The sequence below is a fragment of the Sorghum bicolor genome, chromosome 4 (assembly GCF_000003195.3).
Source record: "Sorghum bicolor cultivar BTx623 chromosome 4, Sorghum_bicolor_NCBIv3, whole genome shotgun sequence".
NCBI classification, from domain to species: Eukaryota; Viridiplantae; Streptophyta; class Magnoliopsida; order Poales; family Poaceae; genus Sorghum; species Sorghum bicolor.
The window spans coordinates 63882689-63952069 of NC_012873.2; the positions used below are offsets into that span (position 1 = coordinate 63882689).

General features: G+C 43.4%; 7 protein-coding genes and 1 long non-coding RNA gene across 16 annotated transcripts; 5 read left to right on the forward strand and 3 right to left on the reverse strand.

The window, feature by feature from the left end:
- LOC8075154 (cytochrome b5) lies at positions 614 to 1794 on the forward strand. 2 transcript variants are annotated; one of them, XM_002452791.2, is made up of 4 exons: positions 614 to 740; positions 846 to 945; positions 1137 to 1203; positions 1288 to 1794. In XM_002452791.2, exons 2-4 carry the CDS (start codon positions 862 to 864, stop codon positions 1557 to 1559), a joined length of 423 nt encoding a protein of 140 aa, XP_002452836.1. In that variant the 5' UTR covers positions 614 to 740; positions 846 to 861; the 3' UTR covers positions 1560 to 1794. The 2 variants fall into 2 exon arrangements, with proteins under 2 accessions (XP_002452836.1, XP_021315730.1); XM_021460055.1 differs by having other exon boundaries at positions 640 to 740; positions 842 to 945.
- Positions 1993 to 8505, reverse strand: LOC8075155 (ATP-dependent zinc metalloprotease FTSH 7, chloroplastic). Its single transcript, XM_002454515.2, has 13 exons — positions 7422 to 8505; positions 5849 to 5914; positions 5621 to 5755; positions 5445 to 5510; positions 5176 to 5361; positions 5006 to 5092; positions 4635 to 4748; positions 4433 to 4557; positions 4241 to 4349; positions 3456 to 3581; positions 3053 to 3373; positions 2842 to 2965; positions 1993 to 2726 (listed from the first exon to the last, which is right to left on the reverse strand). The coding sequence occupies exons 1-13, from the start codon at positions 8292 to 8294 to the stop codon at positions 2602 to 2604; spliced, it is 2457 nt and encodes an 818-aa protein (XP_002454560.1). The 5' UTR covers positions 8295 to 8505; the 3' UTR covers positions 1993 to 2601.
- Positions 11357 to 16923, forward strand: LOC8078879 (embryogenesis-associated protein EMB8). 4 transcript variants are annotated; one of them, XM_021460097.1, is made up of 9 exons: positions 11357 to 11871; positions 12467 to 12595; positions 13514 to 13645; positions 13942 to 14084; positions 14181 to 14278; positions 14356 to 14470; positions 14932 to 14985; positions 15765 to 16087; positions 16188 to 16328. In XM_021460097.1, exons 1-8 carry the CDS (start codon positions 11434 to 11436, stop codon positions 15820 to 15822), a joined length of 1167 nt encoding a protein of 388 aa, XP_021315772.1. In that variant the 5' UTR covers positions 11357 to 11433; the 3' UTR covers positions 15823 to 16087; positions 16188 to 16328. The 4 variants fall into 4 exon arrangements, with proteins under 4 accessions (XP_021315772.1, XP_021315773.1, XP_021315774.1 ...); XM_021460098.1 differs by lacking the exon at positions 15765 to 16087 and adding an exon at positions 16616 to 16923 and having other exon boundaries at positions 11359 to 11871; positions 16188 to 16521; XM_002452792.2 differs by lacking the exon at positions 15765 to 16087 and adding an exon at positions 16616 to 16923 and having other exon boundaries at positions 11364 to 11871; positions 14376 to 14470; positions 16188 to 16521.
- On the forward strand, positions 19233 to 20623 carry LOC8075156 (homeobox-leucine zipper protein HOX24). Its single transcript, XM_002452793.2, has 2 exons — positions 19233 to 19765; positions 19891 to 20623. Exons 1-2 carry the CDS (start codon positions 19343 to 19345, stop codon positions 20218 to 20220), a joined length of 753 nt encoding a protein of 250 aa, XP_002452838.1. The 5' UTR covers positions 19233 to 19342; the 3' UTR covers positions 20221 to 20623.
- LOC110435016 lies at positions 27825 to 30128 on the reverse strand. The gene is made up of 2 exons (XR_002452669.1): positions 29505 to 30128; positions 27825 to 29137 (listed from the first exon to the last, which is right to left on the reverse strand). It is a non-coding gene; the product is annotated as an uncharacterized LOC110435016 (long non-coding RNA).
- On the forward strand, positions 46675 to 51032 carry LOC8075157 (trihelix transcription factor GTL1). Of its 5 annotated transcripts, none has more exons than XM_021460502.1 (4): positions 46675 to 47286; positions 47364 to 47816; positions 48796 to 50212; positions 50287 to 51032. In XM_021460502.1, exons 2-4 carry the CDS (start codon positions 47386 to 47388, stop codon positions 50608 to 50610), a joined length of 2172 nt encoding a protein of 723 aa, XP_021316177.1. In that variant the 5' UTR covers positions 46675 to 47286; positions 47364 to 47385; the 3' UTR covers positions 50611 to 51032. The 5 variants fall into 5 exon arrangements, with proteins under 5 accessions (XP_021316177.1, XP_021316178.1, XP_021316179.1 ...); XM_021460503.1 differs by having other exon boundaries at positions 46675 to 47280; XM_021460504.1 differs by having other exon boundaries at positions 46676 to 47079.
- On the forward strand, positions 55353 to 57147 carry LOC8075158 (probable receptor-like protein kinase At4g10390). The gene is made up of 2 exons (XM_002452795.2): positions 55353 to 56064; positions 56177 to 57147. Exons 1-2 carry the CDS (start codon positions 55674 to 55676, stop codon positions 56893 to 56895), a joined length of 1110 nt encoding a protein of 369 aa, XP_002452840.1. The 5' UTR covers positions 55353 to 55673; the 3' UTR covers positions 56896 to 57147.
- On the reverse strand, positions 60890 to 63059 carry LOC8075159 (probable inactive leucine-rich repeat receptor kinase XIAO). Its single transcript, XM_002454516.2, has one exon. The coding sequence runs from the start codon at positions 62683 to 62685 to the stop codon at positions 61150 to 61152; it is 1536 nt and encodes a 511-aa protein (XP_002454561.2). The 5' UTR covers positions 62686 to 63059; the 3' UTR covers positions 60890 to 61149.

Sequence of the window (69381 nt, forward strand, 5' to 3'; positions counted from 1 at the left end):
ACAAGACGAAGACCGTGAGAGTGATGAAACTGGGGGCCGGCCCTCCTATGTCTCTCTTTTATCTCCCCAAACAAACAAAGCCGGGAGTCACGTTTTGTCACGTCAGGCAATGATCGGTCAACAGTCAACAAATTAAACATGATGTATGTTCGAGTTGTTGTATTGACAATGCGGGGAATTTACCGTCCCAGTTCGAACGACTTTTCGCTGCTTTTTTTTTTCACCGACCTCGTGAGCCGTCCCTTGTACGGCACCATGCTCCATGCCAAATTTTTTTTCCTCTCTGCGTGTTATCAACCTAGAACTCGTATCAGTGAATTAATCCGGATTTTAGAGTAGGACAAGTGAAAAGAAAATACTAAGAGAATGAGCCACAACGAGGCGGCGGCAGCAACAGCATCTCGATCTGCTCCCAGCTAAAAAGATTATTCGCTGATTTATATTATGAGAGAGAAAAAACAGTTAAATGGTTGGTAGATTTAACAAATAATCTCAAACGTCTCTCTACCTTCTGCAACCCAAAATGTCATGACACGTGTGAGGCACCGAGTGGAACCGAGAGACCTGCCACGGCGCCAGGTCAACAAACGTGAGACGGCCGCGCCGCAATGGCTATATTTAGTCAGCAGCAGCGGCCGGTGCAGGAGCCGGGCACACGGGATCAACCGGCCAAACGGTGGTATAGCTACAGCAGAGTCATCATCCCTTGAGGCGCGCCCTGCTGCTCGACCTGTGAGCCTGTAAGTGTCCTCGCTCACTATATATACACCCAAAATCACAAAAAGAGTTTCTGAATAGAGTGGTTTCTTCTTCATCTGTTTCCGTTGGATCCTCGTCTCCGGAAGGTGAAGCAAGGTCGCCATGGCGGGAGGCAAGGTTTACTCGTTCGAGGAGGTGAGGAAGCACAGCGATCGCAAGGATTGCTGGCTCATCATCGCCGGCAAGGTACGTATATGCTACTTACCTAACAATTGATCCTCGTTACCGACGACTCCGATGCAAATCTCCATCGTCGACAATTTTATCCGATCGAGCAAATCAAGGAGCAAAGCGTGTGTCTTCTTCCTGGTTTGACCGATCGACCGTGTCTTGTCTAACGTCCCCGGCGCCGGCGGCCTTGCTGCTGCTGTCCTCAGGTGTACGACGTCACGCCGTTCATGGAGGAGCACCCGGGCGGCGACGAGGTCCTGCTGGCGTGCGTCGGTAACTATCTTCAGTTTCCAGAACGGCGATGATTTTTCCACGACTCACCGCCGCCGCCGCCGCCGTCTTCTTCGTCTTGCGCAGGAAAGGACGCCACCGCCGATTTCGAGGACATCGGCCACACCGACTCCGCCAAGGAGCTGATGCCGCAGTACTGCGTCGGCGAGGTCGACGCGGCTACCATCCCGGCCAAGCTCACCCACGCCGTCGTCACCAAGGACGCCGCCAGCAGGTCCGAGAAGACCACGACGGCGAGCGCCGGCACCTGGGCCACGCTCCTGCAGCTCGCCCTGCCCGTCCTGCTGCTGGCCCTGGCCTTCGCGCTGCAGAACTATAGCAGGGCCAAGGCAGCGTAGACAAGATAGATAGCTACCGTCGTTGATTCCGCCTGTGTGAGTGATACCGTCGTTGATTCCGCTGTGCCGCGGGCCTGCGGCCTCTTGGAAGCATCTGAAAGCTGGAGCAGTTGTTGATGCGAGTGTGACGTACTGTGACAAAGTATATCCTAAAGTGCTAATTAATTAAGCCGCTCGTGGTATCGTTACTTTCGTATAATAATGGTTGAATTTTGTTCCTGGTAAAGTTTGTTACTCTTGTGTGCTGAAACTCATATATTCAGGCTTTCTTCAACTCATATATTCAGGCTTTCTTCAAACCCTTCAGAAACAAGCACTTCAGGGCTCGCATTTCTATTCTTTCAAAAAGCAATCACCATTCTGAAGAACAATTCGCAATGCTCCATGTGCAAGAGGCAGAAAACCTTCCGTTACCGGGAATGTCGACAAATGATGGATTCGAAGCCCAATGTATATTGCAAAAAGTATATCAATACAGGAACCATAGTCCGTATAAGCATTATCCTATTGATCATTTCTAGGATTGTATTGTAAATAGAGGAGAAAAATAACTTCCAATAGCGAGAGGACAAGAACCTAGGGAGAAAAAAGAATCTTTTACATGTGTAACACCGACTTAATCTATGAACAACATGTGAAACTGAATCACTTAAATATTCCTGAGGTTGATGTTACAATGTTACAGCTCAATATGAATCATCTCTGGATTCCTTTTTTTTTTCTTTTCTGTAGTCAAGGGTCCAGGAACTGCAATGATAGATATTTACATCATCACTCGGGCATGTCGATTTCCTTTTCTGAAAACTCTCCTGGCTCGAACTCGTGATTCACCGAAGTGTGGGTGTCCGACCCAGTTTATCTTACCAGACCCAGTTTGTCTTAGCACGAGTGGGTGGGAGGTCAAACAACCCACCACATGGCCACAGGTCTGTTCCCAGTATGAAGGTTTCCATTGCATATCTTGGAACTCGCATGGTATGTTCTAATTGTTGAGCTAGTTTTGTTATGTAATTAACTTTAATTCCAATGTTTACTCCTGATGCTAGGAGCTTGCTTCCAGCTGAAGAACTTGCTCTTGCTGTCCTCTGATAAAAGAGGTCAACTCTTTTGGTGCAACAACCGACTTTAGCCACTCTTGAAGCTCCTCGCCTTCAACCTTTTCGTTCTCTGAAAAGCGCATGAAAACAAGAAGTTACACACCACACATAAAACATTTATGTTTACCTGATGAGGCAAATAAAAGAATCATAACATAAGACGTCCAGATCATTGGGCAGATCACCTTCTAAATATGCCCCGAGGCCTTCTAGAACTGCAGGATTAGCACGGATAACTGAAAGAGCTACTTCCAGTGACGACTGTAAAAGCACTTTTACTTCCCTCTGAACAAGATCAACTAGATGGCCCTGCCATTAGGTTCGAAGTTTGAGCTCAGTGCTTGCAGATGGCAGGTTAATAGTTCTTGAAGGTGCAGGAAAAGTTTTGAGGCAAACCTGATCTCTTCCCCATGGAGAGCCACCAGAGTCATCTAACCCACCATTTGACAGTGTAGCAAGTGATATTGGCCCGATGCGCTGATTAAGACCATATTCTGCTACAGCTTTGTAGGCCATGTCAGTAGCACGTCTTATGTCATCAAGTGCACCAGTGGAAACCCGTCCTCCTAAAACAACTTCCTCTGCTGCCCTCCCACCAAGAAGTGTTACTAAACGGCCACGTAGTTCATCAACAAAGAGTAAATATCTATCCTCTGTGGTGGGAGGGGTGTACGTGAAGCCTAATGCACCTCCTGATCTTGGCAATATACTCAATTTCTGATAATCAGCATTAAAAAGTAAGTCAAATTAAATCTTTTTTTTCTCAAACTGTTCTATCAGTAGTTGCTTAAGTTCAAACCTCCACACGTGGCTGTCCAGGAAGAAGGTTTGCTACGGCAGTCCCCACAAGTGCATGACCAACTTCATGCCGTGCAACAACAGCTTTTTCATTACCCTTCAATTTAGCATGTTTTTTCTCTATCCCCTGATAATATAATGTTCACAATTAGCTTCCAGCACAATAGCACGAAGAACTATCATGACTGACAACTGGAATAGAATATAGAAAAAAGATAGGACATCAACAGAGAAATATACCCTCAAAAAGAAAAACTCCTGGCCATGATTAGATATACATGCTAACATATCAAATGCCATATGCGGAGAAGAAAGAAAAAATACATGAAATGTTTTTTTAACAAATGGTGAAGATGTTGCAAGCTCTGTGCATCGCATGGTTAAATAAACATAGAAATAAGGAAACAAGAAAATTGCATCTTACACTTACGCATAATACAGTCTGGATAGGAAACTTCAAATTTCATAGTAAAGTCCTTTAGGTTGAAATTAAAAAAAAAAAATCGACCTTCAGGGGGTAAGACAGCCCCCAGGCATTGCATTAAGAAGACCTCAGACAGGTCGAGGAAACCCTCAAACCCCTGCCCTACCCATAAACAGCCTGTTTGGTTCGAGTTTGGAGGCCTGGCAGGCAACACATCCTGGACCCAGGCGTCCAAAATCGGACACCTGGGATATATATACCTGGCCCAGGCAACCTTTTTCCAGCCTCCAACCAAACTGGCCCACACAGCAGGTAGAAACAAAACAATTTAAAAATAAAAATGAGAAGGGGAAACAACATACTGCTATAGATCGCTCAACCGCACGGATGAAGTCAATCTTTTCCACCATTTCTTTATTTAACCGCCCAGCCAACAAAGCAGCTTCATTTACCAAGTTTGCAAGGTCTGCTCTGTATAGTATAAAAATTATTTAACATGTCAATTTGAAATCTCTACAATGTCAAGATCAAGAAATTGGTAGAATAAGTTTTACCCAGTAAAACCAGTTGTCATTGCAGCAATATCAGCTAGATTTACATCTTTACTCAGTGGAAGCTCTCTTCTGTTCACATGAACTTTTAGAATTGATTCTCTCCCAAACCTATCAGGAGCTTCAACCTGTCATTTAGACATTAATGACATCTGAGAAAATTTGAACAGAATAGCACCATATCTTGTTGAGAAGGGAAACTAACCATAACTACACGGTCAAATCTCCCAGGGCGCCTAAGGGCAGGATCCAAAACATCAGCTCGATTTGTTGCCCCCAGTACAATGACAGCCGAGTTGGTGTCAAAGCCATCCATTTCCTGGGGAGAACCCAAAATTAAGACAGTTAAACCATAATAATACTATTTCTACCCTTTCTCAGAAAAAAATATTGCATGATAAAGCAGTATTCTTAGTAGTGAAGTAGTGTGTGGCAAAAATCCCTTTTAAGTTTTACCAAGAACACAAAATCAATTATCAGCCAATAAAGGTACAAGTAGAAGCTTTAATTGTGTCTCAACTTGCGATGCAGCTAATTTAGTGAATACACAAAAAATGAGAAAGAGCACTGTCCTACCGTGAGCAATTGGTTTAGTGTCTGCTCACGTTCATCATTACTGACAATGCGATATCGACCATCACGGCTTTTTGCAACGGCATCAATCTTCAAAGACAAGCCAGACGGAAAGGGGTTAATCATACAATTCAGTACATGAAGCTAGATTGTATCATAGATTTGTAGGTTACCTCATCGATAAAAATAATTGAAGGTGATTCCTTTTTGGCCCTAGCAAATAGGTCACGTACTCGAGCTGCGCCCATGCCTACATACAGCTCAACAAATTCACTAGCAGAGCAACTTATGAATGGGACTTCTGCTTCTCCTGCTACGGCTTTTGCAAGAAGTGTCTTTCCAGTCCCTGGAAGACCCACCTGTAGATGAAGAATTAAATTATGGTAACAAACACAATTGTCAAGCAGTAGTTGCCATTACTAAAAGCATTTGCAGAACCAACCAATAAGACACCACGAGGAGGGCGAGCACCAAGACGAATATATCTGTCTGGGTTCCTTAAGAACTCCTGAACAAAAAATATGTATGGACCAGCTTATTTCCCTTCATTTGATCGCTGTAAGTACTACTATCAAATTGTAGGATCCATTACATTCAAAAAAAATGTAGGATCCATACCACGATTTCTTCCAGCTCTTCTTTTGCCTCATCTACTCCAGCCACATCAGCAAATGTAACTATATCTGTACTTTCGGAAACTTTTGTGCCACCAGAATTTGAATTCTTCCTATTCCTCAACTGACCGGCTGAATTCTGAGTTTGCATAAGAAATTAGATACATACAAATGAAATGAAACTAAGTGAAGAGTATGCACTTGCCAATTGATTGAGGTCATGCATCAGTACCTGAGAAAAGCTTATTGGCAACCGCTGCAAAACTACTGCAATCAATACAACATAAATAAGAGCTACCTGCAGAAGGTAATGGCAGTTAGAGTGAAAGGCACCAACTGAAGAGGGTCTGTATGTAAAGAATACAATCACATGTATATGTATATATAGATGTATGCAAGCATGTATGGGGGGGGAAAAAACTGGAATTTCAGTCCTGTCAAATTCCTATTTACAATACTCAATTAGGAAGTTAAGAATCCATCTCCTCTACAAGGTTACAGGAAACCTATGCATTAATTTTGTCGGTTCCAAATCAAATTTGTGAGTTCAGTTTAATGTTTCACACGAACCAAAATCCTATTTACACATGCAATACGATTCCATGTTCTGACATTAGGTTAAAGAAGAGTTCTTGCAATTTGTTTGCATGTTTCAAAACCAGGAGAGTCCGGTTGCCTAATTTTCATGTCAATCAAATTCTCATTCAATTCCCAATTAAACTTTCCGTGGTCCCATGTTAGGTCAAAGACCCATGCATTTTTATTTGCAGCTCCAATATCAGACCTGGAGTTTAGTTTCCTGGCTTTTTTTAGCTTCTGCCAATCAAACTCCAAACTTCTTTCTGCTTTTTAGTTCCAAGGATCATGGAAATGCTAAAACTACCATCCATATGTTACTGTAGAATGTTGAATCTACTCTACAAGTGAGCTTTCCTCTAATGTCCATACATTTTTGGCTAGCTGTCCAAAAACGTGGTACAAGGCTACTGAATATAGTATAATCATAGTTGCACATTGGAAGCAAAGATGGGTTCACAATGAGGATGGCACATGGGAAAGTAGATATAAGCCTTAATAATCGAAGATGTGCTTCATCGCTTCTAATTTGAATTTTGGGTATAAGCCTTAATGTTTGTGTAAAAAGAAATGCCTGCATGAGTCATGCATATTAGAAACCTAAACATGTGACACAGAAGAATCAACAAAATAACTGCTGAGACACGCTAATACAAAAGAGAATCAAAATAAAAATATGCTACATTTTTCTAGAGCACTTTATGTATTAAAGTACTAGCAAGATCTTACTTTAACATATGCAAGTGCAAGGAATTATAAATCATCACTTTATCTACAATCCGAACACTGGATCATATCATATTGCTGAATCATTACTTACAACAGTATGATCAACTAAACATGTTATTTCCTGAGTCTAGAAATAAAACAGAGCAGACCATATGGTCATGTTGCATCTGTTGAAAACACTTGGATTCTAGTCAGTACAAATATAACATTGCAGAGCAAGAATTTCAACATATAATATACAATATTCTGACTCACTGTACATTTACACCGCTCACACAAAGTGGATCTACTGGATTCACTCATCAAATATCATTATCAATTGTTCGTCCATCAATTTCAATGCTTAGAGCATCTTTGACGTTCCAATCTCTGACATTTTACATGCTTAGATACAAATTTTAAAATTACTAATCTGTTATAATTGGTACTACTCCTAAATTAATTTCAAACCACAAACTTTGCATTTGCATTAGAAATATGTTTCAGCATAAGCGCCTTACCAGGGCAGAATTGAGCATGCCGCCGGACCTCTTGTCTGGTGACCCAAATTCAACCATGTTTTCCACCATCTTCTCGTACGGTGTCTTTATGTCCACTGGACGAGTCGTCGTGAATACAATTCTCCTTGAAGCTCCAGTGTTATCAACCACAGCATCTGCTCCGCGCTGTGTTGGTGTCTGCACCACACGGACCTGGGACTCAACCTCTGGGCGGAGCCGGAACATGATGTGCACCCCGTCCACCTCAACCTTCTTCACCTGGTCCTTGTCTATGCTCGCCAGGAAGTCGCTGTATGGTACACTGACGTAGGTGGTCTGCGGGCGGGGCTCTGAACCAGGCAACGCGATCTCTGGCCGAAGCATGCGTAGAGCAAATATGGCGAAGCCGAGCTGGAGCAGGAGGAAGCCCATCTCCCGCCCCTGGACTATGGGCTCCCATAGCCACCGCCCGACGCCGCCGCCTCCCTTAATCAGCCTCCGCCGCCACTTATTTTCGCCCCTCTTCGACGAGGGCGGCGGCGGCGTCGCGGCCGCGCTCGTGGTGCTCGTGCTGGTGGTATCGCCCCCGGACTCCGCAGCCGCGTCGCGGTCGCCGCCATCCCCGGACGAGGACGACGGCTCGCCGTTGCCGGAGGCGCCGTCGCCGTCGCGCTCGACATTCGCGCGCGCCGCTGGCGGGCAGCGGCGCACGCGGCGGTGCACGAGCGCGAGCCCGAGGCCCCGCGGCGGCACGGCGGATATCCGGATCGACGCTGCGCCTCTCCCGGCGGCAGCGGCGGCGGCGGCTGGTCGCTGGGGGAAGGGGCGTAGGAGCGAGCGGGACGGGGATGCGATTGGGAACGAGGCGAGGGTTTCCGCGGCGGCGCAAGCCATACGGAGGAGGAAGGCACGAACCCTAGACGTCCTAGCGTGCGGGTTGAGCGAGAAGCAACACCACGGAGCTCGCCCGACTCCGCCGCTGCTGCTGCGCACGTGCGCGTTGAGGAATCGGTTCGCGGGTGGGGCGGGGGGTGAGGAGACGAGAGAGGAGAGGAAGATGAGGAAGAGAGGAAGGAAAGAGGTCGATACGAGACGAAGAGGGATGGAGGGAAAGGGAAGGGGGTGGCGGCCGTTTGCTGAGTATCATCACGCCGTCAAGCCCGGTTGTTAAGGATACTCCTCTGCCAAACCTACTCTCGCAAACGATAACTGACATATGGGACCCACGATTTTAACAAAGGTCTAAGGGCCCACCGTCAGTGACTGCTTCTTGATGATATCAGCTTGCGCGGGCGCCGGGCGGAGCTTATCCGTTTGGTTTGAGATATCGCACGGAGTTGCTGGGGACGGGCTATGGCCCACTGATATGTCAGTGAGAGAAGGAGTGTCTGTCAGAAGGTGGGGCACTCGAGATATTTTTTTTATTTTGATTGGGCACTCGAGATATTTGGCGCGTCGGATGGCGTAGGGCGTCGAGCTCACGATGTCCACAGAAACAATGGACGACGGCTGCGGAATTTGGGAGTATCTTCTCTAACGAACAAAAATAAAATATCGATTTATTTTGGCTGTGGATTGTTTAACTTAGAGCCCGTTGGCCTAGCCTACACCTCTCCTCTCTTGTCACGCTGGATCGGTGGCCAATTTTGTTGTTATCGGAGCTAGAATTTTTTTTGCAACTTAAAAAAAATATGGTTAATCTTGGAAAATTTATAGCAAATTTGTTTTAGCATGAAAAACATATGAAATCAGTTTTAGATTTTTTTCCTCTAAAATCATACTCTATCTATCTATCTATCTATCTATCTATCTATCTATCTATCTATCTATCTATATATCTATGACTATCTTGAAGTTATGTGAATCTTCTATGATCTTTTTTTAATGTTTACTGTGAACGTAGAAAGTTCATCTAGCCCCCCCTAGTCTGCTTTGGTGGTTGAATTATAAAACAATTAAATGACTAATGAGTTTGATGAGCTTGGTTAGTTTCATTATAAATGATTGTATGAAATTAATGCCATATCTAGAATACAAGAAAAGGCAAACAAAATGGTAAACGAAAAGGGAAAATAGAAATGGATATGATTTCGTCTCAATGAAAGCTTTTGCGCGAATGAGAAGTTTTTGGCAGTTCATTGAGTGTGAATTGTGATCAAAAATAGATTGTTGAAGAAATAAAAGCAATGATCAAATTATGAAGAAACAATATATAATGGATTTATCAGGTCTCAACATTAGTTTGCTTCTATGACAAAGGCACCAAAACGGTTAATCAAAGTCACTAGATCATCTGGTTATTGTGCTATAATATTTTGTGTGTGTTAGTGTTGTTGATAGGGGTACAATGAAGGATCCTGTGTGGACCATGGATGATCCATTGCCATTATGATGTGAAGACTTTCAAGTTGGACATGCTTCTTGGAGCATATTTGTCTCATAGTGTCATTTAGATCTTTGGACTCGCCTTGTTTGTTTGGGCTTATCAGCCGAATCTGTCAGTCATTTAGCAGTGTTTTTCTCTCACAATAAATCAGCCAACAATATTTTAAATGTTTAACATTAAACAATCAATCAATTATTGTTTAGCTATTATCAGGCTAAACAAAAAATATTAATTTAAATGAGACAAACGGTTGGTTAAATGGAGATAGCATACCACCACACAACGTATAAACAATGTGTAAATGAGCTAAATGACAATTTTTTTAGGCAAACAATGCTCAACATGCATTTTCTATGTACTTATGGTATCATCTAGATACTCGAACCCTAAAAATGTTTTTTGGGTACTTGTACTTGTCTTGGGTGTCGTTCAGGTCTATAACTATCAAAGTATTTTTTTTTATTAAGTACTCAAACTATTTTGTTATCTACATCTAAACGAGCTTTAATCAACCCATTGGTCTCTATTGTCTATATGTCGTGCCACTCTTCTAGTTTCATCTCCATGCTCTTGTTCTTTCTCCACATTTCAATCTTGTGTGGCACTGCATCATAGCTACCAATTACTGATTCTCAATCAATGTTCTTGCCACATTGCATCATAAAGCTGCCAATTAGCCATCCTCAATTCATACTTTCATAATCCTCCATATCAAAGGTCATTATGTCATCAGTAGTGGGCGTAATAAGACCAAAGCTACCGCTCAAAGAGGTATAGTAAACGTCATAAGTTTTTTGATAACTCAAGCGAGCCAAATTGGCTCGCCACGCCCGATAAGCTTGTCATAGCCAACATTGTTGGTGAGGCCAAACGAACTCACCTTTAACTCATCGCGCACCTAGCTGATCGAGTGTTTAGATCTAACAGATTTCCTCATTTTCTGCGCTGGCAAGGATGTTCCTTGCTATCTTTTTTTAAAAGAGAATCAACTCTGCTTTTAAGAAAGCACAGCGTAACAGGTTCGTTGGGGTTACCTACATTACAACTCACGTCTAGATCAGCCCAAAGATAGAAAGGTAAAGACGACATCTAGAGCACAACGACTAAAAAACTGTTAGATTTCGAAGACATTAGTAGCAGTGGAAAGCTTGAGTTTAAAGAGTTCGCTTGAGTTTAAAGAGTTCCTCGCTATCTCAGGCTAGCTAATTTCTCTCTCGCCCTAGTGAGATGAGGCTAGCCTAGCTTGGCATGGTGAGGTACTGAGGCCTTGTTTAGATCCAAAATTTTTTTAGATTTTGTCGTTTTTATTTGACAAACATTATCTAATTATGGAGCAACTAGACTTAAAAGATTCGTCTCGTGATTTAAAGATAAACGGTGCAATTAGTTATCTTTTTTATCTATATTTAATGTTCCATGCATGTACCGCATGATTCGATGTGATGAGGAATATTGTAAAGTTTGTATCTAAACAAGGCCTGAGTTGAGGAAAGCCCCGAATCTGCGTTCACCACCAATGCTACTTGGCTCTTCCATGTCCCACACACGTGACAAGAGAGAGCCAGACAGCTCGACCTCGAAAGCAGGAGTCCAAAGCCGAGTGGACAACTGGACACCCAACAGAGCCACAGAGGAAACGAACCCGATATGGCCGCCGCCGTCCCCACGCCATCCCCATTCCTCGCTTCAACCCGCCGCTTCGGCTTCGCCCCTCGCCTCCGCTCCCTCCTCCCCGCCGCTGCCATGTCTTCCGCCGCGGTATCCGCCTCCGCCCTAAGCCCCAGTTCCGGCACTGGGGAAGAGGCGCAGGCGGCCCCGCTCCCGCACTCGACCCTCGAGATCGCGGGGGCGCGCCGGGGCCTCCTCTCCGGCTTCAGCAGCCTCCGCGCCCCGTACCGTGCCTTCCCCGTACTCGCGTCCAACCGACACGTCGAGACCATCTTCGCTGCGTTCACGCGGTCGCTCCCCGCCGTTAAGCTGCGGCGCGAGTGCCTCCGCGCCCCTGACGACGGAGCCATCGCGCTCGACTGGGTCTCTGGCGACGACCGCGCGCTTCCGATGGATGCTCCGGTGCTTATACTCTTGGTACGATGCTCCTTACCCGCTCGCGTCGTTGCGCGTTGCAGCACTGACTGCACTGTACACGCAGGAGCCGTAGTGCGTGCTCTTTTAAGGGTCAATGATATCTGTGATTAAGGCAGGAGCCGTTCTGGTATAGTTTGCATAAGTTTAGGACGTTTACGTTTAGTGAAATAGGCTGCAGTACTGTAGTAGTATAATCTGGAACTGAAAATGTAGCATTGTTATGAGTTTATGAGTTAATAGGAGTTTGGTCCCAATTGCATAATCTGTTTACATTATGTAGTCTCAGCATATTCAGATGATGAACTAAACGTCCATGCCAAATGCTAATAGGATCAAGTCACAAACATGTTTCAGCCCTTCTGTTCTTCAGCATGATGTAAAACGCACAAGTTTCAAGGATACGAGGATACTATTTCTCATAATCGTTTGGAATTGAGTTCTAGTTGAAATTCACTATAAGATACAAATGGAATTAAATGACCCCAAAATAACTTTCACCTGAAACAGAGCAAAAGGGTGTGGAACCGAATAATTTTCAATTCCATTATCGTTTTTGTTTTGCTTATAGCCTAATGTAAGTGTGATGTCTTTTCAGCCTGGTCTTACAGGTGGAAGTGATGATACATATGTAAGGCATATGCTTTTGAGAGCTCGAAGCAAGGGATGGCGTGTTGTGGTGTTTAATAGCCGTGGATGTGCAGACAGTCCTGTGACTACACCCAAGGTACTTCAAATACTTTTTCCAATTTTTTATTAGCAGTTTAGCACTGAAAGCTTATCTATAGGCTATAGCTCAATAGCTCATTAAAAGTTTCAAAGCTATACAATGGACCATATTTTCCCTTTTGATACCTGTCATGGAGAAGTGCTAAGATCTCACTTATATGGTTTGATTCATTGAGAAGTGCACTGCCCCCCTTTAAGTTAATTATCAGCAACAGTAGACACACCCATTTTGTTCTGGTAAGCTGGACACAACTGAACCTCTTCCTAGCTTAGAGCATCTCCTGTGCTGGCTAAAAGTTGGCTCATCCCAGTTCATATGTGCAAACTGTCCAAATATATATATGTTTTCATGTTGGCATCTGGTGTGATAAATGCACTATATACATCATTGCTTCTGTGTACTCTTTCGCTGATGACTGTTCCTACTTAGGGTGTAGCCAGAAACTGACTAAATGGCGAGTGAACTGGCTTTTACTGTAAAACTTGACAGAATTGAAGTTTTGAACTGAAAGTAGGAAAAGGTTAAAGAATATTGAAGTGTATGATTAACAATAAATTGCATTGTTGCTCAATGTTGAATGTTTTTTTGGTTTTATTTTGTGGCTACTTGCTGCCCTAGTAAAATAGACCACCTTGTGTCCTTAAACTGACTTGGCTGTCATAAATTTATATGCTTCACCCTGATGAGTACAGCATACCGATAAATTGATGATATGCATGTTGCCAACCAACATCGTTTACCATGGGACCTTGAATCGAACTCAATGGATAAACCTTGATGATGAAACCTAGGGGTTAACAAAGTGTACACAATAAGTAAAGAGATAAAGATAGCAAATGAAATTGAGGCCCGAAGCTGTGGCAGACCATCTTCTTTTTAGGACATACGTTGACTTGCATCTTCTGTCATGTGCAGTTCTATTCTGCTTCATTTACAGGGGATCTCCGCCAAGTTATTGGTCATATTTTAGGACGTTATCCCCAGTCTAATGTCTATGCTGCTGGTTGGTCTCTTGGAGCGAATATTCTTGTGCGCTACCTTGGCGAGGTGAGTTCTGCACCCAGTGATAAGCAGTCTACAATAATTCTTTGTATTGTCACATTCATGTGATTGCGGTTCCACTCATCTTTCTGTGGTGAAAAATGATTAGTAGCTAACTCATATATGCACTATTTTTCTTTGGGTGCAACAAGTGATCTTTCATACACACCACCCCTCCCCCTCCTGTTGTTCCCTGGCGCTTCTTTGTATCTTCCTGCATAAAACTATGTATGGTTGATCACAAATATGTATTCCCCCCTGCAGATCATAACTTATCTTTATGTATATATATTCTTTTTCAGGAAACTGATAAATGCCCTCTATCTGGAGCAGTCTCCTTGTGCAATCCTTTTAATTTGGTAATTGCAGATGAAGATTTCCACAAAGGATTTAACAACGTTTATGATAGAGCATTGGCTAGGGCTTTGACGACTATATTTAAGAAGTATGTGTTTTTGTCTCCTCTCATCAATTCTTAGTGACATTTGTACCCGTTTATGATTTCTAACAGCTGATCTTTAGGGATTTGAACAAAATTTAGGCATGCTCTCCTTTTCGAAGGATTGGAGGGTGAATATGATATACCCAAGGCAGCGAATGCAAGAACTGTTAGAGATTTTGATGAGGGGCTAACCCGAGGTTTGCTGCAACTTCTAACCCAACTGTGCTAGCTCTAATTTCTATAGTTTTCCTGTTGGCACCCCCACATTCCAAAGGATACTTCAATGGTTTGCAGTTTCGTTTGGTTTCAAGTCAGTGGATGATTATTACTCAAATTCAAGCAGCTCGGATTCTATCAAGAATGTTTGCATACCCTTACTGTGCATACAGGTCAAACTTTCACTCTATCTGTTCTCTGTGCTTCACTAGAAGCTAGGACATTAGGACAATATATACAGTTTAAGAGCCTGAGGTGCATTATTTCTTTGTTTTAGATCATGCATTACTCAGTACTATGACTGAACTTTAACCCAAAGTTGTTAAACTACTTGAATTAAGAATATGGAAGTTCAATTAATTTATGTCCTTTTGGTTCTATCATTGGAATAAAACCTGGGGAAATATTTTAACACTAGCTTAGGTCTTGCATATTTAGAACCCTTACTTGAGAAAGTTGGTTCATTTTGTGGTAAAGTTGTCTATAAAACTCTACAAAGCAGCGTGCATGGTATTTTTTTTTAAAAAAAAGAGATTTAACAGTTTCAATGATTAGTGTGTTTATGTGCATATATTGTGAAGGTGAAAGCATGTCGTTTCTGTTGTAACTTCAATCATAATTTAGTTATGTGCAGGCTGATAATGACCCAATTGCACCATCCAGGGGAATTCCTAGAGATGATATCAAGGTATCTGCTATTGTACACCCCTTTTTCACCTAATAATGACTCAGAGATGATATGTTGCATAAGATCTAGTCCATCTGTTCCAAATTATAAGTCGTTTTGGCTTTTCTAGCTTTTGCTATGTATCGACAGTGTAGTATCTAGGTGCATAACAAAAGCTATGTATCTAGAAAAATCAAAACGACTTATAATTTGAAACATAGGGAGTACATATTTTGTTTCACTCTAATTGATGAGTTAGCCCCTTGAATTAATTTGAATCAACAAATTGCAGGCATACCTCAAACTGTGCAGCTGTATCGCCCATATATTTGTACCTTTTGTTTTGTTAATTACTTAATTGTGCTGTTCCTGTGCTTCTCTTTGGCTAAAGTGAGAATCTTAACTTGAAACTAGGAGTTCATTAACGACACATACATTGATTACACATTAGATGATAGGCTTTGGTTTGGTGTCATGTTCTAAGTGTAGATTAACCATAGCAAAATAATGTCATGAGAAAGTCAATATAAATAACATAACCAAATGTTGGGCCTAGGACAAGTCCATTTCGATTGTGGCAAGTTTAAATCATCCAAATTATACTTGTGTTAACAACTTATTTTTATGGGGGCAATAGTTATGTTGAAAGCAATATAAACATTGGTCGCTACCTCCAGCATCCTATGTGCTGGGGTCTTGGGTCTTTTTGAGTGTTTGTGTGTATTTGTACTTAGGCTGGATTTTGTTTCTCAAGCCCTTTGTACTCTTGTATTTTCTATCTTAATGAAATGACAATACAGCTCTCCTGCGTCGCTTGAGGGAAAAAAGGCATTAGAAACATACTATCTGGTGATTTGAGCTTGAATAGAAGTGGAGCGACTAAGGGCATGTTTGTATTCCGCCTGGCCAATGGGGTTGGCAGGCCAAAACATACATATGCGTGTTGCATGGGAAGCCAGACGTAGGCATGCCAATTATTGAGCTCGATCCAAACAGCCATGTTTGTGCTGGTCAATGGCTAAAAGTTGGCTTGGCAAGCATCCGCTCACATCAAAACAACCAAACATGATGAATATCCAGAGACGTGTGCCAAAATTGGACAAATTATTTCAAGCTGATAAATGTAAATGTTACCCCAATTACTCAATTAGTTCCTTGTTTGATTGTGCTTTAGAGTTTAGAACAAGAAATCGACTAATAAGTCACATTCGCTATGGTTTCAGGCAAATAAGAACTGTCTACTTATAGTAACACCACAGGGTGGCCATCTTGGATGGGTAGCAGGTGACGAAGCTCCATTCGGATGTCCTTGGACAGACCCAATAGTGATGGAATATCTGGAATATCTCCAAAATGAGAAGGACTCTAGTACAAAAATTAACATATCCTATGAGCAACAGGGTGTTTCAGAGGCATCAGTACCCCATCTAACTGTGCATGGCCAGAGATAGTAATATTTTCCCTTCTCAGGGTTACATATGTTTTATGGAAATAGTTAGTAGTTCATTTATCTGTCTGGTCTGCTGCTGCGCTTGGTACATGGTTCTTCGTCTAGAGGTACGTTCCTGTAACTTAATTTTGGGCCTAATTTTGTATTTTGATGTTCTTCCGTCAATACGTTATAACCTTAGCAGGGACATTGCCTGTGCAGGTCTAGTGGTCTACGCATGTGCGAGAAGATTTCTATGTGAAGGATGTCAGGTTCTGAGATCTTAATGAATATGTGTTGTCCAATTGTTCCTTCTGATGTGTTTCATCCGGTGTTTGAAAGGGATTCTCCGTAAGGGCTCATGCCCTTCAGTAATGTGATGTGTGAATTAAATGCAGGGTTGATGGTGATGGGCACAAGAGTGCATCATGTAAATTTGACAATGTCCTTCAGGGCAAAAAAAAAAAACGAAAATTGTATCTTATTGCCAAACTTAATCTTTGGCAGCATCCAAGAGTTTTTTTTGTGCTCATGCTAACACACATCTCATTTGCTAAACATAATCTTGGATTAACATGACAATCTGATAAAATACTGTTCTATGATTCTATTTCTTTTACAGATGCTACGACTTAAATATTTCGTACTACCCATGTTTAGATTTTCCATAATACAGAACTTTTTTATGGGACTGTTTCACACTTCCCAGCGTGGCTGTTAATGACCACTGCATTTCCTGTATAATATTATCAGGTGCACGCACACTAGATCTCCAAGGCAATGGACGGCGTGCACAACCGTGCAAGCAACGAACATACTCTACATGAGATTTGCATCGCAGGATACGTGGTACGACTTGCCACTCCTCCTCCCAATGACCAAGCAGATTATGATCCTCCACCTCCAGACAGACCAAGTGCGTGTACCCAGCGAAGTGCCGATGGGGGAACGAAGCACTTACCCAAAAGCAGAAACGGAAAGGAAAGCCAGGCGAAAGCCGAGCGGGACAAGGAAAAGCTCCGTCCACGCGCCGCGCCGCGCCGCTAGGGGGCTCCTTGTCCGCCGTCGACGGGCGCACCAGCAGCGCACCGTTCAGGCCCCCACGCCACGAGGACCGCGCGCTCGACGTTGACGCGGCCTCCGCGCCACTCGCGCGCGGCCGCGTGCCGCGGCCTGTCGCCGTCGTCGCCGCGGGCCCGGCCGGCGGTTGCCGCCGATACTTAATCGAGTGGACCGGAGAGTATAATTAAGTAAATCCTCGGCGTTAACTATTGGGTCATCGGCGACAGGTCATCCTCAGGCGCCGGGTCCTGACCTCGGACACGGCACAGGTGTCGGCGTCGCGGCCCCTGGGACTGCAAGCTCGGTCGCGGAAGGCATCGTAGGTTTCTTGAATATTTATACACGACATTGTTATGCTCTCCTCGCCCGCTTATAATACTTGAATATACTCGGGCAGACGATACTCATTGGTACGGACCGCGTTGGGTGGTGGCCGGGTGTGGCTGCGATTTGCCGTTTGCGTCGCTTCGAATTTGTGGCTCCGAAGGGCAGAGCCGCAGGTGCGTTCGTATATTTTACTACTTGATTGAGCAAGCAGTACGTGAGCGATGACTCAACATAGGACTGAGCAGTGAGCAGCCAGTTCAGGTGCAGCAGCCAGCAGCGCTGACCGGTGCGCGGATCACGTGGCGGAACCGGAACTTGCCGATACTTGACAATGGATCAACCTCTTGATGACGATATATATATAAACTTGCACGTCGATGAATGTGTACAAGCAAAGCTAGCACATGAGCGACTGACATGTGTACCAACCAGTTGTTGTCGAGCTATTAATCCGCGTTGTGATGGAGTAACTCTCAATAGTTTCTTTTCCCCTCGGGCTAGACGTGCGCAACTCGTTCGGCTTAGTTCTTACGGAGTACAGTTTATACTATAGATTTGGCTGCCGTTTTAGTCCAGGCGTGACCGATGCAACTCCGAATCCGTCGAATTAGTGCAGGCCACGCGTACAAGAACAGCGGATGACGATCGACTTCACGTCCAATATAGCTGCAGCAAGGCTACAAGGACTACCGCGCCGAAACCGAACCACGCTGAAGGTGAAGCCGAGCACGCACACGCGAGTGTGTCCGACCATCTGTTGGACGCGGAGGCGGAGCGGGCTCGCTCTCTCGCGGGACACGTAAACACCGTGCCGCCGATAAGCTCATCTGACTTTCAACGTACGTTCCGAGGAGGTGATGCGTTCGGAACTGAACACTGAACAACGACGTGTGCTGCCTTGGCTGGCTCCTTCCATCGACCGATCGATCGAGCTCCGGCTGGTCGACGGAAAACAGCGACCCCTCACCCGGCCAGACGACGGTAGTAGCATGAGTAGCAGCAGCAGCAGTAGGAGGAGTACGACAGGAGCCCCGGAGCCTTCCACGCGAGCCACCGCGCTCACGCAACGTGACAAATGCCGCGCCACCTCGGCGTCCCGTCCGGGACAAGCTCCCCGCCGCCGACGTCGACGCTGTCCCAGCCGCTCTGTTGCGGGCACCCACCCGGGGTCCCCGCCATGCATGCCAATGGAAAACTCCAGCCGCTGCGGGAGCACCACGTGTAAGGGCAGGGCCGGACCCGGCCGTCGCAACTCTCAAGACGGCCGGATAACCATTCCGGGGGGGGGTGCGAGTGCGACCAGCTGGATGCGCAACACCTGGACGCGGCGCCAAGCCATCGCGGGGCCTACATGTTCTCCCGTCGCGTGGGGTGGCGCCACGTGTGCGCATCCCGCCGGCCGGACCCGTGCGCCGATCGAGCGCCGGTATATATAAAGAGCTGCCCCGCCGTGTCCCGAGCTCCACTCCACTGCTACTAGCCTACTACGCATACACAGCCACCTGCCAGCTTTGGCGATCGAGCAACGACGACGGACGGCCGGCCGGACGGACGGTGGACATGGAGCGCGGCGACGACTGCCAGTTCATGGTGGTGCACCAGTACGACGAGGCGGCACAGCTCATGCACCAGCTGATGGTGGCGGCCGCGGGGGACCAGCAGGACCCCAACGCGGGCGCGGCGGGGCGGGGAGCCGGCGGCGGCGGCGGGGAGAGGAAGCGGCGGTTCACGGAGGAGCAGGTGCGTTCGCTGGAGACGACGTTCCACGCGCGGCGCGCCAAGCTGGAGCCCCGGGAGAAGGCGGAGCTGGCGCGGGAGCTGGGCCTGCAGCCCCGGCAGGTGGCCATCTGGTTCCAGAACAAGCGCGCGCGGTGGCGATCCAAGCAGCTCGAGCACGACTACGCCGCGCTCCGGGCGCGGTACGACGCGCTCCACGCCCGCGTCGACTCGCTCAGGGAGGAGAAGCTCGCGCTCGCCAAGCAGGTACATACCGTACCGTAAATCCCATCATGTCGATCTGTCATCAACAAACACCAGATCGGTCGATTCTTATACATGGATAATAATATACGCTGACGATCGATTTCTTGTCGATTGTTGATTTCCAGGTGGATGAGCTGAGGGGGAGGCTGCAGAGCGTCAGCGAGCGGCAAGACCAGAGCGGCAGCTGCGAGGTCAACGACGCCGCGGACGACGGCAAGAGGAACCTAAATAGCACCACCACCACCTGCCTGGTGCTGGTGCAGGAGGACGATGGTGCCACGCCGCCGGCCGCAGTAGACGCCTCCGGCTCCGAGGACTCGGCGGCGACCGAGTACGGCTACGGCTACGACTACGACCACGTCGTCGCGTACGGCGAGGGCCTGCACGATCCCTTGTGCGCCACTCCGGACCTGTGGGATACATGGCCGCTGCTGGAGTGGAACGCGGTGGCATGAACCCACGACCACGAGCGAGGAAGAAGCAGCAGTCGTGTACTCGATCATCTCTCATGTCTCTTCTTCTGTATCGTCACAGTGTACGTGTACGTGTACGTGTGGTGGATTCATGGTGATTCAGTTGATCCGTGGAGAGATTGACTGACGGGAAACAGATAGAGATAGAGCTAGCTGTGTATTGATCAGGAATCAGCTGGAGGGGGATCGATGGATGGACCATGAAAGCTTCATCACGCATTGTACACCAGGGCTCGAGCGAGGGGACGATCGATCCCTCGTCGGCCTCTCGATCGGCCGCCGTGCATCTTAGGATCCATGTCCGTGAGAGGTGTGATTCGATCAGAGCCGAGGCAATGGTGTCGCACGCACGTGGTTAATTTACGCATGCTGTTGTGTTGCTGCACTACGTTACTCGATCGATCGATGGATGCTGTTGTCGTACGTCGCCGTCGACGGGGGGGCCGGCCGGGACAGAGTCTCTGTCGCACAGGAGATGATCCCTGTTTCCGGTTGCTCGTTTGGAAGGGGATGCGGTCGTCGTGTCAGTCGTCCATTCACCCCGGTGCTGTTGCGCGGGGCGCAAAGGCGGAGGCGGAGGCGGAGGAGGAAAAAGGTAGCTGTCGAGAATTAGGAACGTTCTGGATTGGTGGCCCGGCGGCCAGGTGGGTGGTGGAAACGACTCACCGGACGAGAAAGCGATGCCCAACCGAATCACAAGTACGCAAAATGTTCCCACACGAGCTCCGGCGGAATATAATTAACTCTCGTGTAGGCGAATTTTGGGTGTAGTTACCTCACTTATACTATTAGCTAGGAGCGCGCGAGCGCTCTCTCTCTCTAGTCTCTACGTATATAGGTATAGGCCGGGTATCATTTCGTACCAAAGTATACAAGCAAAGGATACGTAGGGACAAAACTCTGCTAGAACACCACTCGAGGGAGCCAGAATATTAGACTAAGTATACGATGATGTGGCTCCGTCCAAGATTAATTATTTTTTCTAAAAAGAAATTGATCCTAAATATGTAAATTTAAAATATTTTCGTTTGAGATGCCAACAATTTTGAGTAAAAAACTTATCAATAACAAACGTGTAGATCAGTGGGTTGATCATCAGTACAACTTTGTTATTAATCATGTCAACATTCAAGGTTGTTTAAAAATTCTAAAATTTGAACTTCGAAATCTATGAACTTAAAACACATATTTAGAACTCTAAATAATTTCAAAGAAAAAACTTTTCAACTATAAAGGTATTTTATTGATAAATACAACTTTGGTGCAAATCATGTCAACATCTAAGCTCATTTAAAAAATTTAAATTTTCAAAATCTATTAGCTTAAAAAATATTTTTGGGACTCTAAATATATTCAAATATATATTTCTCAATTATAAAGTTGTAGATCATGTCGATAATATAATTTTGATATAAAATTTTCTTTCATTCAACTTATATGAAAAAGAATATGAATTACTTTTTCATGCAACTATTTTTAGAGATAGACATCTTAAGATGTTTTAGGGACGGGCCCTTAGAATGGCCATCTCTGTTAATACCTATTTTCAGAGACAGACATCCTAATGCAATTGTCTCTATAAATCAATGATCCACAAAGGCGATCGTGTCTCTCGCTTTAGATGATTAATAGAGGCAGACATTTTTCTTGAGGCATCCTGACTCTCTGTAGAGATGGTCACTAGATATGTTCGCCTCTGTTAATCAAATAGGATGTCTTCCAAAATCCTTTTTGTAGCAGTGTGGTATGATATTACCTTATCATGAGGGACCGAACTTGTATAAATCTATATCTTGCATTTCCATGAAGCTCTCAATTCAGCGCGTACCCTCATAATTATTGCAGGTGACAAAAACATAAAAGACAGTAGCAATATTTTTGATGAACCCGATGATGTAAAAAGGCAACTGTGGATCGAGAATTGAACAACTTGTGAGATTTTGGACAATTGTTTTACCGAGAAATGGAGCTTACTAAGAGGCACTCGAAGGCTTGCTTGATTTTTCCTCGGCAAAAATTACATAGCCATAACAACAGATTTAAGCCTAGAGATCGTTCGACAATAGCTACATAAAGTTCGTATCCATAGATACAAAGAAAAGATGTCAATTGCAATCTAATAAATTTAGGAGGTGTTTGGTTGATGTTGTTAAAGTTTAACAGATATTGTAGTATTTTTATTTTATTTGGTAATTAGTATCCAAATATGGCCTAATTAGGCTCAAATGATTCGTTTCATAAATTATTTTCTAGCCGTGTTTTTAGTTTCATAAATAGTTTATATTTAGTACTTCATGCATGTGTCCAAACATTCGATATGACAGACGGTAAACTTTATCGCCCGTAACCAAAGCCCTTAAAACTATTTATAATCATCTATTAAAAAAATGTTACAATAATAAAAGTTAGGTAATCCCGCTATTTGCATGTGCATCTTAACTAGCTAGTTTATCTATAATGTAGCTGTCGATCGTCGTGGAAACAAGAGTATATGACCAAGGAAAAAAAAAAGAACTTGGATTTCCTTGTTGCCAATATCATGCAGTACCGAAAGAACCAATTCGTAAACGACAAATCACTCCTGCTGATCGATGTGAATGGGATGTTGTTAGGACGCAGAGCCTTTCTCGTATCATCTCTTCGCCGCTCACAGAAAGCTCCTTTTGTCGTGCATTTACAATCATCTAAAACCCGTAGACGAAAACTTGGACTCTCCTCATGCGATGCGTCTGACCAATCACTGTATTACCTTTTTTTAGCAACAATCACTGTATCACCTGATGAGCAACGCTAGGGACTGTTTAGATTGGGGATGGAAATTTTTTGAGTGTCACATCGGATGTGTCGGAAGGATGTCGGAAGGGGTTTTTAGAAACTAATAAAAAAACAAATTACATAGCTCGTCAGGAAACTGCAAGACAAATTTATTAAGCATAATCAATCTGTCATTAGCATATGTGGGTTACTGTAGCACTTAAGGCTAATCATGGAGTAACTAGGCTTAAAAGATTCGTCTCGTGATTCTCAACTAAACTGTGTAATTAGTTTATTTTTTTATCTACATTTAATGTTCCATGCATGTGTCCAAAGATTCGATGGGATGGATGAAAAATTTTTTTGTGGGGAACTAAACAGGGCCTAAAGTTAAAGAACAAGAGAGAGCCCATTGCCTACAGAAGTCTATTTCTGTCACATCGACACAAGTCTGCCACCGACTGCGGCCCATTGATAATAGGAACGGGTTCTTTCTTTCTTTGGTGGACTATAAGTTTTTTTTTAGCTGGAGTTGAAACAGTTCATTTTGTAAATAGCCCAAGTTTCTCAATTTCGGCCTAGATTTTTTTTTTGAGCAACTTTCGTCCACCCACTTTCTACGGAGCATCCTGTATATATTGGGCCAGAATGTTAGTCACAAATGGGTTCCTGTGGCCATCTTAAAATGGTGCTAGAACACTGTTCATTTTGGCCCATTTATTTCTTGCCATGCATCGGCTAAGTTGCCACGCAAGTACTTTGCATATCATCCGAAGGGTTTTTGATAGTTCCAGCATGGACACCGATCAGGATTCAGGAGTGCGAGGTTAGCGACTTAGAGGAAGGGTAATAATTAGAGCCGGGCTGCTGGCTATAAGATTTTTTTTATAGTTTTTTCTAGTTTACTTATATAATGATATAATGATTAGGTTAGTTCATCACTATTAATACATCATACATAACCCACTTGTTTCTCTCACAAACTTTCTTGCTGAGCCGACTGTAACCTGCTTTTACTCTCTTTTCTTCTCTCTCCTCCACCTTAGTATTTAATTAGCTTACAGTCTACTATAATACTTGCTCTTAACACAAAGACCGGCCGAACTGTCAAATTGGCTTTTCCCATGCAGTAACCATGCATCGATCGGCGCCCATGCATATGCAAGGCGGTGGACCCGGCGGCACAAGGGACGCCAAATGGGCAATGGCCAAAGTAAGGGCAACAGATGAGCATAGTGTGTTGCTGCTCAGGAAAAGCTCCCCCGGCCGGCCCCTCCGCCATGTTTTATCCATTTCCAGCCGGCTGCCCCTGGATCTGCAGAGCAGGAGCAAGTGAGCAACAGTAGGAGAGAAGAGGTTACTAGTTGCACCGGTGGCTTGGAGAGAATTTCGCTTTCACCGATTCGGCTGATAAGCCATTGCAATAAGGGCAGTCGGAGCATTAATAGTAGTATCTATCCCTATTAATTGAGATGCCACGTAAGCAAAATGCTGACATGGCAGTGTAATTAATGAGGAAAGAGAAGCAAAATCATGAAAATCGTTTTCTATCAAAGAAACGGCTTCTACTCTTCACCCAAGACACCAAGAAACCGTGAAATCACCGTTGGGAAGAAATCACTAGTTTCTTACCCATGTTGTCGTCCTCGCTTGCTGGTTATGCCTGACTGCGCCTGCGCCGCTCGGCTGTACTGCCACATCTGCTCGTGCTGGCCGTGCCGCACCGGCCGTGCTCACCCTGCTCGGCTGCGTGCGCTGCCGTGCCCGCTGCTCAGCCACACTGCTGCATTAGCTCGTGCTTGCACCCGCTCTGCATGGCCGCGTGGCTTGTGCCCGCTCTGCTCGGCCATGCCACCATGCCTGCTCACATTGTCCCTGCTTGCCCGTGCTGCCATGTCCGCTCACGCCGGCCATGTCCGCTCATGTCGGGCGTTGCTCGGCCGCACCGTCGCCACTATGCAGGACGCAGGGGGCTGCCGTCCAGCACTCGGGTCTATTGCGCAAGCCATCATCAGTGTGTAGGACACGCCGCCATGCAGCTGGCTGCCGCTGCCGCGCTCGTCACGACAAAGGCCGCGTCGCCATCACGCAAGCTGCCGCTGCTGCAAAGAAGCGAGCTTTTGCCGCGGTCGGTGGCCGGGCCCTTGCCTCCATGGCGAGGTGGAGGCCAAACGAGGAGGAAGACGCTACTCTCTGATCGTCCGTGCATGCTCGCTTGGCTCTTAGCGAGCAAATGTGTTGCGGCTCAGGAGCATGGCGATGGACTTTAGGAGAGAGAGAGAAACATTTATTAGGGATAGAAACTTGCATTGTGTGATATGATTTCTATTGCTGGTTTCTTGCTGACGTGGTTGTTATGGAAATCGTGACTAGTTTCTTCCATTGGGACTGCCCTAAATATTTGTTACTGATTTATTGTGAGAAAAAACACTGTTAAATGACTGACAGATTTAGAACAAACAAGTCAAGGAGGTTTGATAGGTTATACGTAAATTCTAATTAGCCACGAGTTGGTTTCCAAAGTTTCTCTTCCAGATGAGCTGTTCCACGCAACTGGAACATGAGAAAAAAAAGAGAAATTAGACCCTTTCTTGGATAAATACACTTTAAATTGGCCTATAATGAGGCTGTTTGTATTATTAGATTTGATCAAACACCGTATCAATAAGTTAGGAAAGATAGTCGAATCAAAATCTTTGCCTTGAACCTCACCTGACACACTTAGAGCCAGAATGGGTCCGGCTATCTCTCAACCAAAAAAAAACTTTTTTGGATCAGTTTTTTTTTGTATGGGTCAACAATATTCTCTACAACTAAAAATTATAGAAAGGATCCATCTACCATATCCATGGTGAAGCCACAACTCACATCCCTTTTAGCCATGATAGACTATCCCATCAACCTAGGCCCCACTCATCCATGCATGCAAAATTATTTTAGCGAATTTAAAAAAGTCATAACTTTTAAACCGAAGATATAAATTAAATTTCGATTGCACCATTAAATTTCTCATAACAAATCCTTCAAAACAAGATCACACATAGATATATTTAGATAAAATTTTATTAATTAATATTTATCTTATAAAGATAAAATATTTTCTTTTATTAAGTAGAAACAATATTCTAGGTTCAACAGATAATGTTCTGTCTTTGTAAAAAATGTTATTGATTTAGAAGAATAGTATTTTTGTTTTAGGTTTATGAAACTGATATTACAATATACATAAAAATACATAAATACATGACATAGATAAAAATAATAAAAAAAATCTTGAGTAAAAAGCATAAGAAAAAAAATAAAAACACAAAAATGGAGAAAAATTCAAATAATGTCAAAGGGTTACTTTTTAAATATCATAAATATATTTATAGAACATTAACATCACTAAATACATTATAGAACATTATTAAATATATTATAGAACATCACATCTATTATAGATTACATGTATACTAAGTGAACACCGTAAGAAACATCATAGAACATCACATATATATTACGAAAACATGACATAACAAATTATAGAACACTAAATATATACTACATAAATATCACATATATATAGAAAATAAAAATAAAAAATAAAATTACTAAGAAAAAAAATATAAAAACAAACATAATTAACAAATGATAAAAAGGGCATAGAGCAAATAAAATTAATGAATAATTTAAATAAGGATAAAAATAATATTAAAAGGAAATAAAATATAAAATAAGAATGAAGAAACATAGAAAATCTGAAAAGAAAAAAGAAAAACAAATAGAAGCAAGGAAGAACAATAAAAATAAAACCAAAAGAAAAAGAAAATAAAAGGTAAAATTAAAACAAGAAAAGAATAAGGAAAGGACAGAAAATAAAATAAAATCGAAAAACAAAAACTAAAAAGAAATGAAAAAGGAAGAATATAGACACAAAAAATAAAATAACAATGAAGAAACATAGAGTATGTGGATTTTAAAACCCGTAACAACGTACGGGCATTAAAGTTGAAACTCATAGTAGTCTTTCGACACATTGCAAGTCAGGTTGGTCGAGTTTGTTGCGTAAAGTGGCCCATGAATAGATCTAATTTGAATTGTGTAGACTTTCTTTTAGCGGATTTGAGCTCTAAAGCTCTAACTGATCCAAAGAAGCTCTTACAAATTCCATGTTTCACCGTTGTAGATTATGTAGAGAACTAGAGAAGTGACATGACATGTGTGAAGACATATATATACAATATATAAGTGTTTCTTGTTATTTTAAGGTTTTCTTTGGGCCTGTTTGGATTTTTTCATCTAAACTTTAGTGCTAAAGCTACAAACAAGTGGTCTAAAGTTAGCTCTAAATTTTAGCCCACCTCACATTAGAGATTTATAGCTAAAAAATGAGCTGTCTCTAAAACTAGAGGAGGGGATCCAAACAAGCTCTTTGGATCACGGGCTAACACCTCTATTTTTAGAGTATTAAAGTGTGAAGGATTTCTTCCGTTTTACTTTTCATATTTTAAATATGATCCAGACTCATAACCCATGCTCATACGGGAAAGTTAAATTTGCCTTTAAGAGTAAAAAAAACTGCCTCTAAGTTCATACGAGAGTTAGAATGATTTGCATCCAACAATGGTACAAAGTCTAAACTAAGATTGTATTGGATCTTGTTGCTAATGGGTGGTTAGGTTTATTAGTCCCTATTACCCAATAATTAACCTATATTTAATCCTTTTTATCGTACATATTTTTGTATTTAAGGTGGCCATCCTGTTTTACTTTCTGCCACGATAAAACTGGATGGCAGAGAGAGAGAGAGAGAGAGTTTTAAGAATCAAATGTGTTAGGTTGGAGTAGTATTTTTTTTTGAAAGATCCGGACATTATCGGCTTTGATTAATAATAAGAAGAGATTGTGGAAAACATTCGTTTACAAGCGCGAGGAGCGCTCCCCATCGCAGCCTAGGCTACGTGGGGCTTTTCTTCCTAGTTGATTACTCGCTACTTACATTTTTAACTAAAGAATTCCTTAAAGCTTTGCATCCCGCCAAGGACCATTGATGAGCCATGTCCTTGATATCCACCAGCAGGGAATGTGGCGCCTTTCGTTCTTCCCTGAAGATCCACAGCATTTCGCCGGTTCCAGATGTTCCACACAGTCAATATTGCTAGAGTATGCTCCTTCTTCCATCCTGCTCTTATTGTTTGGTTAAAACAGTCTTCGAGCTCAAGTACTTCTTTCCATGATGTTGGCTGCAAGCTCGGGCAGCCACTCCAGGTAGCCACCAGTTGCCAGACCAGGCGGGAGTAGGGGCATTCGAAAAATAAGTGATGTGCTGTCTCAAGGTTCCGTTCACACAAGGCGCAAAAATAATTGTTCTTCCAGTGACGCAATTGTAGGCGCGCCGAAGTCCATAGTCTATTTTGCAATAGCAGCCATAAAAAGAATTTGCACTTTGGCGGTGCCCACGCATTCCAAATTAAGGCTGGAAAGGATGACTGGACTTGGCCGGCAAACTGAATTGCATATGCTGATTTGCTCGAATATTGGCCAGAGCTTTCTAGTGTCCAAACAATGGTATCCTCGCTTGATTCATCAAGATCAGGTCGGATGGAGTCGATGGCTGTCCAAAGATCGAAGTATTCTTTGAGAAGATCATGTGTCAAATTATAAGCAATGTCCCGAATCCACCACTCTAAGGCACAGTGAGAATGAGAAAGTAATACCAGTAGCATATATATTGGGCCCCAAGGAAAATGTATATATAAGCTGTGTAGTTCCAAGGAAAATGTATATAGTCTAGTTCCTCATCTCATCCAAAATCTATTTGGAGTTTTTCTGCGTTCCAAGGAAATGTATATAAAAGCTGTAGTCATAAATTGGAATGAATGAAGACAATCAATTGAATGGGGCCTGAAACTTCTATTCCACCGAGGAGTACTAGTGCACAGCAAGGACCCAAAAAAAAAAAAAGGAAGGACAACCCGAGCCATTATGCTATGCTTAGCACTTTAGGGTTTTTGGTACACCTAATTATCTCTTGCCCCAAGTCACCTCACAAGATAATACTAGTACTTGTTCAACACATAAAAAAGGATAATTTCATCGCATGAAGAACGCGACTGTCTTGCTCAACTGCTTCACTTCACCTTTAGCTATTGGTTTCTGGCCCCTACAGATAAGGAACCTTCAACTTTCCAAAACCTACCTTTAGTTGTTGTGCCATTGCAAGAGAGTTTTAAAAAAATCTGGTACCAGCAGACAAGAAAGACCAATATCACTAGCTAGCTGTTTGATTTCATGTTTTTTTTTGGACTGATGCTATAGGATCATATTCTACTAGATCAGTACTGTACTGTGGGCATGGATGCATGTCATGCGCCTAGCTCTAACAACTTAGCGACAACTAAAACAACCATGAGAATATATACAAATCCTGCATATGGGCTGATCTTGCTTGTACTTCTTTTGTATGTACAAACATAATCTTCAACAGTAAACTTGTGACATTAGTGATCCATATAGGACTGCAGCATTACCTGTCTCTTCTTAAAAAAAGGACACCACTGCCTGTCACATTTCACTTCTGGCCTGTAAAAATAGGAAACCAGCTGGCTGTTCCAGCCAATAAGTTACCTGCGTATATTAAAATAGCAGTATATACTGCTACCTCCTTTATTTGTGCATTTACCTGACACCAGTCATCAGCTGCATATACTAGTATATCAACGCTTGTGAACACAAGAATGTAAACCACACCAAGATTAACTGCTCAAACATTATACATAGAATAAGAGGAAGAATTAAGCAGAACACATTAATTTGTACTGGTACGTACCATATGCATTGTGTTTTGGTAACTTTATATCTATCATAAGTGAGTCGTCACTAAGAAATTAAAGTTAATGCCATCACTTGGATGTGAATATGTTTCATATGTATAGCATCGAAGCTGCTTGCATGTACCAGCTGTCTGCAAGTTGCTCGTCACTCTAGCAAATAATTTGGCAACACATCTCACCATCTATTCCATTATCCAAGGCCGTGTTTAGTTCGTGGACGAAAAGATTTCGCGACACTGTAGCACTTTCGTTTGTTTGTGGTAATTATTATCCAATCATGGCCTAACTAGGCTCAAAAGATTCGTCTCGTAAATTTCGACCAAACTGTGCAATTAGTTTTTATTTTTGTCTATATTTAATACTTCATGCATGGGCCTAAAGATTCGATGTGACGGAGAATCTTGAAAAATTTTGGTATTTTGGGTGGAAGTAAACAAGGCCCAAATGCATACTATGTCATATGTATTCAAGCGGCCTAGGACGGTGCTCCGAAAGCACCATTTTCGCGTTACCATTTATAGTTGTATAATTGTATACTATGTCGTAGGCTCTACTGCTGCTACACATTCATGGAAATGTTTCATAGTAACTTAACTATACAGCTGGAATATACAGCACATGGATGGAGGTAGAACTGTAAAGTTACAGCTTTGTGGAGGGGACGACGACAGGATGATCAGCAGCATGTGTGTCCTGCTTTGATGTATGAGGAAACAAAGGGAAGGAGACAACTACTACCTCATGAACCTTAATTTTTGGCCTGGCCTTCCCAAGAAACAAATATGTCATAGTTGTTAGTAGATGGCAGTATTTATTTGCATCGAGACGAGTACATAATCTCAGGGCCAAAGGGTCGTGAGAACTGTTATTCTGTATATGATAGCTCCTTATTTTAGTCTTCCCCAATCGAAAATAACACACATCAGGATGGAGAGTAGTATAGTACCTTAGCTCTGAGGTTACCGCCCTTGATTTTTAGTTTGTGGAAATTAACTTAGATGAACTAGAAACACTTGTTGGACATGATGATTTGATCAGTTTATGAGAAAAAAAAACTTTTAACCCAAGAGATATATATGCAGACTGATGATCGATGATACATATATATGACTACCGTTAATTAGATGGGGATTTAATTTGGCCAACGAATCTCTTACATAAGATTAAGATGAACTAGAAGACAGTAGCTACGTCTAAGAGAGAGAAAGATAAAGATGCTATAGTACGGATCAAAAGAGAGGATAAGAAGATCCTTCATGCATGTTGAAAAGGTAGCGATGATACACAAACTTTTCCCCCATCTTTCTCCTGTCAGATTAGGGATCAGAAAAAGTTGGGGCAGGAGAAAAAGACCGCAACTACATCAAAGGGACGGAGATGCCATGCCATAGTTTAAAGGAAGAAAGCATGCATATGTGTGTGTTCTGTTGAGTCAAGAATCCTTATGATTGCACCAATCTGCTGCATGCTGACCGCACGAAAACCAACACAGCAAACATTCGCCGAGATAATCATATCCTAATCATGCAAGATTCTAGCTGCGGGCCGGGGACAGTAATCTACACACCGACGGTCTCCATGCATATATAGGAAGGTCAAACGAGCCAAGAGAGAGAGAATCGCTAGATCGATGACGACGATGCCAAAGAAAACTCACCATGTGAGGCGTGCGAGAACAAGAGGGATCGATGGAGAACTACGCGCCGGGAGCTCTGCTTGAGGGGAATGAAGCCTGGTCCGAGATCAACAACAATCTAGACCGATGAGATCTGCATGTTCCTGCACCTCGAGCCAGACAACATTCCCCTCAAAGTAAGAAGGCTTCCCCCCTTCTCTTCCCCGATCGATCTGCTGCATGCGATTCCGGATCCGGCCTTCGTTCTTCCTCCTGTTCTTCATCTTCTTCCCCCCGCATGGCTCGGCTTGTTTCAAGGGGGAAAACGCCACCAGAGCTGGCGAGGACGACGACGGTCTGTTGTTGGTATCTATAAAGGAGGGTATGGAGAGAGAGAGAGAGAGAGAGAGAGGAAGTAGCGAGCGCTATCATCATGAGTGAAATCATTGCATTTAGGGGTCAGAATTGGGGAGGGACAAAAGGATCAACAAAACCAGCAAAAATGACGTGGCCTTTTATGAGCAACGCGATAAAAAGTCGAGCTAAACCCGGCCTATAGCTAGCGTGGCCCAGCTTTATGTTTACAGTTAGCAATATATCGAACTTAACAAATGAAGGTCCCGGAAAGTTGGTGAAAAATCATGCTTGCCTCTCACCCAGCCTGCCAACGAATTAGGTATGTTGGGCTGGGTTCCAATTAATGTACTGTGACTGTGAACATATTATTATTCCAGTGGGCACTAAAGTTTAGCTCACATGCATTACTAATTCATTTTTACAAGAAAATACATAAACTGATTAGTGTATTGTTTGGTTCTGTGTTTGTGCGCACAGAACTGGAAATCAGTTCTATAAGTTTAATAATTTTTCAGACTATCGGTCCCTACTTACAATCTTCTATCATGCTTCCATCGCATGGGTGTGTGAGGCAAAGCTATGGCTTCTGAAAAAAATTGTTGTGAGCAAGCATTTGTAGTTTGTGAATTGTGGAAAAGATATAAGCTGTTTGGTTCAAACAAGTATACAACTTACCTCATATCTCTATTTTTCTTGAAATTACTGTGAAGCAACTCTATTTTTACCATTTCAAAAAGAAGAAAGCCAAAAGCCAAAATCTATACTACCTAAAAGTTGCTACTTTCTACCCTTTGGTTGGCTTTTGGGTTTTTAAAAGGAAAAGCAACTTACAAAAGCCCAACCAAAACACCCAAAAACATGTGAACCATTTTTCACTTAACTAGAATATGGATGGTCACTTCTTGTGAAATTAAATACAAATGAAAAATAGTACGTGCACACATGGGTGCATTTAGTAGTAAGGTTAGGTCTACATTACTTTCGAGGTGTCATTTTGTCATGGCGACCCTCAAACTTACAGAATGTTCATCTTATTTAAACAATGTTTGGATCACATTACCTATCCAAACAAGTCTAGACCCGCTACGTGTGTCTCCTCCCCATTAAACCTAGTTTGCTTGCAATTTACAAGACGAATCTTTTAAACCTAGTTAGTCTATGGTTAGACAATAATTACCAAATAAAAACGAAAATGCTACAATACTCAAAAACTTTTCACCTCCTCAATTAAACAAGGCCTAAGCAACCCACATATAGTTGAATGTCTAGTATCCCACACTACCTATTCCTCTGCCAGCTCCTTCCTTGTCGAGCCCAACATCTGCATCCAGGCCCGGCCCTGGAGGCGGGCAAGCGGGGCGGCCGCCTGGGCCCCCAACCAGACAGGGCCCCACCTCCAAGTATGCAACCCAATAAAGCATGCAATGATTTTTAAGGTATTTATACATTTATATGAATTAAAATTATTGTATATGAATATTGCTTTTGTATGTAGAGTTAAGTATTTATGAGTATATATATACAAGTACTATTCTACACCTTCGAATTGTTATACTGACGTATCGTTCAGTATTTGCGTTTCCTAAACCCTAAAACCCTAAACCCTAAACCCTAAACAGTTTTTTTTTCTGGGTGTAGTACTAAATATCCCACGTTGTTCAGTACTATTCAGCATTTCTCTACTTAGTTTTGGCTTACGATGTAGAATATTTAGGTCCTATTTGGTTTCTCCTGCTAAATTTTAGCCAGCTAAGACTATTTTAGCTACTCTTGGGTGACTAGTGTAACTAAACTATTTTAGCTCTTTTTTAGTCAGTGTGTTTGGAAGTTTAGCTACTAAAGTGACTAAAATTTAGCAAGAGGAACCAATCAGGCGCTTATTCTAGAATAACAACAACTACAGCCTTGTTAGTTCCTGATTTTTTTTAATATTTCTCGTGACATTAAATTTTTAGACGTATGCATGGAGCATTAAATATAGATAAAATAAATAATTAATTACACAGTTTACCTGTAATTTGTGAGACGAATTTTTTGAGCCTAGTTAGTCTATAATTGGACAATAATTGTCAAATACAAACAGAAGTGCTACAATAGCCAAAACCAAAAAAAATTCCTTAGACCTTGTTTAGTTCCTAATTTTTTTGTTTTAAGTACTGAAACACTTTCGTTTTTAGTTGGCAATTATTGTCCAATCATGAATTAACTAGACTCAAAAGATTCATCTCGCGATTTGCAGACAACCTGTGTAATTAGTTTTGGTTTTGACTACATTTAGTACTTCATGCATGTGTCGTAAGATTCGATATGACCAAAAATCTTATAAAGTTTTTTGACTTTTAGGGTGAAATAAACAAAGCCTAACTAAATAAGACCTATGTATATGTATAAAGGGCGCCAGATATTTCTTTCGCCCCGGGCCTCTAAAAACTCAGGGCCGGCACTGTCTGCATCTTGGGGATGACTAATATATAGGAAAAGGACTATAGTTTAACAACAATGGCATATATAATTAATGTTTTTGAGTGACATATAAGATATTTAGATTTATGCCCATGGTATGTAAAAAATTAGTATAGTGTTAATCGGTTTCATCAATCCTCCATTGTGCACAAAGATATAGCCTACAAATTTGTAGGTATACTGTAGCTGGGTTGGCTGCCCTGGCACATGGCCACATGGGTATCAAACTCGTTACCCTCTTTTGTAGGCAACCGGGAAAGCGATTTTGTTGGCCGGCCGGCCATAGGATATGGACGGGTTAACAAAATGCTTGATTCCTGGCTGTATTTTCCTGGGGAGATACGAGCCTAGTACACATACTACCAACGATAGAACTGGACGTCCTTGAAATGACGGCGCCATGTGTATTTTAATTATGGAGGGCCATTGGGCCAAGCATATACCATCATTCCACGCTCTGATGATTGAGGACAAACGAAGATATCTAATATTGTTTGCTGATTTGTTATAGAATAGAAATATTATTAAGTAATTAGTAGATTCGGCTGATAAATTTAAATGAATATGGTTTTTGGTACTATTTTATTACACGGAGTATTGATCTCTCAACTTCCGCTGCGTGTACTAGTGTACTCCTGCTACCTTCCAAGAGACTGGCAGTGTACGTACGTACACATGCACTCGCTTTGAATTGGCGTACGTACAACTGCAGGGCCGGGGTAGATTGCTTTCATTTCGATCCCTGGACCTAGCAGCTGCTCTCCTCTGATCCATGCAGCGACGTGAGCGGTAGCCTGTCCTGCCCTCCATGCAACGTCTGTCGATCTGCTGCTCGCATTCAATTGGGCAACCTCAATGGCACTGCCACCAAGTGGCACGTACGCTGTCACTACACTGCCGTGCGTGGACCGGAGCTGCTACTCCTACGTACAAATACTCCAACTCATTTACTGTAGTAATATATATTAGAGCAAGTATAGTAAACAGAAAGAGGAGAAACCTGTTATAAGCTTACAACTGGCTTAGCGACATAAACCGAAACATTTTATAAGAGAGATAAATAAGACATATATTGATATTGAAGACCTAACTAATATGAGTAAACTGAAAAAAAAAACTAACATAACAGCTAAGAGATCAATTGATCCTTGTTCGTTTAGCTAATAAAGCTCAAGCGACAAGGCTAGCAAGAAACTAGCGCAACGTGCCATTAACAAAACAGCAGCAACTAGTAGCCACCTTATACAAGGATATCGGGCCGATTTTGAGGGCGTCGATCAGATCACCGGTCGAGCTGTCAAGTGGCTTGTCCCCATTCCTGTGGGCCGAAGGAGGAGACGTGACGAGGCCACGGAGTGACTGTCCCTCGCAGGGCCGGCACCCATGCTCATCCCCCCGCCGCGCCCGCTCCACGCCGACGCCGACGCCGTCCCCGCCACCTGCCCACTGCCCAGCCTTGGTTCTTCTGCGCCGCCGCCCCGCCGGCCCCCGGCGTGAGGCCGCGTGTCGTCTCCGGCTCTCGTGCGGGTGCGGCCGGCCACACGGAGGTGCCGTGCCCGCAAGAAGAGCAGCGTCACCGTCGCGCGGCGGCGGGCTCCACCGCGCCTCGCTTCGTCAACGCCCGGTGGCCGGGCCAGACAAAGCGGCACCACGTAAACGTCGCGTCGTCCCGCAACTGTTTTGCCTTAAAGTAATCCAAGCCCAGATTCACCCCAAGGGCCCAGTAGCGACCAAAAAAAAATATACAGTTTGCTACAAAAAAAAACTATACAAGCAAATGAACAAAAGCTCGGGAATTCTCCCTTTGGTTCAGGACAAATGCACGGCTTGAACTTAATTAGAAGTAGTAGGAGTAAACTAGTGCAGGGACATGACGTGCTCTTCAGTCTTCACAGATGACGTGCGTGTACAATGGACTGGAAGAAGAGCACAGCCGTGCAACCACTTCCCATTTGGCAGCGAACACAGCACACGTCAAGGCATGCAGTAGCATCAGCCAAACTAACCCACTTCAAATGTCAGCTTGTGCTTACCCAGCATCCACTCTAAGGGGTGTTTAGTTGGAGTTATTAAAATTTAACATGTACTGTGGTATTTTTGTTTTATTTGATAATTAATGTCCAATTATGAACTAACTAGACTTAAAAAATTATGTCTCGCGAATTACTCTCTAGCTATATTTTTTATTTCATAAATAATTTATATTTAGTACTTCATACATGTGTCCAAACATTCAATATGATGAATAGTAAAATTTAATGTCCCTAACCAAACGTGACCGTATACGAGCAATTGAGCACAGTACCTATCGTCAATTAGTCTTCTCTTGATGTTCTTTCTTTTATCAGAAGTATATTATTGCTCTTTCCGTTGCCTGCGAACAACGAACAACCAGTACTCATCTTGTGAAGTTGGCGTGTGGCACTTGCAAAAGGAAAGGAGAGAAGCAGCTGAAAAGGGACAGCTGGCCTTGTTTAGTTCTCAAAAAATTTCAAGATTCTCCGTCACATCGAATCTTACGGCACATGTATAAAGTATTAAATTTAGACGAAAACAAAAACTAATTACACAGTTTGCCTGTAGATCGCGAAATGAATCTTTTGACCCTAATTAGTCTATGATTGGACAATATTTTCTATAAATAACGAAAGTGCTACAATATCCAAAATCCAAAATTTTTGTCCGGCGTGCAAACATGCATGCGTCCGTCAGTGCTGGCAGACTAGCAGGTTTTGAAAGCGGCACTGACGCCAAGAAACACGGATGGGACCCTTGAGGACGGGGCCTTGTTTAGTTTCGAAAAGCGAAAACTTTTCGGTACCGTAGCACTTTCGTTTGTTTGTGACAAATATTATCTAATTATAGACTAATTAGGATCAAAAGATTCGTCTCGTGATTTCCAGCTAAACTGTGTAATTAGTTTTTATTTTTGTTTATATTTAATATTTCATGCATGTGCCACAAGATTCGATGTGACGAAGAATCTTGAAAACTTTTTGGTTTTCAGGGTGAACTAAACAAGGCCTGACGAACTGCGGCTTCTCCTGTAGAAATTTGAGCGACAAATTTTTTAAGCCTAATTAGTTAATAATTAGATAATAATTATTACAAATAAACGAAAATGTTACAATGTCATAAAATTTTTCATTCACCAACTAAACACAACCTTAAGCACGTCTTGTTTAGATCTGAGCGTTGGATGAGCTCCAATTACCTCAACCAATAAAAACACCCAACTAGATCTCAGCAAATTGAGCCCGGCCTGTGAGCTCAGCCCGAGCCCACTGGGTTTGCCCAGGTCCGGACATCCCTATCTAAAAAAATCTTGGCTCGAGCCTAATTATAAATATTTATTTTTAGTTCTTTTATACTATAAAATACACATGCTCTCTTTGAGGACGCGGCTCAAAAAGTAAGCTCACTCAGTGGGACAGTCAATGTTAGGGTTTATTTGACCGAAGCAATTGACCCCTTTTTTTCGGTCGAACCCGCAAAATGCTTAGGTCTACATCGAAAAGAGACAAGAAAGACTCAACTAGAAGGGGTTACCTAGCTACACAAGGGACAAGCATAGTTGAGATATACATAGAAACTACATCAATCTACAAAATTTTGAGTAATTTTTCTTTTAGCAAACTAGAAAACCGATCCATCCGATCAGGGTTTTTCGTTACCTCCGGACTATTTAAGGAGATGTAAGGTCTCCTGATGTGAGAAGTAAGGTCGTCATAGTCATCACCCATGAGCATCAGCACCCTCGCATCCAGCGTACATCATATATCATGGAAGCTCTTTCTCATTAATTAGTACATTGTACATAAACCATTACTACCTCTCTAATTCGCTACACTTGATTTGTTGAATGCAAAATCCACCACAATATATAACTAAAAATATATTTAATGAAGAATCAGTCCATACTTATTTAGTATCTTTAGTATTGATATAATTTCCTATATAAACTTGGTCAAACTATACATACTTTGACTTGTACCGTATTAAAATAATAAGATTATACTGCTTTTCTAGAGGAGGAACGGCGTAGTTATCTCTTATATAATACTTTATTTGTCCTACCTTGTAAGTTATCGATCTACGGCATGTTTAAGAGTTTTGTCACCTATGCTACAGGTCCGTTCAAACAATTCTGACAAGAGGGAATGGTTTTCATTTTTTGTATCAGGAATATTAGGTCGTCAGATCTTATACTAGTATTTGCTAATCGAAGGCTCTGTCATTTAATTGCTCAAGAGACGTGAGGTAAAGATATTTTTTATATAAAAATCAGGAGATCTTACCATCAATATTGAAGACCATAATTACCACTAATGAAAAATAGACATAAGATCTAGTTTGTTTCATAAAAAATGCCCACTTGTGCCGTTATAAATGAACAAGAGAGAGTGACCAATAAATTTGCATCCAAACATATGCCATTATGGAGCAAAACAACCCCTAAATTCACATCTTTACCCACACACTATGTCATTGTGAAAAAATAATCCAAATTAACCCTATAAATTTACAACTAAATATTATTCAAGAAACAAATGTGCATCTAAATTAGCCACTCTATCATCATTGTGGAAAATCATCTAGAAACCCTTTAGATTTGCATCTATATTATCACTTCTACCATTTTATGAAGAAACAAACTAAAATGTACCCCTCAAGTCTTGATTTAAATTATCCACATACCAATATTTATATTATTATTGTACATTCATTGATGAAAGAATTCATGTGTTATCATCATAGTCAAATTTGACATTGCTAACCACGCATGCCACGAGATGCCTATGATGCACGGTCCAGTTTATCAGGATTCAGGTCGTATATATTGCCGTCCGAAGAAACAACTAGCATTCAGTTTCTAGAAGCTTTCTGTATTCTTCTTTATTGTATCGGCCCATCCAAAGGCCCAAATTCCTTGTTGTCTGGGTCTTCGCTCCGAAGTTGCGGCCTGCTGAGGGCTCTCTCGGCCTGGTAGAAAAAGGCTCGGCAGTAGCCCGAGGCCATGTTGACGATCATTGTTTAGTTAGGAGTTGTAAAATTTTTTGGGCCTTGTTTAGTTCCCAAAATATTTTGTAAATTTTTTCATATTCTCCGTTATATTGAATCTTGCGGCACATGCATGGAACACTAAATATAGATAAAATAAATAAATAAATACACAGTTTATCTATAATTTGTGAGACGAATCTTTTAAGCTTAGTTGGTCCATAATTGGACAATATTTGTCAAATACAAATGAAAGTGCTACTATTAGTGTTTTACAAATTTTTTTGGAAGTAAACAAGGCCCCGGAAGACATATTTGGTTTCTTGCTTTTTTTGTTTTTTCTAATGTACTAGTTTGTACTAGTTATCCTTATGAATAAAGAAGAGTGACGCTCTGCTCAAAAAAAAAAAAAGGTAGCCTGAGCCCTGAGGCCGTGCGAACGTTTGTCCTTGATCACAGAGGACACAGCAGTACTAGTCTCATAAAAAAGTTGTACTACTCCATATAGGCCTAGGAATTTTGAGAACAATGGACATCCGACGCTCGTCGATCGCTCGCTTTTTGGCTTTTGATTCTTGACATACTGCAAGTACCTATTTTTTGAGCCTTGAGGGCACAAGTCACGTTGGAGCGTTGGGTCTAGTCTTAGAGCGTCTCCAATGACTTCCAAATAAGTAGTTTAGGAATAATTCTATTAGCTATTAAGGAAAGAGATTAAATAGCTAGTGACTTCCAAATAGCTAGTTTAGTATAATCTTCCATAAACATCTCTCTCATGATTCACATAATTCTTCACTACAATTAGCTTGTTCACTTGAGCTTATATGTTAGTCATTCAGCAGTGTTTTTCTCTCACAACAAATCAGCGAATGATATTTTTAGACATAATTTTTCAAACAAGCGAACATATTCATAATATTTATTTTTTATTATTTCTATATCTCTAGTTAGCTATTTACAGATTAGTCCTCCACCAACGGAGCCAGAAAGGGGTGGTGGTAGCGCCTCGTCGGCAGCTTTGGTGCATGGCTCTCGGCTTTCCCAACCTGGTTTAGTTTCAAAATATTTTATAAAATGGATTGTGTAGCATTTTCGTTTGTATTTGACAAATATTATCTAATCATGGATTTATTAGACTCAAAAGATTCATCTTGTAAATTATAGTTAAATTGTACACTTAGTTTTTTATTTTATCTATATTTAATGTTATATATATATATATATCGTAAAATTTATGTGATGAGAAATTTTAAAAATTTTACAATTTTTTTTGAGAAATAGGATAGCGCAGAAGCCTAGATGCTGCTGCTCTTTCTCGTAGAGGTCGGATTCTGACGGCACGGCGGCTGCGCAGGGCGGCAGGCAGAGGGACGTACTACTCCGTACCCCACGTGAGGCTCCGCTAGGATTCGACTTCGACCGGTCGGCCCGATCCGCCGGCTCTCGTGTGTTTACCGTTTTACGGCACGGTCTCGATGGTTCACGCTCTACGTGTGCAGCGATTTATGTCGCGTATTTAACTCACTGTCCGGAGTGAATGATTGGGTTTTTGTTGTGTGTGTGTGTGTGTGTGTGTTTTCTTTTCTCAAAACGAACGTGTACGCGGGCACGTGGTCTTATTAGAGCTTGCAAATGCCGAGAACGAGGGGGGAAAATTCGAGAGATCCTGAATGCACTCAACTTGTGTGCACAGGACCGTACCACGTGTCCATCCTAAGGAGAACCAACGTCTGTCTGGGAACTTTTATCGGCTGCTAGCTCACCCGTGCACCGTGTTTTGGCTCAGCTCCCAGTTGGCTGGCACGAGGTCAGCTACTACGTTTGCCGTGTATGCACAATTACTTGGTGCATACAGGATCCACCCTTTTTTTTTTCCCCGAGCGAGAGGCACCGGTACAGGATGCGCAACCGTGGATTTCTCGCACTGGAATTCCGCGTGTCATTCGATATATGCTCCTCTCTGTTCTGGAGTGGATTGAGGCGCCATTCTGAAGCTACAAAGGTTAGTTTTGCCATTCTGATGGGCCTAGCTAGTGACTATAGAAGTTAAGCAGACTGATAGCAATCAAACACTATCAAAAGAATTATGGCCGAATAGTTGTGGCACAACGTGAGGCTACAACCCAAATAGTTCCAGTATGTCCTCAATCTTGTACTCTAAAAGTTGATAGATATATGAGCGTAGAATAAAATAGCCGAACTGCAACTCATCAACAAGTCTCATCATGCTCTCCTTACAGTATTACACACGCAAAGCATGTGCGGATTTATTTGCTTTAAACCAAGCTTGGTAAATGGTCTCTTTCCTGAAACTTTGGAGGCCGGAATTGCTTGTAAGCGTATCCGGCCTAGAGCCTATAGCCTACCACTGCATGAAAAGAAATGGAATGAAAATATGAGAGTACATCTTGGACAGTAGTGGTAGTGTCCAAAGCATTGGAGAGGAGAGGCAGTGGTCCTTTATATTGCAGGGGCGATACATTATTCAAACATGCGTCCGCTCGCAGACATAGACGTTGCAGCTAGCGCTACGCGATTAGTGATTACTACAAGACTGGCTCATTGCTCTTTCGTCACCTTATATATGGTTCCCAAAATCTGCAAAACAAACTCTGCACCCATCAGTGTTCAAATACATTCAACTGTACTATAGTATAGCACTGATGACCTCGTGTCCTCGTCTTGCAACTCGCAAGAGAACGTAAACAACAGCGCCGAGTCACGTAAACAATTCCTTTGCAGTGAACCAGCAGCCTGAACCTGATTGACGCGTACTAGTACGTCCCAATTCCTATCGCCACACAGAAGAGCAGGCCAGGGGCCATGCATATGCATGTCTGGCCGTGTCCCGGAACGGCGGCCCGGCTCGGAGGGAAGCCATCTTCCCGTCCTCGGCTACTGGCAGCGAGCCCGGCGCCGGTGCGGCGGTGCCCGTTCATTGATTGCACCCTGCAGCTGCCGTGCGCCCTGCTTCCCCTAGCGCTGGACTGGACGGGTGCCCGGGGCACGCATTTCTGACTTGTGTACGTACTACGTGTGTCCCCCTGCCTGCTCCTGCTCTGCTGCGCGCGTAGGAGTAGTACTACGTACCGCCTGCATCTGCAGCGGGGCGTTTCCTTGGATCACGCGCCCCTGACAGATCACATCCGACCATCTATCCCCTCGCTGCTCTATGATTGAAAGTTTGGCTCCTCTGGATTGTTGTGTGCTTGTGCAGCGCAACCGTGCAGCATCCCATTAATCATTACCATCTTCCGAAAACTTTATCATGCTACTCACGCTTTTCTGAAAGTAAAAATTACCAATGGAGCGCGACAACATTGGAAATAGCATCCAATGTCAGGATTAGATATGGGTCCACCGTCCATTGTCAATGACACACCGGAGGCTACATATGTCATAAATACTAGCCTGAGAGCAAATCAAGCTCAAATTTCTAAATTAAGCTCTTAAACTTTTATTTACAGACTATAATAAAAAAAAAGTAGGGGCTCAAATTAAGACCTAACTCCAATAAAAAACAAACGAAGTCCTTATCTCACATGGGACCCACCTGTTATTGACAAATCCTACATCAAGTCCACCATTTGTAATTCTTGTCTTGATTTATGGGTGGGGAGAGGAAGGTGGGTGGGATCCACTAGATAGAGGGGTTCTAGATGTGAGGGACTGAAACTATAATTTGAGAGGACATGGATAATGGGAGCCCAAGTAGGAGGTGGGTTGAAGTTGATTTTTTTGATCAAGTCCCTAGATTTAGAATAGGGTTGTTTAGAAGGTGGGCTGGAGTTGCTCTTAGATTACTCTTTCATTTCAAATTGTAAGTCTTTTTATTTTTATCCTAAGTCAAACTATCTACAAATGTAACCAAGTTTATAGAAAAAATATTAATATTTTCAATATCAAATAAATGTGATATTAAAATATATTTCATGATATATCTAATAATCCAAATTTACGTTCTAGATACAATGTTTATATAAATTATATCTTGGGAACATAATATTAATATACTAAATCTAATAATATATCATCAAATAATGGTTACATATATTTTATGATATTTATCATGATAATCATTAATATATTTTTATAATTTATATTTGATTATATTTATTTAACAATATAATGTTTATATAAATTATATCTTGGGAACATAATATTAATATACTAAATCTAATAATATATCATCAAATAATGGTTACATATATTTTATGATATTTATCATGATAATCATTAATATATTTTTATAATTTATATTTGATTATATTTATTTAACAATATAATGTTTATATAAATTATATCTTGCGAGTATATTATTTATTATTTGATGTTAAATCTTCATAATTCGCGTTATATCTCTCACTAGTGAAATTATGTATTAATGTCTTTTATATAAATTTAGTCAAATTTAAGACAAATTGACATAGTACTATTCTAGAATTGCATCTTTTGGGGACAAAGCGAATATATATTGATGGAGCATGGTACTTGCAAGATTGTTGATATTTTTATTTATTTTTCTTATGTTTACACATAATATATATAAGTTATTGATCAGTGTCGGGTATACTACGCTCTAAAATGATGATTTAAAAAAGTGACAAATATGACTATGAGCAAGTAAAACCTAGAATAGGAACAAATAAAGCAAAAAACTCCAAGTAGAGCACCAACGAGATACATTATATGTAAAAATTATGTACCTGGTTCATATTCTCTAATTTAAAATAAATTATTTATGTGTTTTAGAAAATAAAGTAGTTTTCAATTATTTTTATTAAATGCAAAACCACATTAAAACTAGTTAGATGGCCAAACTTGTTCAATATTTATAATTTGATGGACAAAGATTTCTTGTTTAGAGTTGCACAACTACACACAAATTCGGGCAATAATTGGATAAATAAAATTAAGGTAACCCTAATATTAATGAAACCAAATTAGTATCATTATATATGTCTTGAAATCTATTTTCATTGTGTATTTATTTAGTGTCAATGATGTTGGTATTTTTCTAGGTAAAGTACAGTCAAATCTAAGATTACTTTACTTGTGATAACTCTAGGGTGTTGTGTTCTAATTTTTTAGGAAATTTTATGTCTTCAATAGTTGCATCCATGATCCATGTCTATGATACACAACTCTTAGATTTAGCTATTCAAATAAACAAAGATGTCATACGTGTCCTCAATGCAATAAATAAATCTAAACTTGATTGTAAGGCCTAAATAAAATTATATAACTCAACCACTCGCACACTATTTCATGCATTAGACAAGCTACATATATAAGCAAAGTTATTTTGTTAAGCATATGCATAGAGGCTTGCTACTTTAAAGTTGATCATGTATGTTTCCATAGTTTTTTCTGATATATTGATACAACTTTTCTTTGCACAAAAAACACTTCACTTTAATAATATCATAAAATAACCAAATATATTCACCTTCTTCCTTGCATGATTTACAAAGACATGTGCAATCTCAATCACAATATATTAATGAAAGAATCTAAGTTGTGAACATTTGCATATATTCAACACTTTGATTCATTGCAAGCATATTTTCATATTGAGAGATATGTAAAGTTCATCAATATATGAAACATAGGTAAAGTTCATCAATATATCTCATTCTTGAAATGGATCCTATTGAAACACATAGTTTGTTCTTTTTTATCGTGAATTTAACTTGTGAAGATTGAAGAATTAGATGAAGCGATATCCAAGGGCTAAATTATAATGAGCATTCTTTATCATGAAATGTGGTTATGCAAGATAGATATTCTTTGTGGGGATGCAAAATAGGTATATAAAGGCATATAGCACACACTATCTATATCTAACATATTTGAAATGAACTAAAGGGATTAAAAAATTTTACACGACATTTTTGTCTTAGAATTTGGATATCTTTCATGGGATGTGTCTATACTTACTCTTGGGGATTGAATGGCCCATTTCTATTTGCAACATTTTTTTTAATAAATGGTGGACTAAAATAAGAATATCTTATAAGTTGCGCATCTTATGTTGAGACATATATAGTTTCTCCTGCGGAGGCATACACGTATGCATATATCTCTAACATTTATGAAAGGAATCAGTTGGACAAAAATAAAAATATCTCGATACACACTCTCTAACATTTACGAAAGGAATCCATTGGACGAAAATAAAAATATCTCGATACGCACACATTTACTCATGGAGAAGTAATAAGAGCACATCTAGTATTTATAATATTTAATAATATGTATAAAAAACTAAAATATACATTACTATCTGTAACTATAATATTTATTAATATATGATTAAAAAAGAAAATTTGTATTTTTCATAGTGTACTTATTTAGTATCAATGATGTTGGTATTTTTCTTGATGAAGAACAGACAAATCTAAGTCTTTTTTACTTGTGATAATTCTAATAGTCAATTTACTTTGGGAATGGAGTTAGTACCGTTAGTATATTTCAAACTCATTTCATAGCTAAAGTTGGTCATGGCTAGTATGTTCCTGTAACTTTTTTGTAAATATATTGACAAAGCTTTCTTCACACAAAAGCACTTCACCTTATTAATATCACCAAATATATTCATGTGCTTCCTTGCATCATATACAAAGATTTTTGCAATCCTGATTACAAAATATTAATGGAAAGCATCCAAGTTGTGAACATTTGCATATAGTCTACACTTTGATTGATTGCAAGCATATTTTCATTGAGAGATAAGTAAAGCTCATCAATATATGTCATTCTTGAAATGGATCCTATTGAAACACATAGATTTGTTCTTTTTTTATCGTGAATTGAACTTGTGAAGATTGAAGAATTAGATGAAGCGATATCCAAGGGCTAAATCATAATGAGCATTCTTCATCATGAAACTTGTAGTTATGCAAGATAGATATTCTTTGTGGGTATGCAAGATAGATATAGAAAGGCATATAGCACAAGTGCACTATCTACTTCTAACATATTTTAAATGAACCAAAGGGATTAAAATATCTATAGGGCATTTTCTCTTAGAATTTGGATATCTTCCATGGGGGTGCAAAATTTATTTAATAAATGGTGGAATAAAATGAGAATATCTTATAGTCGCGTATCTTATGTGGAGACATATATAATTTCTCCTGTGGAGCCATACATGTACACATATATCTGTAACATTTACGAAAGGAATCCATTGGATGAAAATGTAAATATCTCGATACACTCTCTCTAACATTTATGAAAGGAATCCATTGGACGAAAATGAAAATATCTCGATACGTACTATTTAACATTTACGAAAGGAATCCATTGGACAAAAATAAAAATATCTTGATACACACTCTTTAACATTTAAGAAAAGAATCCATTGGACGAAAATGAAAATATCAATACGCACTCTCTAACATCTACGAAAGGAATCCACTGGACGAAAATGAAAATATCTCGATACACACACATTTACTCGTGGAGAAGTAATAAGAGCACATCTGATATCTATAATATTTAATGATATGCATAAAAAACTAGAATACATATATTTTTTCCAAAGTTCATAAATCTTCTGAGAGAGATATACTCACAATAAATCTTTTAGCACATTAGCACTAGTATATATCTAGTGGAGTTTACACATGTACCATGCCCCAACCCCAGGCCCAGTAGAGAGGGTCTTGGCTTTCTCTGCCTGCCCTCACAGCCCTCCACACTCTTTTGCCCCTTTCCAGTTGTCCATGACCCCATCCCATCCCTTTCACCACCGCCCCTCTTCCTCCTCCCCTACCTGCACAGCCCCTCGCTGCCAATTTCCCTCATAACCCGTCGTCCAGAGGCTCGTCCGTAAGTCTCTAATCTTGATTGTGGCACTCACTCTGTTCCTAGAGAGAGACGGGAGGGAAACGGAGACCGGGAGAGGGAGAGATGGGTGTAGAAGCAAGAATTCTCCCCAATTCTGTGCCTGGATTGCTTTCTTAGTCTAATGGTAGTTGGTAGTACGTAGCTGTAGACCGGAGCCAAGTGAGGGACTGTTTGCTAGTCGCAGTACTGGTTAAGCGATGCTGCAATTTTCTATTCCCTAGGTCTTTGTGAGGTGGTAGATCAACGGAATTTCGTGTTTTGGGCAGGGAAGCAAAGGTGGTGGTGGCCATGCTGCACCACCACGGTGGCGCCGGGTCCCCGTACATGGCCCCGACGACGGCTGGCACGGGCGCGGGCACGGCCCCGCTCTCGCCGACGCCGACGGCGCCCGCCGTCGTGTCTGTCACCGACATCCCAGCCGCCCCGCCGACGATGCAGCTGCAGCCGGCGGGGCCGAGTGCTAATTTCGAGGAATTGCCAGTGGTCGGCTCCGGCTCTGGCGTCGGCGTCGGCGCCGGTGCCGGTGCCGCGGCCAGCATCATCCAAGACGACGACATGCAGGCCGACTTGGGCGGCAGCGGCGCGGGAGCGTCCGGCTCGGGCGGCCACCACCGGTGGCCGCGCGAGGAGACGCTGGCGCTCATCAGGATCCGGACGGAGATGGACGCCGACTTCCGGAACGCCCCGCTCAAAGCGCCGCTCTGGGAGGACGTCGCCAGGTGAGAAAACGCATTCGCAAGCCGTAATCTTTTCTTTTTCCTCGCCCTCCTTTGCCTGCTGGCTGGCTGGCTGGCTGCTGCCGCGGAATGCGGCTAACGGTTTCACGGAATTTCACCTCTTCTCCGTGTCCGGCGTTGTTGCGTCGCCGGTGAAATGATGGGGAGCTATCCTGTCGTCTATCTTTACCCGGCCACTGCTTTTCCCCAGCGCGCTTTTGGCGTAATGCTCCCCGGTTTCTGTGAGATTGGAGCCTAGTGAAGTGGTAGGTGCCGCCAGGGCGCCAGCGCAGGCGCAGGCAGGACGATAAGGATCTGGAGTCCGTCGGCGCCCGGGCAGCCGTATGCCGCGGCGTGATTGTGCGTGCAGGCGCAGGCCGCACACACAGACATGGCGGCAGCAGCAGCAGCCTGCTGCTGCAGGCTATCACGGCACTGTTTTTCTATTCCCTCTATTCCTTTTAAAACACACTTGGACTTTGATGGATGCACCAAGTTTTCCGGGGGGGAGAAAGGTTGGAAAAGCATTTCGCTGGCTGCACCGGCGGCCTGCCGCTGTCATCACCGCTTAGTATGTTTGTTCCTCGGACACGATGCCATCAACTTGACATCATCAGTTCATCACCACATCTCTCTCTCTCTCTCTCTTTGTGCTGATTGATTATTCCTAGCACTGCTGACGGCTGATGCTTCCACCGTCGTCGTCGCTTTACATGTCTGTCCGTGTCTCCGATCCGCTTCCAAATTCCAATTCCTTCCGCGTCTGTTCGTCCAGTCCTTTTCAGAGAAAGAGGAAGAATGATGGCAAGCTTTGACCACTCACTTAGATGAAAGATACTCCTCTGCACACGCACACTGCACACACAACCCAAGTCATCACCTCTTCATGACTCATGCTGGTTGAGACGTGAACGCGAGAAATAGCTAACAGGTGAGGCGTCCGTGCTGGGGCGCATTTTTTTTTTTTTTTTTTGGTTTGCAGGAAGCTTGCAGAGCTGGGCTACCAACGGAGCGCCAAGAAGTGCAAGGAGAAGTTCGAGAACGTGGACAAGTACTACAAGCGCACCAAGGACGCCCGCGCCGGGCGCCAGGACGGCAAGAGCTACCGCTTCTTCTCGCAGCTCGAGGCGTTGCACGCCGCGGCGCCGCCGCAGCTGCTGCTGCCGCCGCCGCCCCCCTCGGGCATGAGCATGACCACGGTGCAAGCTGGCCCTCATCAGCCCATGGCAATGGCATGGACGGCGGGCCCTTCGGCGCTGGGCCCTCCTGCCGGCGCCGGCCTGCCGGACCTCAGCTTCTCGTCGATGTCAGGGTCAGAGTCCGAATCCGACTCCTACTCGGACGACTACGACTACGACGACTCTGATGCCGGGGAGGAGGGCCTCGGCAGGGAGCAGGGCCTCGGCAGGGGCGAGTGCGACAGGGAGATGATGGCGATCTTCGAGGGGATGATGAAGCAGGTCACGGAGAAGCAGGACGCCATGCAGCGCGTGTTCCTGGAGACGCTGGAGCGGTGGGAGGCGGAGCGCACGGCGCGCGAGGAGGCGTGGCGGCGCCAGGAGGTCGCCCGCATGAACCGCGAGCGCGAGCAGCTCGCCAGGGAGCGCGCCGCCGCGGCCTCCCGCGACGCCGCGCTGATCGCGTTCCTCCAGCGCGTCGGCGGGGGACAGGGGCAGCCCGTGGCGCGGCTCCCTCCGCACAGCGCCGGCGTCGTGCCCGCGCCGCCAATTCCGGACCACACCCCTTCGTCGCCTCGTCGCCACGACGCGGCGGCGGCGGCCACCTATCTTCAGCAGCTGGTGCCCACGTCGCACAAGGCGGTGGAGGCCTTGACGTGGACGGGAGGCGAGGGCAGCGGGTCCACGTCGTCGTCGCGGTGGCCCAAGGAGGAAGTGGAGGCGCTGATCCAGATGCGGAACGAGAAGGACGAGCAGTACCATGACGCGGGGGGCAAAGGCCCGCTTTGGGAGGACATCGCCGCCGGGATGCGCAGGATCGGGTACAACCGGAGCGCCAAGCGGTGCAAGGAGAAGTGGGAGAACATCAACAAGTACTACAAGAAGGTGAAGGAGAGCAACAAGAGGCGCCCCGAGGACTCCAAGACCTGTCCGTACTTCCACCAGCTCGACGCCATGTACAGCAAGAAACACCGTGCTGGCGGCGGCAGAGGCAGCAGCAGAACCGCACCTGCAGCCAACATGGCCACCGCCGTCACCGTCGCCGTCGCCGTCGCCGCTGCCGTGCAGGACAACCCGAGCCAGCGCGAGCTCGAGGGAAAGAGCAGCAACGATGTCGACCACCGGAAGAATGATGAACTGGGAAACGTGCAGGCTTCTCCCGGCAACGGCGATACAGCACCAACGACCACCACCCCGCCTGGCGACGGCGCCAAAAACAAGGTAAGATCGCACATTCACTGTTAAACTTTCCATATTTGGCAACCAATTAATTGCACAAGCTAACCAAGATTTAGAATGTGCAGACGGCAGAGGACAATGTGACTGAAACAAATGTGCAGCACCAGCAGCAACAGCAGCAGGGGTTCAGTGCGGACGAGACGGACAGCGACGACGACATCAACATGGCAAGAGACTACACAGTCTACACTGAAGAAGGCAACGACGAAGACAAAATGAAGTACAAGATGGGCGTCCAGAAGCCTGATGTGATCGGGAGCAGCGGCAACGTACCTGCATCACCACCAGCACCAGCACCAGCACCGGCAGCACCAGTGACGGCTGCAGCACCGACGAGTTCAGCTGCCCCAACGGGCAGCACCTTCCTTGCCGTTCAGTAGAGGGCAATGCTGCAGGAGCAGGACCAGTGCCAGCTGATCAGCACCAGTGCATCACCACCTTTTCCGGCCCATAATCACCTAGTATACTTGCCCTGGCTTTGAACCATCTGAATACCATTTATTGATTTGTTCTGTAATAAGTACCAGATCATGAAAGGTTAAAAAAAAAGGTAGTAGTAAGACTGAAGAACAGAGGAGGTAGCAGAGGCGCCTAAACAGAAAGTTCTTTTCTTTTTTCTTACCATAGGTCATGTTATACTTTAGCCTATTGCAAACAACTGTACATTCATGTGTCAGTCTCAACTTCCAGTAATCTTCTCCGATCAAAATTGTTCAGGGATTTGGAGCGGCCAATCGACATTTCTTTCAGCCATAAATGGCCTAATCTCTTTTTTTTAATCCTTCAGATAATGTTTTGCCGATTCCTGGTGTTTGTTTGTATGTGGTATTTTAAATCAATCCATGTGTTGGAGTAGATTGTGTTGAAAATTAGTTAATTGTTAATTTCAATGTATTCAAATATATGTGGATTGAATAAATACGGGTGCATCCAAACAATACCTTCGATGGTCGCATGGATTAGACAAGGAATGTATGGACCAGATCCTGAGTTATGCAATTGGACTTTGTATTCTTGAAATTTGCTAAAAACCTTAAAAATTGCTCTCCAACAGTTTTGCATTTGACTTATGCATTTTGGCAAATTTGGCATTTGATGGACCAAACTTGGCATTTTTGCATAGGCACAATGGCTTGGTAATTTTGATATCCCGAAAATCTTGGACTCCTTGTCGTGCCCGTACCCCCCACGTCGCGGTAGTTTCCCGTGAGACTTATGCGCGACTCTTTTCTTTCCCCCGCGGGCCGCCTCCTTTCTTCGCGCACCACCTTCTTTCTTCGCGCAGGGACGAAGAGATCCATCGCTGCCTCCTTTTCTTGCAGCAACGCGAGGCTAGGAGATCCAATCGCCGCATCTTCACCGTGTCGCTCCTGTACCGCAACGCCGTCATCTTGTTGGGGTTCACTGGCGTGAGGAAGACGTCGAAGTCCATGCGCTGCTGCCGCGTCGAGTTGATCACGGAGATCGATCGCGGCGAAGGAACGCGCGATGGGCGAAGGAATTGCGCGTGAAAAAGAAAGCGCTCGCGCGACGTGCGAGAAAATTTCCCGCGAAGATGAAAGATTCCCGGACAAAATTAGTTGGGTCCACTATTTTGGGAAATGTCAAGTCAAAAATGCCAAACACTTGGAGATGAATTTATTTTTCCTTTGGCAAAACGTTTAGGGATTTGGCAAACTCCAACAAATGGCAAATTTCAATTGCATAACTGTTGGAGATGCTCTAACATGCAATTTCTTGACCTTTTCTTGGAATTGGAGACGTTGGATAATTTTTCCCCTTGAGATGTAGTTTCAGTGTTTCCTAAGAAATTTTATGGTGCATGCAAATCGTGGAGGCTATTACTAATTGAAGAGTTCACACTAATCTTTTCACGAGAGTGGTAGTAAAAAATTATAAATCCTATATATATTTTTTACAATAACTTGGAAGTATACCATTTAATTTAGCTATGTACTCATTGTGGTTGTGGGTGTGTAGGAGGGGGTGGGAGGGGGGTGCTTGTTGGTTTTTTTGTGCGCTAATTGGGCCGCGCAAGTTGGGCCTACGTGGGAGGAGTGTTAAAGTGGAAGGAGGGACGGAGTTAGGAAGGCAACCAAATGGTTTTTTCTTTTATGGTTGTGGAAGCTTTAGGTTATTTGGTTAGTCAGTTCAATTTGCTGTTAAAACCAAAGCTAAGGTCAACTAGCAAAAATTCTAAATACAAAGATAGAACAAAAAAGCCCTAAAAACGGTTTGTTTTTTTGTTCTTTCAACTATAATGTGTCCACCCATAAGTTTATACCCATTTATCAACTCAGTCATGTAGTAGTGGCCCATCTATGATCCATCTCCTTTTCTCATAAAGTTTTTTGGTTGTTATGCATTAGGTGGCTATACTTAGAGCCTACCTCTCTTCTCGTTCTTCCTCTCTGTGCTCCACCTCATTCTAAAGCTTACTAGCAACTTCTTACTATATTTGCTCTAAGTGTATATGGTTAGAATGACCTTTGCTATGAGACGAAGGGAGTACAAGTTGTAGTCGGGTGGATACTTCGCCACCTGTGTTGCTTCTGGTGCCCCCCTCATGCCGGCGGCTGAGGGCGTGATGCCCCGCCACTTTGGCGGATGCTTTGTTGTCGTGTTGCTTGGGCGGATACTTTGCCGCCTTAGTCATGTCGCTTCTTGGTGGATTTGGCCACGCAACATCATCTCGTTTGTTGGTAGCCTCGTGTTGATGTTTTTTTCTCTATAGGTTCAGTCGTTTAGGATGGGGGTGGAGGACCTCTCCCTATTGTTTTTGTTCTGGTTCCTAACCACTTCCTTTGGGTTCGCCCGTAGTTATGTTGTGTGCGTTGTTCTTCCGGTCCTTTTCTTATTAATGAAATACACATGAGGTGGTGTTCTAGAAAAAAAAATGGAGGTGGCAACAAGTTGCATGATAAGATAAGAGTGAGAGAAAGAGTATGCTTGAGTTTATTATACCCCACATGAATATAGTTGAGACTTTATATACGCAACATAAACATTAGCTGTGTGCCAATCATATAATCATACTGTTTGAGATGCTTGACAGTTGTTGATCCTAAATTCAGAGTCACCGACAAATAACTAAGCGCCGCCTACTCTGGGCATTGTCAGATTTCATAACCGATCGGCATCACGAGCTACAAATCTGGAGCTTCATTTTGTCCGGTATATTTTTCAGAGAATCAGATGTTACCTGGGTTTTGTATAAAGAAAAAAAAAGTTACCAGGGTCAACTTACACTAACATATCTCATGGGCCAACGAAATGCAGGTCGCTTTTCCCTTAAAAGTTTTTTAGTGCCGCACATACAGAAAGCCCAAGTCCGGTAGATTACGCGCAAGCCTGTTCGGTTCGGTGATTCTTTTGGACGTAATCCGATCACACTGCAAATGACACCTCGTTATATGTTTCCACCGTGTCGGATATGGCGCTAATTCTATCCCGACCCCCCTCCCTTTGTGACTGTAAAAGCTTTAGGACTTCGCTTCCAGCAATGGCGACGCTGCTCCACCACCTTCCGTCGTTTTTTTTTTTTTTTGTGCGAGTGTCTCATGCTTCTAGCTCCGAGCTCGGCGGCGGCGGCGCGGTCGCCATAGGTTACCTGTCGTTGGTATCCTCGAGATCGACATTGCGCATGGGAGAGCTTCGCCACTACGGTGTCACTCTCACCACCATCGGTGGCATCCCGCGCGCCGGCTCACTACGGCTCCAGCTCCACGGGACCACGCTACCACGGCGAGTCTGCGGCGTCACATGAGAGTGACGATGACGAAGGCTGAAGATGACAGTCTGTTCGATGGCGCCATGGCGGTCGAATCGTGCGCTGGTTTTGCCGCTGCAGGAAAAGCGCGGGTGTCGTGCTAGTCGCTGTCCGCGGCTCAACATGCGTGGTAGTGGTAGGTAGTAACAAATATCGTTACACGACGAAACCAAGCGATTTACGGGATGGCCTAGTATGACGTAGCTGGTTCCCTCGTGATGGTAGATCTGTTCTTTTTCTTCTTAATCATCAACTAAAGTACTCCTACTAAGCAACACCAAATGATTGATGTAGCCTAGCTCATGCTACAAGTCCCAATCAGAGTAGTTGCCATCGAGCTCCAATTCAGCTTCGGGCCGTCCGGGAAGCATAAGAAACCTTGAAAATTGGTAGAAGACTGCAAAGGGCAGACACGTTTAATTCGTCGAGAAAGTTTCTTTTTTGTAATAGAAAGTCCAAAGCATGTTCAAGTACCGTGGGGCGCCGGTAGTCATTAGTCAGGTACTCCTGCAGTTTCATCAGTCTCAGGGAGTTGTTCGGGCAGTCAACATCTGAAACGCGTCTGCAGATGCTAGGCGTGGCGTCATCCATCCTGCTGTTTCTGAATCCTCCTCCTCCAGCAGCAGGACAGGTAGAGCTTGCCGTGGCGAATTCCGTGTGTGAATGTGATCTCCACTTCTATATTTACCCTGCAAAACATGTGCTACACCGTACACTCAGAATAAGAAACCACTAACCGCCATGCTCCCAGCTAGTAATGGGCGCCGCGCTCCTCCAATGACCAATGGGGAGACGAGCTACGTGATCTGGCTACAGGAATCTCAGTGGGGGCATGTGGCACACTCACAATCACCACGGTCCACGGTGTTTTTTTTTTTCCTTCACCTCCTGTACCTGCCGCGGTAAGTGAGCAGAGCACGCCCGGCCCGTTGAAAAAGCGGGACGCCTGTCGATCGCTGGACATTTCCATTTGGGACGTTACTCGCCATCGGATTCCATCTACTCATCCACTGACTGGAGACGTTTAGCTATAAACATGGCCATGACTTGCATGCAGGAAAGGGCGCTCTGACAGCAGCGGAAAAGAGAAGCCCTCAAACTCGTGCTGGACTGCCGGTAGCACGTCGCACTCCACGGTCGATCCGGTGCGCCCCCACCGCTGACGCCGAGGAAAATACGAGTAGCCAAATCAACATTCCGGCCTCATCACACGGTTTTTACCGTGCCGGCGTGCAGTGCAGGCGCGACGCTCCGGCAGAAAAAAAAAATGTGGGCGTGGGCGTGCGTGACGGCAGCACGCACAAGCATCACACATCTCAACGGGAGGAGCTCATCCCCGGCGCCTTTTCTTTATGTGCGCGCCACCGGTTAGTTGAGGTCCACTCGGGCACTCGGCGGGCGATCGATCGATCCAGTCAGTCAGTCAGTCAGTCAGTCCCCGGCCCCGCGTCGAGCCAGCGTCGTATATAACGACGGGCGCCAGTAGCCGTTCGGTGATCTGGCCAACCCGAGCACGGCCAAAAAGGCGCGCACCCAGCGGCAGCAGGCAGATCGAGCACCACCACACCACACCACAGCTCACGCTTCGTTCGCGCTCGCGCGTGGAAGAACAGGGAGCCGGCGTGCGGTGCGGTGTCCGTCCGGTGCCGGTGCGCAGTTGTGTGCGGTGCCAGAATGCTGCCCGCCGGGTGCGGCCTCCTCTCGTGCCTCCGCCGCGACAAGGGTGAGGCGGCGGGGCGAACCGACCCCCGCGTCGCGGACGAGCCCGCGTCGTCGTCGTCGTCGCCGTCGCTCGGCAAGGGCAAGGGCGGCAGCGGGCCGGCGGCCAGGCGGTTCGCGTGGGCCGAGATCGAGTCCGTCACTGCGGGCTTCTCGTCCCGCGTCATCGGCCAGGGCGGCTTCAGCACCGTGTACCTGGCCTGCCTCTCCTCCTCCCGCCTCGGCGCCGTCAAGGTCCAGCGCAGCAGCGAGCGGCTCCACCGCGCCTTCCGCCAGGAGCTCGACGTGCTCCTCTCGCTCCGGCACCCGCACATCGTCCGCCTCCTCGGCTACTGCGACGAACGAGGTAACAACACATAGTACACCATCAACTCTTCAGCTCCCTCCACTGAGGTACATACTACGAGAGCTATCTAATCTAACACAAGCACTGCGTGGCCGTGCGTGCGTACGTGCAGAGGAAGGCGTGCTCGTGTTCGAGTACGCACCCAACGGCGACCTCCACCAGCGTCTCCACGGCCGCGGCGGCAAGGCGACGCCGACGCCGACGCTCCCGTGGGCGCGGCGCATGGCGGTGGCGTTCCAGGTGGCCATGGCGCTGGAGCACCTCCACGAGAGCCGCGACCCGGCGGTGATCCACGGCGACATCAAGGCCTCCAACGTGCTGCTGGACGCCAGCCTCGACGCCAAGCTCTGCGACTTCGGCTTCGCGCACGTCGGCTTCTCGGCCGCGCTCCAGCCGCCGTCCAGCAGCGCGTCGGCGGCGCGCCCCGTCATGATGGGCTCCCCGGGCTACGTCGACCCGCACTTCCTCCGCTCCGGCGTCGCCACCAAGAAGAGCGACGTCTACAGCTTCGGCGTGCTGCTGCTGGAGCTCCTCACGGGGCGGGAGGCCATGTGCGCCGACACGGGGCGCCGGCTCGCCGCCGCCGTGGGCCCTACTCTCACCGGCGAAGGAGGAGGGAAAGTAGACGACGTGGTGGACCGGAGGCTCGGAGACGCGTATGATACCCATGAGGCGGCGACCGTGGCGGCGCTTGCGCTGAGGTGCGTCAGCGAGGGCCCCGGGATGCGGCCCTCCATGGCGGAGGTGGTTCGCGAGCTCCAGGAGAAGACCACCGCGCTGATCTCAGCCGCTGGATGCAAACCACCCGGCAAGATGGATTCCTGTTCTTGAGCTGTATTGTTAGCCGAAGACCGTAAATACTAGCTAGCTTTGTTTGTTTAGAGAGACTAGAAGGTAAACGTAATTGTTCTTCTTATTTTTTTTATCTACTTGAGTTTGTTAAATGCAGTGGATTAGTGGTTGTTGAATTGGATTACGTAGAAAATTCTTCGTGATGTCAGAGTTGGTTGTAGAGGGTGTGTAGTGGCTCGTTAATCAAATCGATCTTGCCCAATTCGTTGAAGATTGATGTGATTTACTCTACGACATGTGACGTGATCTTGCACGTACTTTGAAACGGGGTTTGTTGATTACAAGTCAAGTTGATCATCAACAATAAGGAATTCAATAGATCTTGATCGCTATGGAATAGTAGTACGGAGTAACATGCAAGTGGGTTTCGACGAAGCAAATCTACTGTATGCAAATGGCGTCAGTTTCAGAAGCTCTTTTTTTTTTCTCCTTATCTGCAGTTTCAGAAGTATTTTTCAGTTGGAGAGAATGTAAGGCAATGTGCAGAAAGTGGGCACATGGGTTAATAGTTTTACCTAAGCTCATTGGAGAAATACTTCTGAAACTTTGCATGTGCAATGGATACAACAGTAAAACCATTAACACGACGATGAACACTAGCTCAGTAACTTTGCATCTGCCCTTAAACACGATGAACACTAACAGAAAGGAATTTATTGAATGCTGAAGCGCAGCGTGTGCTTTCATATGCTCCAACATGTGCTGTGTTGTGCGTGTGCATCGTACGTGTGGCCTCTGATGCGTGCCGGATCATTCAGGCTTTTAAAAACGGAGTCGTGTGATCAGCGAGGCACGGAAACTGACCGAGTCACGGGAAAGAAAAACGCACGGAAATGGCGCAGCAGCCAGCAGACTTCAGACCGGTTGCTGCTGCTGCTGGTGGTGGTGACACCCCAACTAACAGCCTAATCTAGATGAGACGACCTGGAAAACCAATTAACAAATCGCTAATCCTCCACGGCATTGCAGTTGCAGAGCGAGCAGCATGTACGGCCAATGCGAAACGGATGTGCCGTATAATTGCAACCGTTAACAAATCAAATCCGCTGGAGAAGTTGGTTAGGCACAGCAGCAGCTGCTTGCAAGTTGCAGCAAAAAGGGCGCTTTTAATTTGCTGGTTGTAGATTGCAATTGCAAGGCATGGAATGCATTGCATAATTTGCATTACGTCGTTCTTGTCTTGTTTGTATGTGGTTGTGGTGCAGCGGTCCACCTGCAACTAATATTGCTGGCACTCTGGCAGGCATGTATTGCTGCTAGCTCATGCTTATCTAACAGTAAGTTTGGTGTGGTAGATGCAACCTCGTGCCTGGTGAACTATTCACAGGGAGTGGTGGTTGTACCTCCAGTAATTGGAGAAGGTTTATCATATCAGAGGCAAAAATTCCCAAGTTTCCCTGCCTGAACTAGTGGTGACAGTCTGACAAATACTTGAATACTAGCAGGTTAGCAGGAGCAGGAACACTACAGCAAGGCAGGGGAGTACAATACAGCTTGACACGGAGATGTGTACTCCGCGGTACTTGGCCTGCTGCGTCCAATGTCTTCGCCTGCCGTGCTGCCAACGGCAGGACACGACGATGACTGCAAGCTAGAATTGAATACCACAGCGACAGCCGGGGTTCAGAGCGGCGAAGCTGGTGAGCGTTTAGCATTTTTTTGCTCCGTCGCCAATCACATGCGATCCAGATCTCATCGCGCGACGCGAACAACTCTTGTGATTAGTCTGGAAACTAGTAGCACTAATGCTCCAAACCTGATTTGGAAATACTACAAGGTGTTGCTGCGTCCTACTTTCTACGCTGCTTGATTTGCTTGCCCGGTGACACTAACAGGCTGGTTCAGCGTGGAAGCCGCATTTGTTTAGCGCTTCGGCTCTGTTCATGGCACATGGGGATTTTGTTCAGTCTTCCGTCAGGCAGCCCCCGTACTAGTTTAGCCCTTGTTTAGTTATGAAATGTTTTTTTTATTTTGACATTATAACATTTTCGTTTGTATTTAACAATTATTGTCATAAATTAACTAGACTTAAAAGATTCGTCTCGTAAATTATAGACAAACTGTATAATTAGTTTTTACTTTCGTCTATATTTAGTGCTTTATGCACGTGCCATAAAATTTGATGTGACGAAAAATCTTGAATTTTTTTTTGAATTACGGGTGAACTAAACAAGGCCTTAGTTTGGTGTGCCAGTAGGCCATGGATGGCGTGTTGCAGTATTTGCTTTATTTGTTTGTTTATTCAGAAGAGAGAATTATTGTACAGTTTCAGGGATGTCGAAATGGATTCGCTGCGTGACTCTCATGTTTTTCTTTAAAAAAAAGATGAACAGTGGACGTTGATATGTCATATGTGTCACCATGGCCAGTTCTCCTTTTTTAAAAAAAATAAAGAAGGGTTCTTTTTTGTTCTTCCTTTAACCTTGCAGTAGTAACTGACCTCCAAGCACTAATTTGATACCGTTTAACTGTTGTTAACCAAAGATTAAAGCATACAAAAGAAAAAGAAACGGTAAATTTACACGGTCCGTTCCCGGTCGTGCGCGTGCAGGATTATGGCCCTCTCTTATTTATTTATTTATTTATTTATTTATTTATTTATTTATTTATTTATCTATCTATCTATCTATCTATCTATCTATCTATCTATCTATCTATCTATCTATCTATCTATCTATCTATCTATCTATCTATTAAGAAAAAGTTTACATAACCCTTCAAAACTATCTAGGGTAGATTACTTTACCCTCGAACTATAAAACCGGATATTCTACCCTCTAAACTTTTCAAAACTGCTCAAATAACCCTCTCGAATAGTTTTAGAGGTTTAATTTGGTTTTTCTTTATTTCTGTTGAATCTTTAAAAAATCATAATAAATTATAAAAAAATCATACAATAAAAAGTCTAAGCTTGTTGGACTCACATATAATATGGTATACTTTACTACAAAGTTTTTGTTATAACTTTAAATCGATGTGTTTTCTGTAACTAATTAGAATAATTCATATATGCAGTTTTTATGGTCCAATTATGATGATTTTTTAACGAGCTAATTATTGTATGATTAAAGTATAGTAAAATGTTCATACCCATTGGGTCACGTGTAGCTTACTTATAGATTTATTTAGCTTTATTTTTGTTAAATTTATGCGTTATCTATAACTAATAATACATGATCCAATGAGTATGAAACTTTTACCCTAGTTCAAGAATACAATAATAAGCTCGCCATAAAAATTTTACCATAATTGGACCATAGAAACTGCATATATGAATTATTCTAATTAATTATAAAAAAATATAGATTTAAAGCTACAACAAAAACTTTACACTAAAGTATACTATATTATATATTCACTATATAGATCTACTCACCGGAAGTCCAAAAAAAATAGATTTTTTATTTTATAGTTTTTATATTATTTATTATGTTTTTTCAAAGTTTTGATAAAAATAAATAAAAAAGAAAAAGACAAAACCATCCTTCAAAACCATTCGAGAGGGTTATTTAACCGGTTTTAAAAGTTTAGGGGTTAGAATATCTAGTTTTAGAGTCACGAGGTAAAGTAGACTACACTGAATAATTGAGGGGGTTATGTAGACTTTTTCTGTATTTATTACGTGGGTGATGACCTGTTGGGCCAGCAAAGAAGCCCAAAAGATGATGATGGGCTACAAATGGAAGTGAAGCTGTAGCGCGCTGTGGAAACAAAATGTCCAATTTGCACAAAGGCTACTTTGCATAGGCCCCTGAAACTGAAAACCTGTTTTATTTGTAGTTTTTTTTTGTGTCATTGTCAAGACTCAAGATCCTCTAAAAAAAATTGTAGAGAGATTTCTGGTCTCCTAAAAAAAGTCAACATCTAGCCTTCTATAGAAAAGAAAGCGATTTCTATAATTCTAGCCAAATTTTGTCTGACTTGTGATAGATATTAACCGAACATCTTGTGCTTCTGTTATATGACAAACAAATTTTCTTCAGATATATGATCTGCCCTTTCAGTGAAATGAAATGTTTACATCTGTGTGTTGTCAAGGCCCTTTTTACAAGAACATCAATTGGCAGTTGGGACAACCTCAGATAGGGCAGGCAAATTGTTTACAACACATTCATCAATTGATATGCAGAGAGCTCCTACTTCTTTTGGTACACCCGTACAAGAATGCATACTACGTACAGTACGTTTATTTTTGTCAATGACTCTAGTAGCTCAGAATGTACAGTCAGGGTCTCAGGGCGTCCGCAGAAGAATGTCCTCACGATGTATCGAAGTGTCGCACTTGGGACACGTGGCGAGGACCTTCTGCGGGGCCCCTTGGCAGTAGAAGAACTTGCGTGGGCACCTCGGCAGGCAGTTGTCCGCCAAGCTCACCACCGCGCTGCCGCCCTCCTTGAGCTGCCTCAGCTGCCTCGGCAGCGCTCCACAGAGATAGTTGCCTTGCAGCATCAGCCTGACGAACGGCACCCACTGCTCCGTGGCCTCCTCGGCCGCGGCACGGACGGCGTACCGTTCGGGAACGCCGCCTGTGAACCGGTTCCTGTCGAGCGCGACCGCCGCGAGCCGCGGCATTGCGCCAAGGCAGCCCGGCAGCCGCCCGGCGAGCCTGTTGCCGCTCAGGTCCAGCTCCACGAGCTGGCTGGAGGATCCGCCGTCGGGAGCCTCCTGGACGGCGTCGAGCCGGTTGGAGCCCAGGCGCAGCTGCTGCAGCGCAGGGTGCGCAAACGCGGCGGCCGGGACCGCGCCGGACACCGCGTTGCCCGTGAGGTCCAGCACCCGCACCGCGGGGAGCGCGGCCAGCGCCGCGGCGCTCAGTGGCCCGGAGAAGGAGTTGTTGCGGGCCGCGACGGACCAGAGCGACGGCGGCAGCGTCCCCGGCGCGGCGAGCGGCGAGCCCGACAGCGCGTTGCCGCTCACGTCGAGGTGGACGAGCGAGCGCATCGCGCCCAGCCTCGGCAGAGGCCCCGCCAGCGCGTTGTGCTGCAGCTCCAGCCGCGTCAGGGCGCCCAGGAGCGCCAGCTGCGGCGGCACCCCGCCGGAGAAGCCGTTGCGGGAGAGGTAGAGCTCCTGCAGCGCGGAGGCGGCGGTGAACAGGGACGCCGGGATGGAGCCCGTGAAGGCGTTCCCGGAGAGGTCGAGGATGCGGAGGCTCGGCGGCAGCGGGACCCCCTCCGGGAGCGCGCCGTGGAACCGGTTGTCGGCGAGGGACAGCGACGCGAGGAAGGGGAGCGAGGACAGAACCGCCGCGGGGAGCGCGCCGGAGTAGCCCGCGGGGTCGAGCGCGACGGCGGTCACGCGGAGGTAGGAGGAGTTGGTGGCGCCGGCGGCGGGCGCGTAGCAGCGGAGGCCGCACGGGAACGCCGCGCAGGGGTCGCGGGCGAAGTCCCACGACGCGAGGCAGGAGTAGGGCGGCACCGAGGACGCGGCCACCGCGGACCTCAGCGCCGCGAGCGCCGCCTTGTCGCCCGGGAATGTGGATGTGGATGTGGCCGCGGGAGCCGACAGCGCCGCGTGCCGGAGCGCGAGCAGGAGAAGGGAGAGCAGCGGTAGCAGGACGCGACGACTAACCGGAGCCATTGTTGCATCGATCGAGGTGGAGGACGGCCTTGATATCGGCGCTAAAGTGGGATCACAGTGGAGTGTGAGCTGTGCCGGCTTTCGCCAGGGTGATGCGTTTTGCTGGCATCTGCACTGCGTGTCACTGTTCGCCGCGAAACCCGGGGGGCAAGGAGACAGACAAACGAAACGAGGCCGTTTCTTTTGTGCCATTGTTTAGACGACGGTGGTATTCGGTGCGCATGGTGATGGCAGCTTTTTTTTCGGTGTAATTCCATGAGTCGGTCGTTTCTATCATTAGGGAGGAGGCGGTGGAGTGCCGTTTACTTCAGAATTTGGAATCAGACGGCGAAGACCGGTTTAGAGGACGTTATAGCCAAGCTATGTTGATGTGATCATGTAAAGGAGAGGAAAAAGAAAAGAAAAGAAATAAGAGCTTAGCTCTCGTGCAAGTAAGTTGGGCATAACTATATGTGTTAGTAGGTCCAAGTAGCAAGTGTTGTGGAGAGGAATAAGAATGATAAATTCTTTTAAGAAAAATAGAAGATACATGTTGTATAATTTGGCGCTTGTAGTTTGATCTGTAGTCAAACACTTGCTTTATTATTGACCTTACTCTTACAAGATGTTTGATCTCACAATCTTGTTTTTGTTACTACGTCGGTTTGGAAACAAATAAGTACAATTCTAGTTTTTTTATCAAGTCAAATCATATTAGATTTGATCAAAATTTATAATAAACGTATCAATACATATAAAACTAGCTAACAGGTAGTCATGCTCTTAGCTACTCCCTCTGACATTTTTGTTTTTTGATATATTGTTTTAATTATATATCTAAACAAAATATATATTTAAGTGCATAGTAAAAAATATATATTTAATATTTTATAATTTAAAATGGAGAAAGTAATACAGGAGGTCATTCAATCTGACGACAATCATACATATGGTGAGGTATATACCTGGCAATGATATACATAGTAACCAAATGATCATTTACTTCATCATAATAATAAAAAAGCTAAAACAAAGTTAAATAAATATCACAGAAGAAATAAAATTTAATTATATGTAAGTCTCCAACTTTCACTGGATCAATCTAATTCATCGACAAAAAAAGAATCAAGGTAATATAAAGAAAAAAGGATATGAAAAGGATAACAAGACATCTAGTTATAGATCAATACGAAGGAACTAGCCCAATTAGTATAAATTACCTCAGGCTAATATAAGATTTTGTTTCTATTTTTTCCCTCTATGTATAAATTAAGTTTTTAAGTTCAAGTGTTATGAGATAAAGAGCATGACAGTGCCGTTAGAACACACTTCAAGAAATTTGCATTATTAAATTTAGTAATATATGCTTATTACCTCTAGAATAAATAAATATCTATATTTGAATATTAAAATATTGAGCGCTTTGGTGGTTCTTCACTCTTTCAATGCCCGTACGAGTTATAGCACATGGTAAAAATTCTGACCCCAAGATGAATTAGAACGTGACCATTAGATAAATCTACAAGCCTCCCATACCCATGTAGGTTAGAGAAAGCACGTGTCCGGGCACAATACAAAGTGTGATTCCAACAAGAATTGAAATGTATGACTCGATGGTCAAGTAAATCTTTGAGCGGCAAGTTGTCTACATAATTGCACAACAAGTTGTATGTCTAATGCCAATATAATGGCATGTTTGCCCCTCTCTCTCTGTCCATTCTAAATTTTAAGTCGTCTATATATATATATACACACACACACACAATAAAGTTAAAGCAACTCACGACTTTGGAATGGCCGGATGTAGTAGTTATGAGAAATTCTTAAAATAATTTTCTACTACAAGTCACGGTGCACATAGTACCACCAAAATTTGAACTCAGAATTCAACTTGTTTGTTGTTTGTAGTGAAAGAAAAATGTTAACTATGTTAAAGAATAAGATATGACAAATAAAGTAACAAAGTGGGTTGTCGAGGGAAATGGACTTCTTTTTCTTTTATGCAAAGCAGGCCCCCACTTCTACGACACACTGGCCCAAAGTGAGAAAAAGTGCGGCGTACCTCAGGTTGCTGGGCCTAGATCGTACTTTCACATGGTCTGGGCCGTGAGCCGGACTGCTAGGGCTAGACGAAATGTTACATGATTTTTTTTTAACAACATGATTGATTTTGGCTCAACATGACAAATACCTAAAAAAAAATCTCATTTGCCTTCGGCTTGAAATGAAAACAAAATAAGAGTCGGATTTATTGAATCATCTAGTAAATACATTTTCAGCGGAGCTGCACACACATTTATTAATGTCAGGGTCATCGTTATGAACTATTGCTAGGTAATGAGATTAAACTGTGAGAACTGTACATTAGGCCGTACAGTAAGTTTCAGTTAAAAATTATTTTCCTTTTGACTAAACACATGTCAGTAATTAATACCAGCCAGCGGATGTGGCCAGAAACTGATGACGGACCAAACATGAGGAACAAGAAACCGCAACACACGACCTACTGTATACCCGATGGAAATGGAACGATGTGGCCAGAAACTGATGACTGATAACTCCCGCCTGCAGAATTCATGGATGCTTTTATATTCCAAAAAACAAAAATTATGGAGATGTGGATGTGCCATCGCTTCCATCCGCCGGAGGAAGACCTGATTGATGTCCCAACTGAAAAATACTTGTATTCTGCTAGGGCCTTGTTTATTTTCAAAAAAAAAATGCAAAATAAAATAATAGCACTTTCATTTGTATTTGACAAATATTGTTCAATTATAGACTAACTAGGCTCAAAAGATTCGTCTCACTAATTCCGACCAAACTGTGTAATTAGTTTTTATTTTCATCTATATTTAATACTCCATGCATACGTCTAAATATTTGATGTGATGGAGAATCTGAAAAATTTTGCAAAATTTTTGGGGAACTAAGGCCTTGTTTAGTTCCAAAAAATTTTAGAAAATTGACACGGTAGCACTTTCGTTTGTATTTGACAAATATTATCTAATCATGGACTAACTAGGCTCAAAAGATTCATCTCGTCAATTCCGACCAAACTGTACAATTAGTTTTTATTTTCGTCTATATTTAATACTCTACGCATACATCTAAAAATTCGATGTGACGGAGAATATGAAAAATTTTGCAAAATTTTCTGGGAACTAAACAAGACCTAAACAAAGCCTAGTAATAAATATCACTGTATGACGATAATTAACTTTGACAGGTATACTGTATACCTGCCGGCACCAGGACCCAGCGATCTCTGCTTGGATGGGACATGACCCTGATAGGCGTGCTCATCTCACGTTGAGCGGACACGATAGGGTCATGGTGGTCGCCGTCGCCGACTGATGAGTTCTCAGTTTTTATAAGCCAGATAGCGCCGTGGCGTTCACAGAACCATGCACTAGCAGGTCCTGGCGCGCATGACTCCACATATGGTATGGCAAAGCACACGGCAGTTTCGCCAGTACCGGGGCTGGGCTTGGGTAATATCGCTGCTCCTGTGCTCCGAGCCGCGCTGGATGTGGATGGGAGTAAGGCCATGTTTAGTTCACCCAAAAATCAAAATCTTTTCAAAATTCTCTGTCGCATCAAATCTTACGCCACATGCATGGAGTATTAAATATAGACGAAAATAAAAACTAATTGCACAGTTTACCTGTAAATCATGAGATAAATCTTTTAAGCCTATTTACTCCATGATTGGATAATGTTTGTCAAATAAAAACGAAAGTGCTACAGTTCCAAAAAGTTTTCACTTTTCGGAACTAAACAAGGCCTAAGGGTGCCCGTCTCAGCGTATGTACAGACAAAATATAAGATTGTTACTGTAGGAGTCAAAAAAAAAAAGACTGTTATCTACATTGCAGAAAAACTGTTGTTAGTAAGAGAGTCCTATGTCAAGTAATAGATAAGATAATATAGACAAATAACCATATAAAAAAGACGGTTACTGTATGAGTCAAAAAAAAGACAGTTATCTATAGTTAGATTGTTGTCAGTAAGAGAGACCTATGTCAAGTAGTAATAAATAAGATAATATAGACAAATAACCATATAAGGGGACTGTTACTGTATACGAATAAGAAAAAGAAAAAAGACTGGTATCTAGTAACACTGTTGTCACTAAGAGAGTTCAATATGTCCAGTAATAAATAAGATAATATAGACAAATAATTATATAAATAAACTATCTAGAAATCGGACCCTTGGCTCAATTGATCGCATAACTACATTAGTGACTCCTTTTATTTGATGCACGCGTGTCAGTTCCACTAACAATGCTCATCTTCTACATGGTTTCGTCTTCCTCTCATCCTCTCTTCCACCTCTGCTTGTCTTCTCCAACTACTTCTCTCACCAGCCTCCTTCGCCTTCTAGGTCATCGGCAACCTCATCACCCACCTCCCACCCTCGCCACCGCAACCCTGGCCTAGTGGCCTTCATTAACGTTGTGCTCAGTTGGCCCGCCGCCAATCCATGGCCACCCGTTGTGCTCCACTAAACGTCTAGCAACGCCGGCACCACCGCGCCTCCCCGGTCTCTAACCGCCACCACTACTGAGCCGGACACTAGCGTTGGCCATCTCACTAGCTTGGGAGGACATTTGAGATTTTCCCAAGCTCAAACCTAACTCTAAACTCGTCTACCCCACTGCCACCCGCCTGCGGTCGAGGCGATGATGTCATTGCGCCGCTCCACCCGTCCCACGTGCTCGCTACCCTGGCCTAACCAAGGGGCTTCATGAGGAAGACACCTATATTGGTCCTCATACTAATGCATGCACGATAAATAAGAATTTTGGCTAGAGATTTGGGTAACTGCAAACATCATATTCAACTACATCAAAGTGTGACAAAAAGTGAAGAGAAAGAGAGAAAAGGTATAAAACGAAAAAAATAAACACGGTGTACGGCATCATACTACACCCTACAACTAGGGCCTTCTTTATGTCTTGTTTAGTTTCATTTTCTTAAAAAATGGACACTATAGCACTTTCGTTTGTATTTGACAAATATTATTTAATTATGGACTAACTAGGCTTAAAAGTTTCGTCTCGCAAATTACGGGTAAACTGTATAATTAGTTATTTGTTTATTTATATTTAATGCTCCATGCATGTGCCGCAAGATTAGATGGACGGGAAATCTGAAAAAATTGCAAATTTTTTTAGGAACTAAACAAGGCCTTAGTTCACCCTAAAATCCAAAAACTTTTCAAGCCGTCACATAGAATATTGCGGCAGATGCATGAAGCATTAAATATAAATAAAACATAATTAATTGCACAATTTGTCTATAATTTGCAAACCAAATCTTTTGAGCCTAGTTAGTTTATAGTTGGACAATAATTACTAAATACAAACAAAAGTGCTATAATGTCAAAATACAAAAAGATTTCGGATCTAAACAAAGCATAGTATAGGAATACTATTACAATCACAAGAATAAATTTCAATGGCACGTCAAAAAAGCCACAGCAAATCAGCTAATTTCAGGAGAAATTAGGGTTTTTTTAGCACAAGGAGAAATTAGCGTTAAAAACTTATTGGGTCTACACGTGAAAGGAAAAGAGAATGGGATACCATGTCATGCTCGTTAGCTTGGCGCGAACGATCACCGAACTGGAGGGTGACAGTACATATACTCCTCCATGAAAATTTCAACTCCTAGAGTTGTAAGTCAAACTTTTAAAATTTTGATTAAATTTCTAAGAAAACATTAATATTTATAGTATCAAATTAATACCATAGAAGATATTTTTATAAGATACTTATTTTATATCATAGATATTGATATTTTTTTTCTATAAAGTTGATCAAAGTTAAAGAAGTTTGACTGACACGGATTCTAGGAGAGAAGAGGAAGTATATAGGTACGCCGGAAGTTGTGAATATATTGTTTTTTTTCACATTGAACACATAGATCAATCTCAGATTTCAAGTGACACGTGCCAGTCGCACATAAAAATGCAATGCAAAAGACAAAAAACATGAAAGGTGATAAAAATCTTGCAATTATTGGTAACTTAGGTTTATTGGAACTGAATTAAAAAAGATACAAATATTTGTAAATACTCAGAGCGTCTCCAATAATATCTAAAAAGTCACTTGGTAAATTAATGAGTTTTCCGTGTGACTAAAAAATTGGGAGCCTATTTGTTGGCTTTCTTCAACCATTTCCAAAATCTCGCTCTTCAAAGATAGAAGGTAATTTTGAAAGAATCCCAAGTTATTTTCCAACCACTTTTATACTCATTTTTTCTTGTACATTTGCATAAAAGAATTATGTCATCTTTCTTATTCTTTCTCATTTCTTCCACCATAAGACTGGCCGATGGATATATGTTTGTATATATCCACACGGCTAGGTCAATTTTCCAAAGTGAGGAAAGATTAGGAGCTCAGATATGGAGTTCTTGGAGACCAACTTTTTCGATCTTACTAAAAGACTAGTTAAGTGCCCGTGCGTTGCAACGGGAATACTAAATACCACAATAACATGTATATGAGAGTGTTTTACAATGTTGATACCAACCATATTACATAAATCTTCAAGAAAGATAGATAACTAAAATATAAATCTAAATTTAATTGCGAACTGAAACATCAGTAAGTCATAGCTACTTGTCTCTTATTTCTTTCTGACTTCCTCTATTATTATCTGAAATTTAGATGTATACAATATGTCAGTGCCTAAGGATAGATAGTTAAATCTTGCGACATATGTATGAAATATTGAACATAAATAAAATAAAAAACTAATTATATAGTTTGTCTATAATTTGCGAGATTAATCTTTTGAGCTTAATTAGTTTATGATTGGACGATAATTTTTTTTGTCTTAGGAACTAAACAAGGCCTTAATGGATGGGGGCCCATAAATTAGAGTGCATGGAGACAAA

What these genes read in the sequence shown, in the direction of transcription:
- LOC8075158 (XM_002452795.2), top strand. Translation starts at nt 55,674, where the DNA reads ATGCTGCCCGCCGGGTGCGGCCTCCTCTCGTGCCTCCGCCGCGACAAG. An exon ending in CGGCTACTGCGACGAACGAG is followed by an intron (nt 56,065 to 56,176) that starts GTAACAACACAT and finishes GCGTACGTGCAG; the next exon opens with AGGAAGGCGTGCTCGTGTTC.
- LOC8075156 (XM_002452793.2), top strand. Translation starts at nt 19,343, where the DNA reads ATGGAGCGCGGCGACGACTGCCAGTTCATGGTGGTGCACCAGTACGAC. An exon ending in AGCTCGCGCTCGCCAAGCAG is followed by an intron (nt 19,766 to 19,890) that starts GTACATACCGTA and finishes GTTGATTTCCAG; the next exon opens with GTGGATGAGCTGAGGGGGAG.
- LOC8078879 (XM_002452792.2), top strand. Translation starts at nt 11,434, where the DNA reads ATGGCCGCCGCCGTCCCCACGCCATCCCCATTCCTCGCTTCAACCCGC. An exon ending in TTGACGACTATATTTAAGAA is followed by an intron (nt 14,085 to 14,180) that starts GTATGTGTTTTT and finishes AACAAAATTTAG; the next exon opens with GCATGCTCTCCTTTTCGAAG. An exon ending in TTCCTAGAGATGATATCAAG is followed by an intron (nt 14,986 to 16,187) that starts GTATCTGCTATT and finishes CTATGGTTTCAG; the next exon opens with GCAAATAAGAACTGTCTACT.
- LOC8075155 (XM_002454515.2), bottom strand. Translation starts at nt 8,294, where the DNA reads ATGGCTTGCGCCGCCGCGGAAACCCTCGCCTCGTTCCCAATCGCATCC. An exon ending in CTCCTCGTGGTGTCTTATTG is followed by an intron (nt 5,362 to 5,444) that starts GTTGGTTCTGCA and finishes CTTCATCTACAG; the next exon opens with GTGGGTCTTCCAGGGACTGG. An exon ending in GATTTGACCGTGTAGTTATG is followed by an intron (nt 4,558 to 4,634) that starts GTTAGTTTCCCT and finishes TCTAAATGACAG; the next exon opens with GTTGAAGCTCCTGATAGGTT.
- LOC8075157 (XM_021460502.1), top strand. Translation starts at nt 47,386, where the DNA reads ATGCTGCACCACCACGGTGGCGCCGGGTCCCCGTACATGGCCCCGACG. An exon ending in CTCTGGGAGGACGTCGCCAG is followed by an intron (nt 47,817 to 48,795) that starts GTGAGAAAACGC and finishes TTTGGTTTGCAG; the next exon opens with GAAGCTTGCAGAGCTGGGCT. An exon ending in GCGACGGCGCCAAAAACAAG is followed by an intron (nt 50,213 to 50,286) that starts GTAAGATCGCAC and finishes ACCAAGATTTAG; the next exon opens with AATGTGCAGACGGCAGAGGA.
- LOC8075159 (XM_002454516.2), bottom strand. Translation starts at nt 62,685, where the DNA reads ATGGCACAAAAGAAACGGCCTCGTTTCGTTTGTCTGTCTCCTTGCCCC.
- LOC8075154 (XM_002452791.2), top strand. Translation starts at nt 862, where the DNA reads ATGGCGGGAGGCAAGGTTTACTCGTTCGAGGAGGTGAGGAAGCACAGC. An exon ending in GGCTCATCATCGCCGGCAAG is followed by an intron (nt 946 to 1,136) that starts GTACGTATATGC and finishes TGCTGTCCTCAG; the next exon opens with GTGTACGACGTCACGCCGTT. An exon ending in GGTCCTGCTGGCGTGCGTCG is followed by an intron (nt 1,204 to 1,287) that starts GTAACTATCTTC and finishes CGTCTTGCGCAG; the next exon opens with GAAAGGACGCCACCGCCGAT.